Genomic DNA, 69,542 nt, shown 5'->3' on the forward strand with positions numbered 1-69,542 from the left:
CAGGGTGGGGGTTTCACGTCCAGAGGTCTTAAGATCAGCAGAGCCCCTCTGCAGTTGGGGGGGGTCTCCATGTCACTGCTTGTCCCCATGTCCTGGGGGAGCCACAAGCAGAGGGGGCCAGGGTTTGGCACGGCAAGAGCCCCTGCCACGGTTGATGCCAGGGGTGAAATCTGGCACGATCCCCCCAGCACCCCCCGCCCTCCTGCCCCTCCAAGGAGGCCGGAATGAGGGAAGCTTTGGCCAAAAAGAGGAGCTGGGGTTTTTTTTCCCAACCCCCAGGACGGTGCCCGGTATTCCGCTCTGGTGCTGCCAAGAAAGCCAAACACCCACCACGGTGCTGGGCCACTGCTCGTCATGGCACCGGTGCCATCCTTGATACCCCGTGGCCCTTCAGCCTCTCCGCTTCCTCCTCCTCCTCTTCTTCCCCTCAGCACTTTTTTTTCTATTTTCTTAATTTCTTGGGGCTTTTTTTTTCTTTTTTTTTTTTTTCTTTTTTTTTTTTTATATATATACTTTTTTTCCCCCCTCCTGTTTGTTTTTGTTTCTGTTTAAATATCAAACGAAAGAAGAAAATCCAGCGATGGGGGCTCTGGAGCCGGGGGCCAGGCTGCTGGGCGGGCGGTAGAGGGTACCGGGTTGGCTGGGGGGGTTGCCGGGGGTCTGAGGGGTGGGAGTCCTGCTGGCTTTGGGGCGGAAGAGGCTGCCCTGCTGGGTGGAGGTGCTGTTGGAGAGGGGTGCGTGGTCGGGCTCCCCCGAGTCGCTCTCGGTGTAGCTGTAGGCTTGCGCCCGGGAGATGCCCTTCTGTTGCCGCCGCCAGGAGTTGTAGTAAGTGGGGTCGCTGATGTAGTGGTTGACGAAGGAGTGGGCTTTCTGGTGGCCGGGGTCCACCTCGTACTCGCTGTCGCTGCCCTAAAGAACAGGATGGGGTGGGGTGAGCATGGGGCATCACCCTCCCCAGCCCCCCCCAAAAATAGGGTGAGCTTTCCCCGATGCTCTTTTGGGGATGCTGGCGAGCGCATCCCGAAGGACTTCCAGGGCCGGGAGGGCTGCGGCACCGCTGGGGTGTTCCTGCCTCTCGCTAAAACAAAATAAAACCTCATACAAAAGGCTTGCAGCATCCTGGGGGCCCTCGTGGTGGGGGGGGGTCCCCGAGGCTGTGATGCCCCCGGGGTTTGGCGGGGAAGGGTGTTTTTGGGAGGCGGGTACTTCCCCGCTGGCGGTAATTGGATTCAGCCTCCGCCGGCCGTGGACAAAGGGGCCATTGAGGCGGTGGGGAAGCTGCTCCGCGCCAGCTCCAGCTCCCGCCGCTCTTCACAGCTCCTCAAAAGCCACTCGAGCCCCCGCGCAGGCAAGAGGGAGCGGAGCCGGCATCTGCCGCGTGATGGCAAAAGAAACAGCCGGTGCAGGCGGGGGTGTGGGGGGGTCCCCGGTCCCTCTCAAGCTCAAGGACCCTCAGGACCTTCCCCTGGGCTTCAGCCTCATTTTTCCGGATGCCGCCCGGCATCCTTCCCGGGGGGCGATGCTCCCCTGGCCTCCCCGGGGAGCTGCCCATGGCCACGATCCTGCCCGGCCACAGCTGCCCCTTTCTCCCGGAGGAGACAAAAGTGCCATTTTGCGGGGTTGGCAGAGCCACGGCCGTTGCCACCAGCGACCTGGCAGCAGGACAGTCCCCCAACCCCGCTGCCCTCCTGTCCCCGGCAGCCCCCGGGGACCCCCCGTGGGGCCACATCCCCACAGCACACGGGCCGGGGGCTGTGCCAGCTTCGCGCTGGATCCGTGCCGCAAATCCACGGGGGACACCGCTGCCTAAAAGCGGGATGGGGTTGGGGAACGGGACCGGCATTGCTTGTCCCAAATATGCACCGGGACCTGCATCCTACAGGACAAGGGGTAATGGTTTTAAACCGAAAGAGGGGAGATTGAGATGAGATATTAGGAGGAAATTCTTTGCTGTGAGGGTGGTGAGAGCCTGGCCCAGGTTGCCCAGAGAAGCTGTGGCTGCCCCATCCCTGGAGGGGTTCAAGGCCAGGTTGGACGGGGCTTGGAGCAACCTGGTCTGGTGGGAGGTGTCCCTGCCCAGGGCAGGGGGGTTGGAACTGGATGGTCTTTATGTCCCTTCCAACCCAAACCATTCTATGATTTTATGATCTTGGTGGGCAGAGAGAGGGACCGATGCCCAGGAAGGGCTCCCAGAGCCATCCATCCTGCCCCGTGTTCCTGTCCCCCTGTGCATCCCTGGGTGGTCACCTGGGAGTCGGAGACCTCGGAGGGCTTCTCTGTCAGGCTGCTGCTCTCGGCGGGGATCAGGTCGTTGTACTTGGTCACATCCTCGTCCGAGTAGTGGAGGCTGCCGGGGCTGGGCCGTGGTGGGGACCTTGGGGAGAGGGGGGTGCTCAGCGTGGGTCCCCCCTCGGGGATGAGCCCAGCCAACCCCCAGGTCAGGCTTGGGGACCAGCCCTAAGCCGTGCCAACCCCCCCGAAAGGACCCTGCCCGTAGTTTTTTAGGGATTCCCAGCTTTACAGGCAGTTCAGCATCAGGGCTGGTGCAGCGGCTGCAGCTCGTGCCAAATGTCCCTCCTGCCATAGCAGGGTCCCCTCCCCGTGGTGTCACCCTCCCCAGCCCCATGCCCATCCCACGGCGAGTGCAGGATGGGCACGATGACTGAAAAAACTCCCCCCTGGCCCAGGGAGGGGGCTGCGGCGGAGGGGTCCCTACCGGGTGTAGATGCCGTTCTTCCGGCAGAAGGAATTCTTGACAGAGAGGCGGCGGTTGTTGAGCTCCAGGGCGGGGAAGCTGCCCTCGTCCAGGCTCACCATCTCGCCATGGCTCAGGGCGGTCGCCTTGGAGCCATTCCCTGTGGGACGGGATGCTCAGACCCTCCCCGGGGACCGCAGAGTGTTGCGGGGGGGGGGGGGGGGGGGGGGACCTGGACCCTGCACAGGGTCCCTGGGAGGGTTGTGCCAGCTCCAAAGCCTGGGGATGCCACGAGGTGCCAGCCCCGGGGCAGTGGCCATCCATCAGCCGAGCTTGCCCGCCTCGGCTCCCACCCTGACCTGCCCCATCGCCTCCAGCTCTCGGCTCAGCCGCTCTGTTTGCTTAACGAGAAGATCTGGATTTTCCCCACAATTTGAGCCCTTGATACAGCTAAGAAAACAGAGCTGTGTTTGACTAATCCCCGTGACCTCTGCCGAGCCCCCGGGCTGCCCTGCCTCCGCCGCTGACAGCAGGACAAGTCCCTTATTTAATCTTTAGCTCCCAGCACTCTCCGAGAAGCCCACAGCATCTTTATCGGATGTCACCGGGTTCCTGGAGGAGCCATGCCCCGAGGCAGGGTCCCACCGCCCCGCTCAGACCCCGAGGGCAGGCAGGGATGCCCCAAAGAGGCTCCTACGGGGTCAGGGCTCTGCACCCCCCTTTTGGCACCCTGGTGTGGGGGGGTGTCCCATCACCACCCACCACCTCCCCGGCACTCACCTGAGTCTGACTTTTTGGCGTACTTCTTGCTCTGCCCGCGGATGATGAGCACAAAGACAAGCAGGAGGATGAAGATGAGCCCCACCAGGGCGATGACCACCAGGAACCACCACTCCTCATAGAAGGGGTTGGTTTTCTGGGCTGGGGGACAGCAGGGAGGATCAGGGGAGAACGGGAACGGGGGGGCAAACCAGTATGGATGGGAGACCCCGCTGCCGGGCATGGGGTCACCTCAGGGAACATCATGAGACCTGGATCCATGCGAGGGAGCGGGTTAAAGGGGGATAACAGGGGGCTTTGCTGGCAGACACTGCTGGCAGGGGGATCTGGGGCTCTGTAGGAGCCAGGCAGGGTTGGGGAGGTGGGTTTCAGTGATGGTGTCCTGGTTTCAGCTGGGACAGAGTTAATTTTCCTCCCAGTAGCTGCTGCGTTTTGGATTTAGGATGAGAATAATGTTGATAACACATATTGTTTCAGCTGTTGCTAAATAATGCTTATATAAAGCCAAAGGGTTTTTCAGCTTCCCCTGGAAGCTGAGAGGGAGCACAGACAGGACAAACTGGCCAAAGGAATATTCCATAACATAGACGTCACGCTCAGTATGTAAACAGGGGCTGGCCAGGGAGCGGGAACCCATTGCATCACTTATTTTGTATATTCTTTTACCACAATAATAATAATTATTATTTTCTCTTCCGTTACTGTTCTACTAAACTCTCTTTATCTCAACCCGCACATTTTCCCCTTTTCTCCCTCTTCTTCCCATCCCGCTGGCTGGGGAAGGAGTGAGTGAACGGCTGCCTGCTCCGAGTTGCCGGCTGGGGTTAAACCATGCCAGATGGCCAGGAGAACAGAGCAATACCCCCCCGGCACGGGGGTGACAGCATCCCCCCGGGGACACCCGCACGCCGCCCCTGCTGGCTACCTGACACAGAGGGGGACGGCGTGCTGGGGGTCCCGTAGCCGTAGTCGTTGACGGCAATGACACGGAAGTCGTAGCTGACCCCCTGCTTGAGGATGTCCATGCTGAAGGTGTAGGAGGTCACCTCCTTGGGGATGTCTTTGATGAGGATGTCCCAGAGCCCCTCATCTGGAAGAGAGAAGGTGCGAGAGGATGATCTCCCTCCATGCGGGGGTGTTTGCCCTCTGCCATCTCCCCATCCCCGGCAGGCACCGACCTCACTCGCTGCAGCATCATTAAAAAGCCATAATGATAACGATGCATGTGGCTGATCGATCTCCTGCCCCACTCAGAGACGATGCCAAAGCAGCTCCCTGGGGACCCGCTCCCACCACAGCCCCACAACACCCCCCAGCAGCCCCACGGGTTCAGGGGGAGCAAGGGGGTTTCCCTCCCGGGTGCTGCCCCACTGCGTGGGGAGCGGTACCGACCCCCCCGTTAGCGATCGATCCGGTCGGATCTGAGCTGTGGGCTCTGCGGCAGCGAGAAATCGTTAACCCGGGGCTGCAGGAAAGAGCGTGGCCATCCCTGCTGGCTCCCTGCCATGGGGATGGGGAGTCCTGCCTGCCAGCCCTGCCTGCCCCGAAGGAGGGCTCTCCCATTTTGGGGTAGCCTTGGTACCCCTCGAACCCCCTTGCCTGGCTGGGGGAACATCTGGACCTCCATCATGCCCAGGAAAGCAGCAGCATCAATGGGTGCTGCTCCGTGGCTCGCCAGCCCCTCTCCATCATCCCCATCAGCTCAGCAGCATGGTCCTCATGGACCAGCTTGTGGCCAACACCCCAGAGACACAGGTCCCAATCCCCAACCCAGCCTGTGGGGTGGCCTGGGAGAGCTCAGCACTCCCTGCCTCAGTTTCCCTTCCTCCTGAACCCAAAGGCACCACCAGTAACAAGGCAGGGATGGAAGCAGAGAGGAGTTGCCCTACCTGAAGGACGAGCCTCGATGACGTATCTGGTGATGGGCCCTTGGCCGGGGTCCCCACTCGACCAGTGGATGGTGATAGCCGTGCCGTAGCGGGAGATGAAGGGCTCGCCGGGGGGACCGGGGGCACCTGGGGACCCAAAGCAGAGCAGGAGGCATGGGGGGGTACAAACTGGCATGTGGCCATGCCAGGTCCGGTGGCACCAGGGAAATTGTCCCCATGTCATCTCCTCCCCTGCCCTGGCACGCCATCCTGCCCGTCCCCCCCCCGTACCTTCCCCAGGCCCCGTGGTGATGTTCGCCTCAACGTCCGGCCCGTAGGCGAAGGTTTTGGCCCGGATCCGGAACCGGTACGTCACACCCTCAGCCAGGTCCTTCACCTTCATCCACAGCGGGCTGTTCCCCTTCACGTCCACCGTCACGATCTTACTGACGCCTGCGGGGACGGAGGCTGAGCCAGGTGCTCGCCGGAGCCCTCCCAGCTCCCCCCAGTGCCCCCAGCCTCCCCCCCGTGTCCCCGCCATGCCCTCACCGTCCACGGGCATGCAGGGCTCATAGACCAGCCTGTAGCCCTCGAGGATGCCGTTGGGCAGTGGTGGTGGCTCCCAGGACACGTTCACCGACGTGGTGGTCAGCTCACTGAATCGGATGGAGCCGGGGGCGCTGGGGGCTGCAAGGAGTCGGGTGGCCAGGGCCAGCTCAGTGCTCCCAGGGGACACCCCCAGCACCAAGCCAGCCCCTTTCTCTGCCTCCACCATAACAGGGCTGGAGCACTTGTCATCACCATCTCACACCACCCTGGTTCCGTCCTCCTGTGTTCCCCCATCCCCACTGCAGCGAAGACCCTGCCAGGGCTCCACACATGGTGAGGGGAATGAGTCCCCTCCTCATCTCTCCTCCCAAGAATCATAGAATGGTTTGGGTTGGAAGGGACATTAAAGACCATCCAGTTCCATCGCCCTGCCATGGGCAGGGACACCTCCCACCAGACCAGGTTGCTCCAAGCCCCATCCAGCCTGGTCTTGAACCCCTCCAGGGATGGGGCAGCCACAGCTTCTCTGGGCAACCTGGGCCAGGCTCTCACCACCCTCACAGCAAAGACCTTCATCCTTCTCAAGCCTCAGCCAAGACCTTCACCTCTGTGTCCCCCCAACCCACAAACCTTCTGGGGTGAGCCCGGGGCTGGGTTGCAGGAGCCAGGGTGCAGCTGGGACGAAGGGCCACCAGCTGGACATCACTGAAGCCTGACCCTTGGGGTCACCTCCTCACGGAGGCCAGGGACAAGAGGGTCTGGATGGGACAGTCCTGACCAAAGGGCTGGGGACAGCCATGCCACAAGCCCCACCTGCCTGCTGCGTCCTCCCCTTGACGGGGGGGCTGCGGGGCCCGTCTCCCGCCGCGTTGAAGGCGGCGACGCTGACCCAGTACGAGGTGTACCCCGTCAGGTTCTTCAGCTTCACCCCGTTCTCGGGCAGGAAAAGCGTCTTGACCCGCATGCTCTCGTTCTGGTGCTGGGCTTCCCAGAAGTGGATCTGCAGGAGAAGAAGGAGGAGGAGGCATGGAGACCTGGGTGATGCATGGATCCAGCCCATCTTGCCTTCTCCAGGCCCTTTGCTGTGCCCGAACAACCCACAAAGCCCTGCCTGGGCTCCAAAGCCCGTGTCCCGGAGCGGCTGGTGGGAAAGGAATGGACTCTCCTCCAGGATGGCTGGGCATCAGATGGGAACCCCGCTGCGCTACAGACCGAGTACGCCAAGATCACCCTTGAAATGGGCCTAATTCTCAAAGGATGAGGCCGAGCAGGAGGAATTGCCATGGATGTGGCCAAGGAGGTGCCTGGAGCACGGGGCTGGGCATCCCAAGGCATCCTGGCCACATCCCAGCTCCATCCCGGCAGCTTCCCGGCTGCATCCAAGGACCAACGACGCCACCTGCCGCCCAATAGGCGCTCGGCACCGGGATGAGACACCCGACATCTCCCCAAGACACCCAGCATCTCCCCAGCATCCCTTCCCCAGCGGCATGCACAGCATCCCCCAGGGCACCCAGCATCTCCTCAGATCCAAGAACCCACAGATCATCCCCCAGGAGAGCTCATCACCCCCCAGGGACACCCAGCATCTCCCCAGGGCACTCAGTGTCCCTGAGCCCCGTCTCAGCGCCAGCTCCCAGGTGACGGCGTGTGGTACCTTGTAGCCCTGGATGTCCCCGTTCTGGCTCTCGGCGGGTGGCGGTTCCCAGGTGACATCCAGCTGGGTGGCGGTGGCCGCCTGCACTGCCACGTTCTGTGGGGCACCAGTGGGCACTGTGCCGAAGGAGGGGGACAGTGTGACGGACCTGCTAGGACCAGGGTGAGGGGAAAAGCTCCCCCCCCTTGATGTGGGGGGGACGCACTGCCTTGTCTGGGCACATCAGGGGATGGGGGCCATGGGATGCAGGAGCACAGGGTACCAGGGCTGTGGAGCCCCCTCCCCACAGCTCCCAGTCGTGGGCAGCCCCTGATGGGCTGTGCTGGGGGACTCACCCGCTTCACCCACGAAGACCTCCTGGGGGGGGCTGGGGGGGCCCTCGCCCACGGCATTGTACACGCTCATGCGGATCTCATAGCGCCGGTGCTTGCTCAGGTCTGGGGCGGGGGGAGGGAAGGGGAGAAGGGGTGAGCTCCCTGCAGCAGCAGGGGGTCCTGCTACCCCCGGGGGACCCAGCAGAACCCCCCCCGGCTGGGGAAGAGGGGGGTGTCCCCAAGGAGCAACAGGACAGGCAGAGGGATCCCTGGGAACAGGGCATTTGGGTCACCCCAGTTCACCCCACAGCACATGCAGGAGCAGGGGAGGGACACAGAGGGGTGGCAGCGGGGAGGACATGCATGGGGGGGGTGGCAGGGAGGGACAGGGGGAGCGGTGACTTACTGTCCAGCTCGTACTGGGTGAGGGAGACCTCGCTGAGGTTGTGCACGGCGTAGACGGCTGGGTGGCATGGGGCAGGGAGAGCAGGCAGCCGGTTAGTCCCGCAGGGGTGAGCCCCCACCTCCGAGCACCCACCCCAGCACTGCTGCCCACCCCAGGGTGGGCCAGGGGTCCCCTGCAATGGCCCTGTCACCCCCCAGGTGCCAACGGGGCTGTCACAGCACCGAGGAGCCTTTCCATCCTCCTGCCTCATCCCCTGAGGGGCACGAGATGGGTCTGGGCATCGGGGTCTCCACGGGCGTGAGCAGTGGATGGAGCAAGGGCCGGATTTGGGCTCTGCCCTTGTCACTCATGTCCCTGCTGTCCCCAGAGCAGGGTCTGAGGGTGGCAGCACCCCTGGACACACACGGCAGGACAACACAGACACCTGTGTTAGGTGCAGACACGCTGCAGGGACACGGGGGCCAAGCACAGCGGGACTGAGCTAGCGACATGGCAGACAAGCACGTTAGGGACCACGGACCTGGTGGCACGAGAGGGACAGTGACAATTCCACGGGGCACAGTCTGACCCTGACAGCTCCAGGCTGGCACCTGGGAGAAGCCATGGAGCACAGGATGCTGCCCTGCCCCGTTTTTCCACCCGCCGCCACTGGGCCACCCCCCCCCCAGCCACATATGTCCCCAAGCCCCGTGGGACCGCGAGGACTCACGGGTGAGCTCGGCCCAGGTGGCACCGGGGTTGCCGATGCCACGCAGGGTGAAGCCGCGCAGGCTGTCGTACACCAGCTCCCGGTACCGGAGGCGGAAACCCAGCAGGATCCCGTTGATCTTGTCCTCGGCCGGGGGCTGCGTTGGGGGGGACAGTGAGAGGCCACTCTGACCTGGCCACCCCGAGATGACTGTCCCCAGTACGCCTTGGTGCCACCTCCCAAGTAGGGGGTCCCACAGCACCCACCGAGGCAGAGGGGACGGTACCTGCCAGCGGATGAGCACCGAGGTGGTGGTGTGGGGGGTGACAGAGAGGATGGTGGGGGCTTCCTCTGGGGCTGCGGGGAGAAGCAAGTGGTGAGGCTCCGGAGATGCCCTGGGATGCCCTGGGTGGGCACAGGGGGATGCCCGGCCACGAGGGGACCCCCTCTCCTTGCCCTGGGAGCCACTGACCCGCCTGCAGGGTGGTGAGCGACTCCGACTCCTCGCTGTACTCGCTGTCCCCGATGTCATTCGTTGCCTTCACGCGGAACTTGTAGGAGGTGAAGGGCTTCAGCCTGGGTGGGAGCAGAGCGGGATGGGGACAGTGAAGCCAGACCCCGGGAGCCACCCTCCCTCCTTTCTCAACCTTGGGGCCAAGCACTTCTCATCGGACGGGGAAACTGAGGCACGGGGCAACCGCCCGAAGCAGAACCCGGCGGTTTGCCCGCCTCCCCATCACCCCACGGCACCGTCGAGGGCCAGCCCGTGTCCCACCTGTCCACGACGAAGGCGGTGGCGTTGCGGCTGATGGAGGCGGAGTGCAGTGCCCACTCGCCATCGGGCAACTCCCGGCTCTGCACCGTGTAGTATCGGACCGGGGAGAGCCCGTCGCTGCCCGGCTCCCAGGAGAGCAGCACGCTGCGGGCTCGCACCTCCTCCTGCCGGGCCAGCGGCTTCCCGGGGGGCTGCGGGCGGTCTGGGGGAGAGGGCGAGGGGCTGGGAGCACCGCGGGCACGCCGTGGGCACACACAGATTGCCCCCCACCATGGGTTGGGTACCCCCCACCTTGCCGTTACCTCTCTTCTCTGTGGTGACCACCAGGGCTTCGGCCGCCTCGCCCCAGCCCTTGCGGGTCTGGGCTGCGATGCGGAAGAGGTAGGTGGCCTCCGGCTGGAGGCCAGTAGCCATGTACTGGCGGGCACTGGGCTCCAGCACCTCCGTAGTGGCTGCGGTGGCCGCGGTGGTGTTAAGGCAGTGGGTGACCTGGTACGCTGCAGGGAAAGGAGCATCACCGTGGGGCTGGTGGAGGGGACACCATGCTGGGGGTGGTGTGGCCCACCCTAGGGTGGGCTAGGGGTCCCCTGCAATAGCCCTGTCACCCCCCAGGTGCCAATGGGGCTGTCACAGCACCAAGAAGCTTTTCCATCCTCCTGCCTCATCCCCTGAGGGGCACGAGATGGGTCTGGGCATCGGGGTCTCCATGGGGATCTGACCGCAGCTGAGAGCGGTGGATGGGGCAAGGTTCGGATTTGGACTCTGCCCTTGACACTCGTGTCCCTGCTGCCCCCAGAGCAGGGTCTGAGGGTGGCAGCACCCCTGGACACACACAGCGGGACATCACAGACATCCGTGTCAGGGTGCTCGCAGGGGAGCTCAGGCACAGCCCGGGACCCAGCCCATCCTGATGAGTGGGGAAACCCCAGCCCCGGGGGGCAACAGGCTCCGAGATCCTTGAGGGATCTCAGGGAGCTGGTTTCTGCCCCCCCTCAATGTTGATGCCTGCTCCCATGAGACTTCTGCACCCCTCTGCAGAGCATCCCAGCGTGGCACAACCAGGATGGCTCCCCACTTACCCAGGATGATGCCGTTGGGTGCCAAGGGGGGCTGCCAGACAAGCCGCACCGAGGTCGTCCTCACTTCAGGGAAGAGGATCCCCACGGGGGGGCCAGGCACTGGAGGGGGGAGAGATGGGGTTCACCGGGGGGTGCACAAGTGTGTCCCGTGCACCGGGAATGAGAGTTCTGGGTGTCCCAGTCAGGAAGGGAGAGGGATCACGCCAGGGAACAAGGATGGGATGGGATGGGATGGGATGGGATGGGATGGGATGCCCTTAGGCACCCAGGGGACCCCCCCAGCCCATTTAGGTCCCTCCCACCCATCCATCTGCTGTTACCCACCATCGTCCAGTGTCCGCTCGAGGATGGGGGGCTGGCTGGGGACGCCGTCGCCGATCCTGGTGAAGGCCAGGACGCGGATCTCGTACAGCGTGTACTTGCCCAGCCCGCTCAGCTGGGCACTGCGGGAGGCATTGCCCTCCGCCAGCCAGAACTGGACACGCATCTCCGAGTCCTTCTCCTTGTACATCACCTGCAACAGACCCCGTGTGACACGGCCAGGCAGGGCCACAACCCCCAGGACCGCCCCGAGCCTCCCTGGGATGGGGCAGCATGGCCAGGGCTGGCATAGATGGGCACCATCTCTTGGAGGTGGTGCAACCGGGGGACACCTGGCAGTCTGTGGGGTGATTCCTCCCAGGAAAAGCCATGATTCCCAGGTCTGGGGGTGAGGCTGGCAGGGCACGGGCAGGCAGGGCCACAACACCGGGGCTAGCGTAGATGCTCACCTTGTAGCCCAGGATGAGGCCGTTGCAGTCTGCCTCGGGGATGTCACTCCATCGGACCAGTATGCTGCTGGAGGAGGTGGCCAGGGCTGACACGTTGCTGGGGCCAGAGGAGGGCACTGGGGGCAGGGAGGGGATGAGAGTTGGGGGGGGGGGGGGGGTGTCAATGGCTGGATCCAAACCAGGGTGGGTGCCCGGCGCCGTGGGGTGGGCAGCGGTACCTGACTCCCGGGTGCGTCCCACCACCGAGTGGCTCCAGGGCCCCGAGCCGATGGCGTTGAAGGCTTGGACCTGCACCCGGTACTGGGTCCACTCCTCCAGATCCTCGATGGTGAACTCCCGCTCCACGCGGTCGTGGACGACGTGCACCGCCGGCTGCCCGCGCCCGTCCCAGCGCGTGTACCGGATCCTGTAGCCCACCGAGTCGGGGTTCCCATTGTACTCCTGCTCCAGGAGGGGCTGAGACGGGCACCGTCACTCCTGAGCTCCCACACTCACCCCAGCTCCATCCCCCTTCACCTCCCCACCCTCCCGCCTACCCCCATGGGCACGGGACCCCCCCCCCCCCCCCGCCAAGAGTCGCGGTTCCCCCCCTCACCATCCAGCGCAGCCACAGGCTGGTCTCACTGGCCGTCCTCAGGGTGACATTGGCGGGTGCCACGTCGGGGGGTGCCTGCAGGGTCTGGATCCTCCGGGAGGGCAGGCTGGGGGGGCTGGTGCCCACGATGTTCACCTGCCGCATGCGGAAACTGAGAGGGGAGAGGGGGGGGTCACGGCGGGGGGCGAGAAGACTCCGGTCCCCCCCCCGAGGAGGACATCGTGGCGTGGTCCCGGCCACTCGCCTGTAGTAGGTGTAGGGCTTCAGGTTGGGCACCTCCATGGAGCGGGCGTCAGGCTCGTTAGCCAGCTGGTGGACAAGCCCCCACTCTTCGGACTCGCCGTTCTGGCCCACCTGCGGGACGGGAGTGGGGTGAGCTGCCCCCCCATCACCCTTTTGCCCCCTCATTACCCTTTTTCCCCCCCATCCCGATCCACCCCATACCTGTGCCTCCACCTGCCAGCGGGAGATGGAGGTTTTGCCATCGTAGCCCGGGCGAAACTGGAGGGTGACAGAGCGGGGTCCAATGTTGGAGATGCCCAGGTTGGTGGGGGCACCAGGAAGCTCTGCGGGGAGAGGGCAGGGTGGGTGGCACTGGCTGCTTGTCCCCAGCACCGGCAGCAGCCCACCGGCATCCCCATGCCACCGCGCTCACCTGGTGGCACCCCCGAGGAAATGGTGGAGGAGGAGACCTGGCCCTGGCCCTTGGAGGTCATGGCGGCCACCTCGATGGTGTAGGTGGTGAGGGCGGTGAGGCCGGTGACGCGGTACTCCAGGGTGACGTTGGGCAGGTAATGGGTGACCCGCGTGTTGGTGCGGTTGTACTCCTCCCAGGAGATCCGGTAGCCTGAAATGCACCCCGTGCCATCAGCCCCCCCCCCCCATTGCCCACCCTAAGGAGCTGAGTGGGACCAGGGGAGATGCTACGGGGTGACAGGGGTGGGAAGGGGAGCAAGGGGAGATGCTCCAGGGGGGGATGGGGATCGGGTGGGAGATGCTGCAGGGGAAGATGCTGTGGGGTAGGAGATGCTGCGGGGTGGGGAGGGGACCAGGGTAGGAAATGCTTGGGGTGGGGAGGGGACCGAGATGGGAGATGCTGCGGGGTGGGGAGGGGACGGATGCAGGAGCTGGGTACCCACCGGTGCTCCCTTACCCGTCAGGATGCCATTCTTCTCCAGCGGCTCCTGCCAGCTGACCTTCAGGGACGTGTCCAGGATGTCACTGAAGCTGAGATGTCCCACGGGGCCAGGCACTGCCCAAAAACACCCAAGCTCAGCACAGAGACACACAGGAGCCCTCAGCACCCATGGGACCCCTTCAAGAAGCGAGCATGGAGGGGGGTCCCCTTGGACGGGACTTCCTGGGGCTTGGTGGCATCCCGTTTCCACGTCCCCCATCCCGGGGCTGCTTCCACCCTCCCCGGTAGCCGCAGGTGGGTCCATCCCGCGGGAACGCAGAGCCTCCCCGTACCGTCCTCGTGGGTGCGCACCAGCTGGGGGGGGCTGCGCGGGCCATCCCCCGGGGTGGTGAAGCACAGCACCGAGGTGAAGTACTCGGCGAATTTCCGCAGCCCCGCCACGTAGCCCACGTGGACGCTGTCCTGGAAGTTGGGCCGCACCGTCACCACCGTGGCCTCCTCCTCATGCTCCGGTTCCCAGGCGATGAGCTGCGGGAAGAAGGAGCTGGGACCCCCAATAGCACCGATGCCCCTCCCCGTGCACATCGGTACCCCACAAACACCCTCCTCCGGGCGCCTCCAGCCTCCTCGTATTTATTTCGGCGTTGATTAAATATCAATTAACGGTGCAGGGAACACTTGATGCCTCTAACATCGCGTGTTTACCCGCACGAGCCGATACGGAGCACACGCTTTGTGATTAACTCCCATTGATAACGGCGCGTAATCACCCGCTCGCCTGCATTTAGGAGGGATGTTTGGGCATTTAATTGGTATTGTGCAAGATAGCCCATAGCACAACTTAATTAAATACTAATTAGGCCCTAAAAATACTAATCAAAAATACTAAGTGGCATTTAATAAGAATGTTAAATATCCTACTTGCTCTGGTTATCTCATTCAGCGGCAATTAAATTCCTGAACTTCTTTTGAGTGGATTAAGAAACAAGTTTAATGTTTTAATTCAATTTAATTAATGTAAATTTGAATTAATTGCAATTTGGAATTAATTACAGAGCATGGGAGACTCCGAGCCCATGCAAGTGTTAAATCTCAGTAAATATTATTTTAACAGTCAGGCCGGAACCAGTTAAAAGCTGGGGTTTCGGCGAGGAGGAGCCGAGCCAGCTTGTGACAGTCGGCCGAGGAGTGTGTGTCCCCCCACCCCGGGGTGCCCCATTTTTGGGGACACCTGCGGGAATCGCCCCTCACCTTGTACCCCTGGTTGATGCCATTGATGAACTGGGGGCTGGGGGGGTTCCAGGTGAAGCGGATGGTGGTGGAGTTGGTGGCCTCAGTCTGCACGTTCCCCGGGGGCACCGTGGGGACTGCGGGGACAAAGGGACGGCTCACAGCGGCTCCAGGTCCACAGGTTCCCCTCCATCATCCAGGTGCCAGCCCCTCAGGACCCCAGGCATGCAGGATGATTCCTCAAGATGCCCCTCTCTGGGCCAGCCCTGCCCAGCTCTGCAGCCCCTGGTCATCCTCCCCAGCAGGTCCCACTCCCCATGGGACCCCCAAAACTGTCCCCATGGCACAGCCTGTCACTGCTGGGGCGGAAGCCAAGCCCCTGCCCATTCCTGCCTGTCCCTGCCTACCTCCCTGCAGCGTCCACTCGGTCACCTTCATGCTGTACACCCCCAGGCCGGCACTGTTGTACGCCGCCACCTCGATCTCGTAGTTGGTCCAGATGATGAGGTCCTCCAGGAGCAGGTTGTTGACGTCAGCGTTGGTGATGTTCTTGAACTGGTAGCCCACGGGTAGCCCAGCCAGGCAGTACCTGCGGACCAGGGGACATCAGAGCTTCCTGGGACACTGGGGATGGGACACCCGCGCTCCCCCAGCGGCACCTACCGGATGATGTAGCCCTTGAGGACACCATTCTGGTGGCTCTCGGGGGGTGGCTGCCACTGGATCATGATGGACTGGTTGGTGCGGCCACTGGCGATGACGTTCTGGGGGGGAGCAGAGGGAGGCTCCTCGGGCAGGGACACCCTGCAGGGGACGAGACAGGGGTGAGCACCCAGGGCCCCCAGCCCCTCCGGGACCCCTGGCCGTGGCTCACCTCTCCGTGTCCTTGCTGAACTGTCCCCTCCCCACATCGTTCACGGCGCAGAGGCGGAACTGGTAGGAGCGAGCGGGGACCAAGCCCCGCACCACCACAGACGTCAACTCGGGGTCCACGCTGGCCAGCAGCACAGTCCAGGGCGCGTCTGTGGGGGGGAGAAGTGGGGAAAAGCGGAGTGGAGGACCCTGACCTGCAGGACACCAGGGTCCCCTGCCCAGCTGATGAGTCCCATGGTCCCCACAGCATCCCTTGCCCACTGCCCTGGGGTGATGCTGGAGCCCAGACTTTGCCTGGAGCCCGGATTTTGCCCGGAGCCAGCGGTGCCGGGCGGATGGGAGCAGCCCCTTACTGTTCTCGGAGACCTCCACGACGTAGCGGAGCAGGGGGCTGTTGCCGTCGAAGGGCTTGGCCCAGGTGAGGTTGATGGCCCGTTTCTCCAGGGGGCTGAGGGCAGCCACAGGGCTCTCAGGGGCGTGGGGGAGCTGCCTGGACAGGGGGGTTAGGGAGGGGGTGGTTAGAGACAGGGGGACAGCCTGGGGTGTGGGGTGCTGGTGGGGACGAGAGGGGTCTCACCGGACACGGAGGTGGGCGCTGCGTGAGTCGTTGCCCCCGGCCGAGACCACCTTGCAGGTGTAGGTGCCAATGTCACCCGACCAGGTCTGGGAGATGTGGAGGGTCCCCATCTCATCCAGGCGCACCCGGGGGCCGCTCTCGGGGCTCAGCGGTGCTCCATCCTTTTCCCAGACATACCTGTGCCAGCAGGGGGGATACCCAGAAGTGCTGCAGCCCCCCACAAGGAGAGGGGACCAGGGGTCCTGCCGGCGTGCCAGGCTCCCCGTGTGCAGGGCACCAGGTGGCACTGCAGGACCACCAGCGCAGGGCTAGGGATGGTGGCACCCACCGTCCACCCGCTCCCTCCCCAAGCTGGGGGGTGCCCGGACCTCCCCAACCCTCCCATCCCCATCACACATACCTGACGTCCACGCTGGGGTCGTGGGTGACCCCGCAGTTCATGATGGCCTTGGTCCCCTTGATGACGCTCTGGTCCTGCGGCGGGTCAGTGATGCGTGTCCTTGCTGCAAGGGGACAGGATGAGGCACTGGCACTGCCCGGAGGGGTGGCATCGGCAGGGGACAGCCCATCCAAACCACCAGCCACATGCCAGAGCCCATCCTTGGCATCCCTAGAAAGTTCCATCCCGCACCATGCCTGATGGGAGGCAGCGTTTGCAGCCCACAGAGCTGGGCAGGGTCCACCCTACGCCAGGGTCTCTGGCACAGCCTGGCTGTCACAGAGCTGGGTGACAGGGTGCCTTACCCCAGACGACCAGGTCGGCAGATGCCTCGTCCACGCCGCGGGAGTTGGTGGCCAGGCAGGTGTAGGTGCCGGCGTCGGCGAGATGCGCGGGGCTGAGGAGGAGGCTGCCCGACTCCAGCAGGGTGAAGCGCGGGAGCTGCACCGAGCCGCTGGCCAGGATCCGCTCCCCTGGGGGGCACGGGGTGAGCCCCATCAGCTCCCAGCCCCCCAGCCAAGCCTGGTGGCCACAGAGCCCCGGTGGCCATGAAGAGGACACCCTGGGGCCACGCGGGCAGGTTGGGATGGGGGGGGGCAGCCTTGCCCGCACCCCAGTGTCCCCAGTCCCTTTACCTTTCTGCCAGGTGATGGCCGGGCGCGGAGCCCCCGAGGTCTCGCAGTTGAGGATTACGGACATGCCGTCGATCACCGTGCTGTCCTGGGGACCCCTGGTGATGTTGGGGGCGATGCCTGCGAGGCGGACAGACACACAGCCACCCCTGAAGCCCTTCCCGCTGCCCAGCCTGGAGCTGAAATGCTCCCAGGGCATGGTGGGGGGTTCTCATCCCCACAGGAGGGGTTCCCAAGCTCCGCGTGGAGCCCAGCCAGGGGGTCTCAGGCACATCACACCCAGGGGTCCAGAGGAGGGGGAGCTGGCACCTACTGGTCACAGCCAGGTACGTGGTGGTCTGCACCTCGCCGGCTGCGTTGCGGGCAAAGCACTGGAACATGCCGGTGTCGTCGGGGACCAGCCCGCTGATCTGCAGGCTGCCATCTGCCAGGAGCTGGAAGCGGGACAGCTTGTCCAGGTGGATGAGGGCAGCGTCCTTGTACCAGGTCATCTCAGGAGGGGGAACGCCTGCAAGAGCCGGGGCCATGTCAGGAAGGGAGCCGTGGTGGCACCTGGAGGGCAGCTGGAGAATGGCTCACCTTTGGCTTGGCAGGGGATGGCCACCACCTTCTCCATCTCGGCCGTGATGTGCCTCTCCGGCTCCTTGACGAACTGTGGCGGCTCTGCAAAGGGAAGCCCAGCCACGGGCAGGGGGGTCACGTTAGAGCTGGGGTCCTGGACCCACCAATGAACACCCCCCCCCCCCCAGTGACTCCCGCTTGTCACAGCCACAGGGGCTGAGACCGCCCCAACTCGTTGCAGGGGTGGTTTCAGCTGCCCACCAGGCAGGTTCTCACCCAGGACGGAGAGGTAGGCGCCCTCGGCCACGGCGGGCACACTGCTGCTGCGCAGCACGGCCTCGCACTCGTAGTAGCCGCTATCGCTCAGCGCGGGGTTGAGGATGGTGAGCCGGCGGCTGTAGTCGCTGATGCCACTGGAGAGGGGCACCCCGTCCTTCTTCCAGATGATGTGCAGCTTGATCAGCGGTCTGGGGGGGGGGGGGGCCAGGAACATGTCGAGAGCCAGCCCCCATCAACCTCTCCCCCACCTCCCTCCATCCTGTATCCAGCCCTGGTGGGAAGGGACCTGGGGGCACCCAGCCCTGGGGCCGGGTGATGCCAAGGGGGAGATGCCCCATCCCCGTCCCTACTTGCCTGGCGTTGGCCACGCACTCCATGGTCACCTCCGAGGTCCCAGCCACCACGCTGGTGTTCCTGGGTGGGACAATGATGGTGGGTGCGATGGGATCAGCCGGGCCACCCACATCTGGGGAGAAGGAGGCCAGAGGGACAGCCATCAGCACCCGTTGCCCCCTGCTCACCCCCAGGGTGTCCCCAGCCCCCAGTGAGGCTGGTGGGGCACCCAAAGCCCCGTGGCCACTCCTCCTGGTGTGGAGAAGACAAAGGTGGCAGGGACCAAAGGGCCACAGGCTCTGCTCTCCCACGGGAAGGGTGGGCAAGTCCAGCCCATCACCTTGGCATCAGGGCAGCTTCACAGCTCTCCCTACGCCCTCTCCTCCTGTGGGAGCCCGTGGCACCCCACGGCGCCAGCCCGGCCACCAGCCGGCGTGGCAGGGAGGAGGGAGAAGGGGAGTATATAAAGCAAAATGATTACAACAATAAAAAACCCTCGTGTAGGGGCTGTAAAAACGCGATGGGCTTGAAAGCTGCTGATAGAGCTGAATCCATAAACACGGGCTCCGGGATGTTTATCACGCACAGGGATGGCGAGGGACAGAAAAACAGATTAACGGGGCAGGAGGGGAAGGGGGACAGGCAGAGCCCTCTGCAGGAAAGGGATAAACCCCCCCACGGAGCAGCGGGAGGGGAGGTGGGATGAGAGTGTCATCAGGACCGATGCCACTTTGGGGGCATCTTCCCTGGGACGGGCTGTGACCACCCGAACCCCTCGGCCAGGTCCTGCAGGGTCCAAGGGGGGCAGAGGGATGTGGCCACAGAGGGTGTCCCCCAAGCAGGGGCTGAGAGGGGGGACATGGGGACGAGCAGGGTGGGGTGTCCCCCAGCAAAGCTGCTCCCCTTTGGGCTACATGGCACCATCCCCAGCCCAGTGCCGGCGGCACGGCTGGATCCAGCCCCGGTGGCAGGGATGGTGGGGACGGCAGGGATGGCTCTGCCCGGGATGCAATTAGCGCCTGCAGCACAGCCCGAAGCACCTAAATAAATTTAGAGGCGGCTGAACTGTTAAGTCAGCAGAAGCCGGAGCCTCCGAGGAGATTTACTGCAAATTAAACTTGGGGGTGAGCCAGGCGGCGCCGGGACGGGGGGCTGGGGGAGGCGATGCCCCCCCCCCCCCCGGCACTCACTGGCCACGGTCAGGGTGATGGGCTGGCTCGTCTTGTTGTCCCCGTTCTTGTCATTCACCGCCTGCACGTAATAACGTCCCGCGTCCGGGGCCACCGTGGAGAGGATGACGAGGGTGTTCTCCAGCGTGATGGCTCTGCGGGGACGATGGGGATGGGAACCCAACAGGGACACCGAAAGGGGGAGCTGGGACCCTTGTACCCCCCACCCAGCACCCCCATGGGATGGACACGACCCCCCAGCCTTTCTCCCGCCTGCCCCAGGCACCAGCCCCTGGACGGGGGACTGGGAACAAGCCCCACACCCCCCCGGAGCACATCGAACGGTGCAGATTAATAGGAATTTATTTTTTTTTTTTTAGATTTTTTTTTTTTTTATGGAAGGATCTAATCTGCAGGAAACATAAAATGGTTTGGGGAATATATTTTTTACCATTAAATATGAGATAAAGGAGTTTTATCTCCTCAATCCTGCTTTGCAAATAGAAAAGGAGACCAGTTCAATTCCTGCATAATGCGGGTTACAAATTCAATTCCCCGCACGCTACGTCTGCCAGCACCGGGCTCGCGGCTCCGGCGGCACCGGGATCTGCTGCAGCCCCACGGGGACGCCTGGCACACGCGTGTGCACCGTGCCCGGCTCTGCCACATGCGCTGCCCCCACCCCCCCGGTCCGTGCTGAACCCCTTTTGCCCACCTTCCTCCCTCTTATTTTCATTTTTTTTAAAAAAAACCAATTCATTTCCCCAGTGACAAACAGAGCCATTAGTCGCCGAGCCCGTCTCTGGGTTTTAGCACCATGTGCTCAAAACGTCTGTTAAACATCCTTATTGCAAGGACAACGGCAGCCGAGGGAAACGCAACCCCCCCCGGATGCTGGGGGGGTGTCAGAGGGATGTCGGGGGAAGCGGGGGGGACGACTCACATGCGGCTGCTGGGGGAGATCTTCCGTCCATCGCGAAACCAGGTGACCTGGGGCTGGGGGAAGCTGGCGATGCGGGGCGCACGGATGACGGCCGCCTCCCCGTGGGACACGCTCTGCTGCGTCTCGCTGTCCTCGAAGCTCCCCATGTCTGCAAAAGGTGCAGGGGGACCATCTCAGAGCCTACGGAGGGGCCACCAACGAGCCTGGGGACCCAGCAGGGTCCGGCCGGGGAGCAGGCGGGAGGCTACGGGGATGGGCTCCCCCAGGGGACACAGAGGGGATGCCCTGGGGGCTGCTCTCTCCTCCCCTCCTCAGCGGCACGGGGCATGGGATGGTGGTGGGATCACACAGACCCCTGTCCCTCTGTCCCCCACCAAGGACGGGGCACAGCTGCAGCGTGGGGGGGTCAGTCCCGGGGCTCCCCGGCATCTCTCCCTGCCCCATCCCATGGCTCAGTGTCGGGAGCATCCCGGCATGACCTCGGCTCCGCATCCCGCTGGCTCCATCCTGCCCAGCACACGGCAGCTGAGGAAAGCAGAGTGAAGCAGGGGGCAGGGAGAAAGGGGGAGGGGGCGGGGGGGGGAATTTTTATTGACTTCCCTTAATTGCTGTAATTAAAAACATGTAAAGAATCTTTTTTTAACGACTTTGCCATTATCATTAGTTGTTAGCACAGCTGCCTTATTAATTTCTCATTAGCTTCCTGATTTGTCATTGCTCCTCGGGAAGGGGTTTAAGGGGGTGGGATTGGGAGTATCTTGGAGCCGAGAGGTGACGGAGATGGGCAAGTCCCATGGGGCACAGAGCCACTGTCCCAGGCCTCAGCACCCTCCTGTCCTGCTTAACCCCCCCGCGGGGCCTCTGGACCCCCCCACCCCGAGATCTGGCCCATCCCGTCTGTATCCGATGGTTTGCAGGATCCGTGTGGAGCCTCCAGCCTGGTGCTGTGGGTTTCCCATCCCTGGCGCTCTCCTCCTGCACCCCACACTCTGTCCTATCTATGGGGTGCCCCCCCTGCACCCTCAAACACCACAGCCCCACCGGGCAGCGGAAGCAGCAGAGGCAGCAACAGCCCCATCCCTGCCAGCATCGCCCCGCGGATGCTCCGGACTCCCGTGTGCTGGCCACGGGCTGCACTGAGCACCCAAGCCACCCCGTAGCACCGTGGGGCTGGGTATCCCCGTGGGGCTGGGTGTCCTCAGCTGGTCCCCAAGCGTGGCTGTCACTTACAGGCCACCTGCACCTCGGTCTGGCGCTGCAGCAGGGCTCCCATCCTGTTGCGGACGATGCAGCGGTAGAAGCCAGCGTGCGTGCGGTCCAGCGACGTGATCATGTACCTGCGGGAGAGAGGAACCACCTCAGCACACACCACGACTCACTGCCATCCACCCAAGCAGGAGGGGGGACATCCAAGTGACCGTCACAACCCCCGGGAGAAGCTGCAGGTCCTACACAAGCTCCCCCGTTTACTGCTGGATACCCCAAGGAGCAGCCGCTGCAGGGGGGTGTGTGCATTGTAAGTGCATGCGTGTGCAAGCATGTATGCATGTGCACACACGTGCACGCTGCAGGGACAACGCAGTGGCCCTCGCTGCCGCAGAGGGATTTGTGGCCACGCACACAGGAGGTGCTTTCACCGCACCACGCACACGGCATGAGTCACCGGGCAAACGATGGCAGGGGTGGACGGTGACTCATGGCCACGAGCCGGAGGCATCGGGCAAGTGGCTTCGAGCTGCCAAAAGCCAAGGTGGCTGCTGGGGACCTGGCACCCGCTGTCCTGACCCCCAAGCAGCAGCACACCGGGGGTCTGCTGGGGTCTCTCCACTTCGGCCCCACGCGTGGCCAAGCCACCACAGCTCCTATTAGCCAGGGCTGAGCCACCTCATCATCCCCCGCCAAGGCCACTGCTCTTATCAGCCCCCAGCGCCAGCAGCTGATAAGCAGATAAAGGAAATAACCATGTCTGGACTCGCCCACCGCCCCCCGAGCATCGCCCGGGTCCCCAGGCTGGACCCCGCTGCCACCAGACCTCCCCCAGCCCTAGGAGGGATGCAGGGGCTCCTGCTCCATCACCCCCCAAAATGGGCTGGACGTCCCCGCACACACCAGCCTCGCAGGCGGGTGACCCCAGGGGGTGTGGGGGGGTGAGCAGGCACCGCAGCATCGCCTTCCCCCACGGGGAGCGCTCCGGGAGAAACCAGAAAGGGAATAAATAACCAAGCTCAGCCCTCCTTGCCCAAAATCTAATCTTGCATTAAAACCTGCCGCGGGCTGTTTCGGCAGGGCTTTGTTTGTTCTTTTGATAACCGAGCGTAAATTAAACTTTCATAAGACACGAGGAGCACGTTCCCTCTGCCGGGAAGCGCGGCAGCTCCCCATGCCCACCTCCCTGCCGCGGGAGATGGCGACGGGGACACGGGGCAGGGGGGGTCCCACCTCTCCCGGTGGCACCACCGAGCCGGGGTGGGCACAGCAGGGCTGGCATCAAACCTTGCTGACACCCACCCACGTGGCGTGTCGGGGGGTCACCCGTCCCCGCGGGAGAAGGGAAAGACGCCCTTTGGGAACGAGTCCTTGAGTGTCACAGCTGATATTTAAAAATGATCCCCAGAGGCTTTAAATAAGATATTTCAATTCCAGGGAGCTGTCAGGAAGTGATGCGGACACCGGGAATAATGGGCCCGCTCTCCTTGTGGTGTCCTCGTTAATAAATCACACGCGCACGCGGTGACTCCTCCACGTGTATGTGGACGGACGGACAGACGGACAGACGCTCGCTGATGCTCACTTGCTCACCCAGCAGCAGAGGGACACGCGTGGCCCCCACACAGACCCCCTGTGTGACCCCCTGCCACGTCCTCGCCGCCACATCCCCCCCAAACCCTCGTGCTGGGAAGGGGACGGTGCAAACCCCCCATGAGCCACCCCGCGGGACCCAAAGCGCCCCCATCTTTGGGGCTCACACACACGAAGCACCCACCGATGCACATCCCCACCGCGGCGCCTTGTCCCCGCGCGCTGGGAGCCGGGACATGGGACACCTCCATGGGCACGGGGAGCTTCATCCCCCCTGAGGGGGACACCCCCACAGCCCCAATTAACGGGGCCTGGTCCCTGCGCCCCCGGAGCTGGGGAGTTATTACGGAGCTGAGCTTTTGCACACACCTAAACGGCTGAAAATAGCCCCAGAGAAAGGAAATCAATTACCGGGCGCAGCCTGGCCCACAGTCATTAACCAAATACGAGCAGAGACTTTGTTCTCCGCCGCTCGGCTTCCACCCAGGCTTTTATCCAAGATCGCTCCGATTTGATTTCCTTCCCCCCATCACAGTAACCGATTTCTCCCCCCTGTGCTGCGGGCAGGAGGCGGAGGGGTGCAGCCCCAGCGCCCCACACAGCCCCCCCCCCCCCCTCCCAGTTTGAGCAACGGGAGCTGCCACAAGCCACGGCAGCTCCTCCGTGGCCAGGAGCTCCTGGATCCAAGGTGCCATCCAAGCATCCTCCGATCCTGCCCCAACTGGGTCGCTTTGCCCATTTACCAGCCCGGAGACACATTTGGCATCGCCGGAGCTGGGAGGGGGCCCTGCCTGTGCCCCCGGAGCAGCCCTTGCTGCTGACGCCACCGTTTCAGGGGCTCGTTTGGTTTGTTTTTAAAAGACGGGAGGTTGACAGGGCATCCTCTGTGGGGAAAAGCACTTCCGAAGCGAGGACTGACCCGTGCTTCAAAAAAATGGCACTGATGGAAACCAGGGGCGCTCTCCCGGCTCAGTCAGGAACCGGCTGTGACCCCACTTGGCCCCGGGGTCAGGAGAGGCTCCGGAGCCAGAATCCCTGTGCCGGGGGGACCGGAGGGTTTGCAGAGGCAGCCGGTCAGCGGATGGCTTTGGCACCGGTCGATCTGACAGATGGACGGGCTGCACGTCGGAAACGACGACCTCGCCATCCATCCTTCCATCCATCCATCCATCCATCCATCCATCAGTGCCATGAGTCAGGGCAGGACAGGGCACGGATCAGCCATAACCGCCCCCTCCCCATCCCTCACCATGTAACCCTGGCAAGGCACCAGCAGCACCGACACGCTCGGTATGTGTTATTGTAGGGTCTCTCATGGCATCACGGAGCCCCCTCGCCCCGGCAAAGCCGTTCCCCAGCCTTGGCTGATGCTCCCGGCTCTGTTATCGTAGGGTTGCTGAGAAGCGTGGGGCTGACGCTGCCGAATTATTATTAGATTGAGGGGGTGGAGAGGGGCCGGGAAAAGCATCAGCCAAAGGATTTGATCCATCAAACTGAAAGCCAGAAGAGCGCAGAAATCTGTGCGGCCCCTTCCAATGCCGCCCAGTAACAGCAACAGCTGGATCGGATTTTGGATATAAGCACATTGGCACCGTCCCCTTTGATTAATATCCTGTATAACGACTAATTAATTCTAGAGGGGACATGTATTTGAATAGTTACTGTGCGATAATGAAATGTCAAGTGAGCATTAAAACACACTTAGCAAAGGTTTAACGACTCCCAGCATCTGAGCCAGGCGTCCCAGCACCCCCAGCCGCCGCGCTGGGCTGCCGCTCAATATCTTCTTAAATGACCCCCCCTGGGATTTCATCAGCCCCTGTTAACTGTATTATTGGATCTCAATTAGCTCCTGATTGGAAAGGGCTCTGTTTGGACACACGTGGCCGGAGCCGTCGCCTCTCCGCTCGCCAGAAGTGTTTTCCTTTGGGGCAGGGGAATTTCGCAGGCGCCGGCAGCCCTGTAAATCGCCGCCTCAATTGGCCCTGCCAGAACAACGAGCCATTTAATAATTAATGCCCACGTATTAATCTGCCGCCTTCCTGCCAAGCAGGGAGGGGAACAAGCGCACGAGCCTCAATCCGGGTTGTGGCATCCGGAGGGCTCCGGTGTGTCCTTTGCCAGGAGCGTGGCCACCACCCAGCTCAGGTGGCATCTTCGGGTCTGAGAGTCCTCCGTAAGGCTCCTTCCCGGGGCTGCCTGAGCCCACGTAAGGTCCCAGCAAGGAGCTCCCCTCCATCACATTCCCACCCCGCATCTCCTGCCAGGCCTGATACCTACACGCCTCCCGGGCACCGCTGCCCATCAATCGCTGCTGCTTCCTCATGCCAATCCCCTCATGTCCCCCTCAAAGCCAAACAGGGCACAGAGAAAGGCAGGAGATGCCTGAGCATCACCAAGAACTCCCGTGCCCCCCTCAAGGCCAAACAGGGCACAGAGAAAGGCAGGAGATGCACCAGCATCACCAGCAAAACCCATCCCATGCTCCCCATTACCAGCTTGGTGCTGCCCCCCCGGGGGCTTTGCCACATGGCCAATGCCAAACACAAAGCTGGCACCTGGAGCTCACTGCTGGGCTCCCATCCAGCCTGGCCGCAACCCCTCTGATGCTCATCAGCCCCCATTAATTACCTTATTGAAGGGCAATTAGCTCCCCAGGGGAGAAGGCTGTGCTTCACACCTGGGCTGGTCCAGCCAGAGCAGGGACAACGAGCTCCCAACACTGGTTGGGGTCCCAGCAGGGAACTTGGGGGGGGTGTGGGGTGTGCCCCGTTTGCCCTCAGATCTGTGTTTTTAAGAGGGTCCTGGCCCCATGTTTTACATAATTTGGGACCAAAGTATAGGTATCGAACAGTTGGGGTCCTCAAAAGGCCATAAAGGCTTGGCAGGGTCACGCGTGGGCAGCACGCTGGGTTTCCCGCATCCCTGGGGCAACACACACCCCAAAAGCATCCCAACCCAGCCGGGGGGGGTGGGGGGTGGGGTGTCAAAACAGCCCCGGATCTGCCCCTCCTCGGTGAGCCCATGAAGGGTGGCTCCTGCCCACCTCCCCACACGTGGAAGCAGACGGGTAGAAGGCACCACGTGCTGGAAAACCATCTCTGGTGCTCGGGGGTGTTGGCGAGGGGCCGTGGGGCTGAGCTGAGCCTGAGAAACCCAGAGACTCTGTTGTGCCAGCCCTGGTTTTGCTGGGGGTGGGGCGGGGGGGGGGGGAGTGTGGATCTGGGCTCTTGGGAAGAGGCGGGGGATCCTTTAGTAGCTGCTGGGCTCCCGCACCAGCTGTGGAGGGACGTGGGGAGAAGAAAGGGAGCTGTTTTAGTAGATGGAAGATGCATCTCTACGGATGGGAGTCTGTCCAGAGGTAATCTATGTGTAAGGTAATTTCCGAAGGCAGCAGGACTCGATGCAACCCTTAATAGGACAATCTCATGTGATAAATTACCAGACCCAACTAATCTGCATGTTAAATTTCTTGTATGAGAAATAAATATCCTCAATCCACCAGAGAAGCGCTTTCCTTCCGAGGATTTCATTAAAGACATCAAGCTGCCTGATTTGCATGTTATGATTCCTGATACGAGGAGAAGTCAGGCTCCGGAGAGCTCGCAGGAGAGCCCGGCACCGGCGAGATTATGCACGGAAAAACAAGAGTTGGCCCTGGAGAGCGCGGCGCCGGCGTGCCAGGGCATGGGAGCACAGCGCGCCCGCAAGCATCCACCCCCCGCCCCGCCATCACCTTAACGAAGGTCACAATGGGCATCGGAGGGGACTGGGCGCTGCTGTGGGGTCCCCAGGCGTGGGAGGCAGCTGGGGTCCCACGGGAGAGCCATCTCCACACACCCAACACGGCGGCGGGCAATGGAGGCAGCAAGTGGGGTGAAGGAAGGCTGGTCCGCGGTCCCCCCACAGACCCCAAGGCTGCTCCTGAGGGGGGACAGCTCCATGCGCACAGTCAGGCTCGTCCCTGGTCCCCTGTGGTCCCCGGGGATGCTCCCGAGGGGGAATAGCTCCACGCACACAGTCAGGCTGGTCCCCAATTCCCCCTGGTCCCCAGGGATGCTCCCGAGGGAGGATATCTCCATGGATGGACAGAGCCAGGCCGGTCCCCAATTCTTCACAGTCCCCAGGGGTGCTCCCAAGGGGACATGGCTCCACGCACACAGACAGCCAGGCTGGTCCCCAATCCCCCACGGTCCCCAGGGATGCTCCCAAGGGAGTACATCTCCACATGTGCACAGAGCCAGGCTGGTCCCTGAACCCCCATGATCCCCAGGGATGCTCCCAAGGTGGGATGGCTCCACGCACACACAGACAGGGCCAGGCTGGTTCCTGATCCCCCGTGGTCCCCAGGGATGCTCCTGAGGGGGGATGGCACCACGCACACACAGTCAGTCTGGTCCCTAATCCCTCCGTGGTCCCCGATCACACTCGATCCCCAGGGATGCTCCTGAGGGAGGATGACTCTGCATACACATGGAGCCAAGCTGGTCCCTGATCCCCGCCACGGTTCCAGGGATGCTCCCAAGGGGTCGGCTCCACCTGCACGCAGCGGGACTGTCTGGGCTCTTGCCAGCCCGTGGCCAGGGGAGCTGAGAGCCCGTTCCCCACCTGCCCTTCGCCGCACGCCAACAAGTCTCTCGGTAGCAAGCTGGCGGCTGAATCGCTGCGGGAAGGAAAGGGCGGTCGCCATGGAAACACGCTGCCAAACTGGGAGAGCGGCTCCTTCCCTCAAAAGGCAGAGTGAGTCCGACCATCAGCTGAGGATGAATCGGGGTGGCTTGTGGGGAGCACGGGACCGGGGGGATGCGAGCCCCAGCCCACAGCCCCCCAAAAAAGGGATAAAATGCACAAGGGCAACAGCAGCGGGCAGTGCCAGTGGGATGCCCTGATGCAGGAGAGGATTTAGGGAGAAGTGAGGATGCTGAGGCCGAAACACTCGGTGACACACCATCCTGGCCGTGATGCCACCAAGTCCTCTGGCTCCCCTGTCACAGCTCCTCACAGCACATGGCCCTGCTGCAGAGCACAGTGCATCCTGTCACGGGCACAGCCAGGCCCTGAGGAAGGTCCCTCCTGCCCCCTGAGTGGGGACACACCAGGAGCCACGTGCCAGCCCCGAGCTGGGGGGGACTGGCTGCACTCCTCATCCCTCACCCACGCTGCCACAGCTATTCCTGGCACCAGCATGGACAGGAGCATCCCTGAGCCTCCCCGGCCATCAGCACCAGCCCTCCCCTCTCCAAGGATTACTCTGTTTCTAAACTCGTTAACTTTTAATTACTACCTTCCCACTGCCTGAGCAGGTTGGCTCCGTGCCACCGACATCTCTATTAAAATTCAATTTCTGCCCATCATAACTAATTTTGGTACTTCGCCTCCCTCCCCGGCAGCCTTCAATTCCAGGCAAGAATGTCCAAACCCTCATCTCGACGCGTTAAATCCCCGCGGGGACCCCGGGATGGGCAGGACGAAGCCGATGCTGCCAGGTTGTGTCCTCGCCACGGAGAGGACGGGTTAAAGCCAGGCAGGGATTTGCATAGAGGCTGTTTGCTTCATTAGCCCCGGCTGGGTTTGTTTGGGTTTCCCCCCACGTGTTTGTTTATTTTTCTCGCTTCCTTCCTTAATCCTTTCTGGCTGGATGCTGGAGCCGGAGGCTGGGGGGGACACGGGGGCTTCGGGGAAAGGGAGTCACCTTGGCATGGGGATGTGGGGCTCCAGAGCTGCCGGGTGTCCCTGGGCAGCGCAGAGACGTCAGCGCTGGCCCCTTTCCTACAGAAGGGTAAACTGAGGCACAGAGCGAGCCCAGGAGACCCCATTCTGGGTTTGGAGGTGCCCCCCAGGCACCCCGACCCACTCCAAGGATGGGGTCCTGACATCTTGCTCCTGCCCAGCACTGTGTGGAGCCCCTGCACGGACTCTGTCCCCCCGTCCTGCTGTCACCACCGTCCCCACAATTCCATTTAAGGGCTGACATGTCGCATTATTCCCACCGCAGCCAACGTGACTCCCGACAGGCGGGAGCTGCGGGGCTCAACAGCTCTCTCTGTGCTTCCACATCGGGGCTTAGGGACAAGGGACCCGTCCCACGGGGCACCCAGCACTGAGCCTGGGACACTGGGGGCATCACAGAGCTGGAGCCACCACGGTTTGGTGGGGGACATTTGTCCCCAAGGATGGCCACTGCTACAGCACCCAGCGTGGCACCGTGCTGGGGAGGGGACCCAGCATAGCACACGGTGCCAGGGAGGGGACACAGCATGACACATGGTGTCAGGGAGGGGACCCAGCATGGCATGTGGTGCCAAGGAGGGGACACAACACCCAGCATGGCACATGGTGCCGGGGAGAGGACATCACCCAGCCACATTGTCTGCGTTCCTGGCATCCCGGAGCAGCCCCGCGTTGCTACAGCAACACGAAGCCTTTGGATTCAATGCCTTTAAATGGGGAACGGCTTGTCTCGGGCTGAATTATTGATTAAAACAGAGAGGATGACACACGCGCACAGAAGAGACGGCGAGAGGTGCCCGGCTTGATTTAAAGGCGAGCTCCAAGCAGGCAGTGACGTGGGACCGGCCGCTCTGTGGCAGGATTAGCCGGGCACAGGGCTGGATGCCCAAACCTGGGGCGATTTCTTGCTCCTTCCCTGGGTCAGACCGTTCTCAAGGAGCCACGATCCGGCTGTGATCTGTGTCCCGGTGTTAATCCCGCTTGTGCAAACGCCTCCTCGCTGATGTTGACTTGCTTAAATCCACCGTTTGCTCTCCAAACAGAGGCGGCAGCTCCCCGCACGCATCCCGGCTGTCCCGGGATGGCATCCGCTCAGCCCGGGGACCGGTGATGCCCACTGTGCCGCTGGCAGGGACCGGTGTGCCCGGGTGGGATTCAGTGGGGATGCTGGACGGTGGGGACTCACCGGTATTCCAGGGAGAACTTGGTCAGCTCCCGGCTGTTGTGGAGCCACTTGAACTCCAGGGGCCAGCTGCCCTCCGCCATGCACGTCAGCACCAGGCGGTTCCCCTCCAGGTGGACCTGGCTCCGCACCGGCTCCGTCTTAAAGTACGGGGAGACATCGTCTGTGGAGAGAGGGGGGAAACGGCGTGAGACATGCTGAGAGAGTTGGGGGGGTTCAGCCTGGAGAAAAGAAGGCTCCAGGGAGACCTTAGAGCCCCTTCCAGTCCCTAAAGGGGTCCAGGAAAGCTGGGGAAGGACTCTTGATCAGGGAGGGGAGCCGTAGGACGAGGGGGAAGGGTTTTAAATTGAAAGAGGGGAGATTGAGATGAGATATTAGGAGGAAATTCTTTGCTGTGAGGGTGGTGAGACCCTGGCCCAGGTTGCCCAGAGAAGCTGTGGCTGCCCCATCCCTGGAGGGGTTCAAGGCCAGGTTGGAGGGGGCTTGGAGCAACCTGGTCTGGTGGGAGGTGTCCCTGCCCAGGGCAGGGGGTGGCAGTGTGTAATCTTTAAGGTCCCTTCCAACCCAAACCATTCTATGATCCTATGAAAGGGGATGAGAGACATGCCCAGCCCCACAGCCTGCCAGCCCCGCGGCAGCAGGACCACTTCATCCTGGGCACAAACGTAGCCCAGCAGCACATGGGCAGGGGGATGCTGGCGGCCACCTCCCCGTCCCCCTGTCCACGTCCCCCAGACCCTTCCACTGGCCGTTGTCCCCCCCTGAGCCGTTTCACAAGCCTATCGACAAGAGCTTAGCCCATCTAGGGTTTATCTAAGCTGCTTGCTTTGCTTTATTCCTGGCTGCCTTTGTAGTGTTTCAGAAGCACTGAGCTTTTAACTCGGGAGGGTGAAGGGGGCGGAGGGGCTGGGAGCGGAGCGAGACATAAACACTTACTCCTCTCCTGTTTTATTTGCTAAGTAAAACTATAAATCGAAACACACAGCTCCATTTTCTGCTTAACAAATGGAAGCCCTTTTACTTCAAAGACACATTCATATTCCCCAGCAGCTTTCAAGTGCGCTTTCAATCACGGCTTTGGGTTTTTACTTTGGGGTAGGGCTTCGCTTTCTTGCGTGCGCGAGCTGAATTCCTGCCGCAGCTCTCCGCACCGTGAGCCGGCACCAAAGCAGTCCCCATGGGCTCAGCCTGCTCCCCTGCCCCACAGCCCTGGGGGGTGTCACGAGTTTGCAGGAGCTCAGAGGCACCGCCAGACCCACACTGGGGGTCCCTCTCTCTCCTCGCCCGTGGCGCCCGGCTCCTGCACATCCCCGGGGTGCCCGCTCGCTGCACCCAGGTGGAAATGCCCATCTGATTTCCACCCAAGCTGCCCCGTCCTGCCTGTCCCCAGGGTGGGCACAGTGGTGCTAAACACCAGGCAAGTCATTAGGCAGGGAAGGAGCAGCTGGTGGCTCCTTAATTTAATCCTCCTCGCTGACCTTCAGCAGCGCTGGCTGGCGCAGGCAGCCCTTATCCCGGTGCCCCTGCCCCTGGGCCAGGCTGGATCTGGGCATCAGGGCACCCCCAAAAGCAGGCGTGGGGCAGCGGGGCCGAACCCCACAGCAGCCCAGCTTCCCAGCAAGGCTGAGATGGGTCAGAGGGGTGTCCACAGGCACCACGACAGCTCGGTGGCCCGGCCGGAGGGTTTGGCACCCAGGGCAAACCAAGCCCGTGGCTGCGTGGTTCCTCGGTCCAGAGGGCTCATGGTAGCCCTGTGGTGACCAAGCGGTGACTTTCAGGATGCCCGAGGAGTGAGGGACACACTGGGCTCGCAGGGACATCCAGGGGCAGGATGACGGCGTGTGGCACCTCTGGAGGCGTGTGCGTGGGAGGGGGCACACACGTGTCCCCACCACGGCGTGGCAGGAGCTTGACCTGCAACAACCAGGGCTTCACCCACGTCAGGCTGGAGACCTGTGGGATTACAGCAGCCCCCAGCTGGGGCCGTGGCACAGCCAGACGCTGGCTCCAGGGCCAAACACCTCCTGCGTGAAACCAGTAAATGAGCCATGGACCGGACTGGGGGTCCGGTTGGGTTAGATACGGCCGATGCATTGCTGCAGCGAGGACTCGCGGCTGGTCCCCAGGCACCGGCGGTGGCCACACACACAACGAGCCACACCGAAGAGCCCGACCACAGGGCTCTGCTGCTGGGACCCGGCTGAGCACATCGGGACTGAGACCTGGCGCATTCAGTGCATGCCCCTGGCTGAACCCAGCACCCAGCCAGCGGAGGGAGGGGTTTGGGGGGTGTCTGGGAAGCATTTGGGAGGTGTTTGGGCAGCAGGATGCTCCTGGCGCACCTTCCCCTCGGGCCAGCACGCCGTTTGCATACATCCTAATTTGATTTTAAGCAGCTAAGGCTCATCTCGCTTTGAAGCGCCCGAGCCATCTGTTCTGCATTAAGGGGTGAAAAACGGCGCAGAGGAGGAGAGGCGGCTCCTAATTCCACTATTGATCGTGCCATCGTTATCCACCCACGAAGGTCACGGCTTCTGCCTCGGACCCAGCAGCTCCCCAGTGCCCCCCCCACCCAAGCTTCTCCACTCCCCTGGGAAAGCCACAGCCGGGAGGAGCTCCCCTCTCCCACCATCCCACCCATGGCAGCACCAAATCCGGGGTGCAGAGGGTGCCCACCACGTCCCGGCCCCACCACAGGGCCAGCATGGACGAGGGCTGCGATTCCCCCCATCCCAGACCTGGCGGGAGGTTTCCCGGGGCACGACAGCCACGACCCCCAAAAAACGAAGGGTCATTACTGCTAATTCTGCCTCTCCCCCATCTGTTGTGACTGTTTACACTCCACTTGCTAATTAGAGACTAATTAGTTGGTGCAGAAATTCATCACTTTCCAAACACAGGCGGCAGCGAGAGGCAGCCCCGGGAACATCTGCACATCTGCCGGCGGCGCGGGATGGCACGGAGCTCCCCGAGTGCCATGCCGTGCCATGCCATGCCGTGCCAAGCCCGGCACGGTCCCCTCCATGCAGAAAGGTGCCACCAAACTGCACTGTCCCCATCCTGCCCGCACCGGTGACGCCGGGCTTGAGCAGGGCAGGGGATGCTACCTCCGGGCTGAGCCAAGCTGCCGGCGGCGACGGATGGGATAAAGGGGATGCCAAGCGCTGGCAGCAGGGAAAAGGGATGGAAACGGGGATGACACTGGCTCTCTCCCTCCACTGCCGATGACATTTTAATGCCAGGGCCTCGCAAGGCACTAATCCTGCCTAATGGGATCAAAATCTTTGCCCCTGCACTTTATTTACATAAGGGCCGCCAGGAGCTGGGTCTGAGCCCGGTGCATTAGCGCCGGGGAGGGGGTGCAGATGTAGGGCAGGGGGCCCCAGCCCCACCAAAACAGCAGTAATGGATCCTAATTCCCGGGCGTAATGGCTGAGCTGGGAAATACCCCCTCCCGCCCGGCCCCTCCTCTCCCCAGCTTCAAATCCCTCTTGATGGGAAGGGACGGGGAGTTTTAAGCCCAGAGGAATCCGGGAATGCCTGCCAAGGGCAGGGCTCTGCCGGGCAGCTGCTGGGGGGGGTGGGGTGGGGGGGGAAGGAGGGTGTGAGCCCCCCTCCATGCTAAGCGAACCCCAGGAAGCAGAGACAAGGGGTCCCCATGGCTCTGCCCCACCGTTGCCTGCCCCCAGCAAAGGACCAGCAGCTCATGGGACAGCCGGGTCCTGCTCCCATCTCGGCTGTGGATGCCTGGCACGAGCACCGGCACGATGACAGCAGCGGGGGACCACAGCCCCCCAACACAGCTTGGGTTCAGCCCTCGTTCAGCACAGCGTCACCGCCCCGCTGCCCCTCGGGGACAGGGGGTGACATCCAGCCTCTCCCCTCCCCAGCTCGCTAATTGGAAGCTGATAAACCCAGCACACGTTCCTGCTAATTAGTATGAATCAGGGTGAGAAACAGCAGCGCTGGTGGGATGCCCTGAGCCCGACCAACACCGGGTACCAGTACCCATCACCGTGCCCATCGCCTCAGCCACCCTGTACCAACACCAGACTGGGAGAAAATAACTCAATCACTTCCCTCCCTTCCCCGCCAGCCCCTCTTTGGCCTGGCCAGGATGCAGCCGGTGCACAGGGGCATCCCTGGGGAGGGATTGCTCCACTGTGTGCACCCCACCTGGACCATGGGAGGGGGGACAGAGCTGTGTCCCCATTCCCCCAGGCTTTACAAGGCTCCCCTGTCCCTTCCAGGGCATCACTGCCCAGACAGCAGGATGGCAGTGCACTGGGGACGCTGGCACGGCTGCCTGGCACTGCCACCGAGCCGCCCTGTGCTCCCCCTCCAGCCCCCCCGCGTCCCCCCCCCAGCACAGGGAGATGGAGCTAAATCTCTTCTGCATCAGGCTATCGCTGGCACTCCGCAGCACGAAGAGATTAAAAAACAATAAAGAGAAAGCGAAACCCTCCGCTATAATTACCAGCCTTTAGCCGCCAGCGGAGGGAGGCAGGGAGGGAGGGAAGGAAAAAGGGGGGAAAAAGAAACAGAGAAGAAGAAATCCACTAAAATTTTAATAGGAACCACTGCATTTAATTTAACGACACATTTTTTCAATTACCAGAATAATTGTTTTATTCATAAAACGAGTTTCAATAAAGAGGGTAATTTTCCTTTGTTTTTATTATTCATTTGTGTAACATATTCGCGGCGCAGTTCCCCGGCGCCGCAGCAGCCGCTCCGCATCTGGGGATGGGGGGAGACAGGGGGGCGGTGTCCTGTGTGGCAGGGAAGGGGTTAAAAATCGCCGGGGCACCCCATGGCCCCCAGACACAGCACCCACAGGCGACCGCAACACCCCAGAGCACCCCACTGGGGTCACAGCCCTGGTGGGGGGCAATGAGAGGTGGCCCCTGGGGACCTGTCCTGGCCAAGGCACGCTGTCCCCGGGGACAAATCGTGTCCCCTCCACGGCCACCCCGGCTGGGTGGCTCCATGCCCAGGGGACAAGGCAAAGCCCCGGGGCTGTGCCACTGCCTGAGGAGCCATCCCTTGGCTAAGTCATATTTTCTACATGTCAGACGCCGGCGTGTGGTTCGGAGGCATCAATTTTTCAGCGGCCGTCGGTAAAGCCATCGGGCTGATGAAATGGCACACGTCCCTGCGGGCACCGAGGGCACAGCCCCACCGGTGTCCCCACCGCGGTCCCCTCCCGGGGGGTGACGGGGGCCACGCGGGGTGGGCCACCAGCAGGTGCTGGGGATTAGCAGCGCTCTCCAGGGCTGCCGGAGCCATTAGTATTCCTGAGACGAGGTTTCAGCCCCTTAATAAAAAGCAAACACAGAATTGAAATGACGAACGCTCCCGGCACCTGGGGAGCCGCCGAGCATGACATGACACCGAGCGGGGACCCAGGTGTCTGGGGGGACCCAGGCATTCAGCAGGTACCCAAGGACAAAGCCAAGCACGGCATCACGATGGCACAGGCTTCCTCAGAGCCCCACTCGCCCCCTCCCAGCACCTGAGCCAGGCACAAAGCAACTTGTGCCGCTGCCCACCCCGAGCACAGACCCCCCAAACTCGCTGCACGCGTGATCCCCGCTTGCCAGCGCCCATCTGCTCCGCCGGCAGACGGTGGCCGCGCCAGCCTCATCTGGCACAGCAGGGCCAGCGCTGGAGCCGTGCCCCGCTGCCCACACCACGCTCCGGCAGAACACATCCCCTTCAATTCATCACCTCTCCCGCAGCGACTTGATGCCACCTTCCAATTTGGAGAAGGGGTGGCAGGGAAAGCACCAAGCCCAACCACACGGCAATGGAGAAGCACCGACAGGAGCGAGGATCGTGGCACACATGCCACCCATGTCACCCATGGGGACACCGGAGCCCTGAGCGTGGCCGTGCCGTGATACCCCACCAGCACGGGGCTCCTGGCAGAGCCCGGCTTTCATCTCACTGCCCAGCAAACGCAGGTTTGTCAGCAAAACCTACCAGCAAAGGGTTTTGGTGCCCCGCGGCAGAGTGCCCAGGCACCGTGCCAAGGCGCCTTCGCTCCTCTCTAATTGCCCTGGCTCACGCGAACACCCTGGGAGAAGCGTGGTGGCATCAGAGCCCTGCGGGACAAGCCGTGTGTGGTGGGAGATGACACGGCATGGCATGGCGTGGTACGGCATGGCATGGAATGGCCAACAGCAGGGCAGGACGGCTCCATCCTCCCCAGCCCGTCGCCCACCACAGCCAATATCCAGCATCCACTCTCCATCCTGACCCCGGCGGAAAGGGCCGGACCGGGAGCACAGGGTCAGCCATCGGGGACACCCCAGTCATCCCTTGCTCCCCCCAGGCTGGGCTGGTGGCCATTGGGTGCCGTGGGGCAGCCCCAGTCCCCGCTGGCACACGGAGCACTGCCAAAGGCATCCGGCACAATCCTGCCCAACTCAGCCCTATGGATCAGCCAGGACATTCCGCACACCCCCGGCCACGGTCTGTCTTTTAATGGTTTTTTTTTTTCCCTTTTTACTAAGAAAAAGACTTATAATTGCAGATGCATCCATTAATCCTTGCAACTTACTTTCTTCCCTTCCTTCTCTGCTTTTCCCTTCCCTTCCCTCCCCCCCTCCCCGCCCCCCCGAGACCAAGAGCTTTAAAACTCTCCTTCTGGCTATTAATTAAAAGCAACCTCTCCACTATCGTGAGTGTACTTGCCATAAATTAATAGCGGCCTTCTTAATCAAATCTTATCTCCTCTCCGAGCGCCCGGCGTGCGGTGCCGGGGTTGGTATCCCAATCCGCCCGGCCGTGAAATGCAATTTTCCGATGCTCGGGTGGACTCGGCAGCTCGGCTCCGTCTCCTCCTCCCCTTCTGCATCCGTACCTGTGCCGGGCCAGCAGCGCCGCGGCCGGGAGGGGCCCGGCACGCTAACGGCGGAGGTGGCTCCCCAAAGACGTGCTCCATTTCTCAGCCATTTACCGCGTTTATCCGCAGCCCCCGCGGACGGGGCTCGCCTTCTTGCATTATTTAGAGGGCGCAGACCGAGGCCCTCGGCACCAGGCTGTGAGAGCAACCGGGGAAACCCTGGGGCTGGGGGCACGGGAAGGCGGTTTGGCTTCTCGGGGGGGGGGGGGGGGTGTGTGTGTCAGCTGAGAGTGATGCTACTGGACCTGCAAGCTTACGGCGCTTCAGTTGCCGTGACACACCGCAGAGCATCCTCCTTCTGGTCCCCACAGCACAGTCCCCCAGCCTGCCCCCCCCCCCATACCTGTCCCACCAGGTTTCCCCTCTCCCCATCCACACGGTGCCTTCCCACCGCACCCCGAGCGCTGCCCTTTCCCGAGGGGAAGTGCAAGCCCAGGATGACGATGAGGACCCATGTGTCCCAGGCAACGCCACCCCAGGGCAGCCCCAGCCCCACGCATGTCACCATCCGTCCTGGCCATGGCTCTGACCCGTCCCCAGGAGCCTGGACTGCAGCAGACCCCAGCCCCAGACCCCCCCCCTTCCAGCCCCATCCGAGCTGTGGCATGTCCCCAGTCCCGTGGGGTTCCCAGGGAGCTGGGACAGAGCAGGACCCGACAACGGTGCCCTAGAGCCGCTGCTTCTCCACGCTGGGGCTGCGAATTACAGCCCTCTCCTCTGCTGCTTGGAAAACCCTGTGCTGGTGGTGATTTTCCTGCTTCCAGAGGCGGCTCTGCCTCCCTGATGGTCTGAGAGAGGCATGGGGGGGGGTTTTCAGCTCCATCCCTCCCACACCACCACAGTCCAAGCCCGAGTAGTGGGGAGATGATGGGGGCTGCGGCCGGGAGCAACGCCAAAAAGGAGCTGCTTCTCGTAAAGCCATTGCAGAGCAGAGCTAAGAGGGTTTTTTACGGAGGCAGAGGAGCCAGGAGAGCCTCCCTCGCTCGGCCCCAGACACGCCGAGACGGCAGGAATAAAACCATCTTTGTTGCACGTAAGAGGAGCCGCGGCCCCGCGCCGCCGGCAGGTTGGAGCAGGGCTGCACCGCCGGCCTTCAGAGGATGCAGGAGCATCTCGCAGCAGCCACATCCCTCCAGGAGCCAACCCCGGAGCTTTGCCAGGCATCGTGCCCGTCCTGCCCACGACCTGGCACCGGTGCAGCCCTTGGGGGGGGGGGGGGGGGGGGAAGAGCCAGAGCAGGATGGTGTGGCTGAGAGGCTCCTGGGCTTCACGGGTACCCGGTGCCCTCGCACCCTGCAACGACCTTGCTGCCGAAACGCATCCATCTTTGCTCCGCCGAGCGTGTCAGACAGACCGCTCACGCCATGGCGAGGTGGCACTGGCAGCCGGGGGGGTGCTGCCAGCCAAGGGCACGCTGCCCCTTGGGCTCGGGCCATGGCTCCTACCCCCCTAGAGAGACCGGGATGGAGCCAGGCACCTTTCCATCTCCATCCCTGACCCTCCGCCTCTTTGTGCAATTGCTTTAGCAATTTCCTCGTGGAGGGAAAAGGTCTTCTCGGTGGTGGGGGAGCCCTCAGGAGATGGGGTCAACCCTGCTGAGCGTGCGTGTGCGTGTCACCCGCACGGCAGGAGGGGTCCGGTAAATTAGGGGAGCTGGACCCAGCGCTGCCACCCCAGCAAGGAGCCAGGCTGGACCTGGCAGAGCTCACGTCTCCGGCGCCGCTGCCCCGCTCCCCTCGCTTCCCTCGGAGGAGATTTGGGGTTTCTTACATGCCGTAAGCCGATTGCAGAGGTGTGTTAACTGGATTAGGTGGGAGGCTGAGAGAGACGCAGACCTGGAGGAGCTGCTCAGCGGAGCACGGCTCCCGCCCGTGTGACGCTGGCAGGATTTGCAGAGCCGGCTTTTAAACTGATTTTCTTCCCCTTAAGCCTTTGGAAAGGTGAAGCTGCGGGAGGGAGGTGGGTTTCTGCCGCCTCCTCGCCCCGTGCAAAAACCCTGCCGGGCCCCGGCGTGGGCTGGCAGCGGGGTCACATCCCCACATCGGTCCCCGCAGCCACCCCTGCCCTCGGCGCTGAGATGGGCAGGGTGACACCGCAGCTCTCGGTGACAGCCCTGTGGCTAATGCCAGCTGACTACTGCATGGCAGGGGGGGGGGGACACAGCCTCAGCCCCCGAATCCCCACCTGCACCCAGCCCAGGGGAGCCCAAATCCCCCTGCCCAGACCCAGCCGGGGGCCAAGGGGACATAGATGGGGACAGCAGCAATCCCTGCTCCGGGGATGCTCGGAGCAGCCTAGCATGCAATGTCACCCGCCTCCTCGCAGGGTCCCCGGCACCGGTGTCACCTGTGAACTGCGCAGCAGTTTTGCTGGTGTCACACTTCATCCATCTCTTCTCGGCCTCGGGGCAGGAGAAGAGGCAGCGGGTGCCATTTCCAGGGCCAGCGGGTGTTTGGCAAAGCCCAGGCAGAGATGGGGAGCCCCAACCCCAGCCCAGGTGGCCCCAGCACAGTAACTGGCCAGATCCAGCAGCACAAGGCAGGATCCAGCCCCTCGCACCCACTGGGGCCATGGCATCCCCCAGGACAGACAGATGGACGGACAGACACCCTCCTCCTGTGCTGCCTCCCACCCTGACCATGCTGCCATCTCCCCTTCCTCCTCCCGCATCTGTCTCCAGGCTCATACTTATTTATTTATTTGTTAATTAACTGCTGTTTCCATAACAAACGCTCCAGCTTCTCCCAGCCTCCAACAGCCCTGGGGCTGGATTGTTAACTAGGATTTTAATTTGTTAATTAAAAGCAGAATGGCTCCATAACAAGCTCCTCTTCTGCAGAAGGGCTCTCGGAGGGCTCAGTGGGCCAGGGGCTGAGCCGGCAGCATCGCCATGCCCGGCCGAACCCCCCCAGGGATGGGGCACACGGGGAGGGATGAGCACAGCTCCCCGGGGACAAGGGGTGTTTGCAAAAGGGACATCGAGCCCAGCAGCACCACGGTGCCTGCTAAGGACCCCCCGCTTCTCCCAGCAGTGACGCTGGAGATGACGCCACCTCCCTTTGCGGTCTCATCCTGGCAATCCCAAACACGGCACAACCCCCAGCACGTGTCCCCAGCCATCGGAGGGTCCCAAACCCGGAGAATGACCCCCCTCTTCCAACTGCGGCTCTGCCAGCATCATCCCCGCTCAGCTCCCAGGCATCCGCCCAAGGACCACAGCCCGGGGCAACCCTGGGTGCCCAGCCCAGGCACATCCCGGTGCCAACATGGGCCAGGTAAGGCTTGAGATGCTCCTGGAGCCAAAGGAGAGACGTCAGCCCTGGCCAGGGAACAGCGTCTCATTGAGCCGTGGCTGGGAACAGAGCGGGGCTGTGTGCCTGCCCGTCCCTGCCTGCCCTCGCGCACCCAGCCCCTCTGCCTGGAAAAAACAACATTTCCCCCCGCGGCAAACCCCCAACACACGCGCACACACGGCACCGTTGTGTGTTCCGAGCCCGGTGATGGAGGGGGGCAACAAGCAGAGCTTTGTGCTCTGAAGCACCGTACGGTCCCTACAGACCCCCACGCCTGGCCCCAAAGACACGGACCCCCAGCACCGGGCTCCAAGCCCAAACTCACGGAGCCAAGGGGAGATGCGAGGGACCTGAAGCAAAGGGGCCGTGCAGGGATGCTTCTGGGGGGACAGGAGCCCCCCCAACCCGTGGGGACGTCCCCAGGACTACCCGGCTGCGGGTGGCACAGCCAGACATCATCAGCAAGCCTGTCTCCCCACCCAGCATGTCCCCACGTAGGGCACAGCCCTGTCCCCAGCTGGGGATGTTTAACCAGCTCCAGGCTGCGGCTGAAACTGCTTCCGATGCCACAAATCCTGCCGACCCCGCGGTTACGCAGCTCCGCCGTATCTGGGTCACTGCTGTGAGTCACGGACACCCGGAGAGTGACTCAACACAATTAGAGGGGCCAGATCCTGCAGCTGATTTCCCCGGGAGAGGCTCCAAAACAGCGAGGAGGGGAAAGATGGACAGACGGACATCACCTCCAGACCCCGTGCAGCCACCAGACACCCTCCGGGCAGGAGAGGATGGGGTGAACCCTGCAGGTTCGGAGGGATGGAGGGTCCCTTCCCAGCTGAGACTGGAGCTTCCCCACGAGGGTTTGGCAGGAACGGGCTCCGTGTTCAGTTGCCAAGCGAGGTGGGGGTCCTGACAGCCCCGGACCCCAACCCCAGGGTTGGTCCCAGCACTGGGTGGGATGGATGGCACAGGAGCCCGGTGCAGCACAACACAGCTCCGGGCTGGATATGGCCCCGTGGGCACATCCAGTGTTTCCTCCAGGTATTCCTGGAGGGCAACCACAGCCCTAGGCTGCAGCAGCTTCCAGAGCCACCACAGCCAAGGAGGGGTGGTAACACAAAGCCATCATCAGAGCCCCATCAACACCTGGGATGTCACTTCTGCAAGGGGCATCCATCCCCCCATCACCATCCCCGAGCTCCTGCCGATCCCCTGCATCCCCCAGCCACGCAGGATGCTCCGAACAGCCCTCGCCCCGCAACCACCCTCGCAGACAGACAGACAGACGGACAGAGCCGCTTTCCAGGCTCGCCCGCCCCGAGAATCTCAACAAGGCGGCACTTCCCAACCGACAAAAATACAGCGGGGAAAGGAAAACAGAAGGCAGAAACCACAAGAAAAACCCCACTCAGCCTTTCCCAAGGCGCTGACGCAATTAAGTCGCCGGCCCCGCGGGATGGAAAACACTTCCCCGGCTCCCCCCCTCTTCCACACCGAGCGGGATGAAGGCTGCCGTGGTCCCCCTCCCCGCACCACGGCCCCGAGCCAGCGGGCACCGGGCACTCGCCCATTTACTGGGGTGTTGCCCAGACATCCTTTTTTCCAAAGTATTAATTAGTCATTGCATTGCTCACTTGAAACAAAAATAGCTGTAGCATGACAGCGAACATGAGTTTTCCTTGGAAAAAACCTTTTCCAAAGCTTTTCCTACCCAGATGCCTCTGTTTGCAGATGGGGGACGGGAAGAACTCGCAGCCTGGCAATCCCCCCTCCCTGCCCGCCCCCCCCCCAGCCACCCACCACAGCCCTGAATTTCCAGGGCAGAGAAGCGAACTCTGGTCATTGGACTTATTTACACACTTGTGGCTCTGAAGGCCTAGAGGGGCTTTTCCAGCCAACTCCGCGATGCCGGGGCCAGCGATTCCAGCAGCGCAGCCAGCGCCGTTGCCCAGCCTGACGTGAAGCTTATGGGGAGAAGCCAAGCGAGCGAGACTCCGCCACCGCCCCAGGTGAAGGGCTCCAGCAGCTCATTGCCCCTGCTCACTGCTTGTTTCCACCCTCCACTGCACAGCCCGGCTCCCCCCGCTGCCCTCCCAGCCCTTCTTTTCCACCACACGAGCAAGGAAAATGGAGAAAATGGAGAGATGAAGGTGCCCATCACCTTCCTCCCCTCGCACCCCATGTGCGCTTGCCGGTGCTCAGCCGGCAGGGAGGGCTCTCCCAACGGCAGGGCTCTGAATTAAACATACCACCCTAATGAGTTGATTTTATTAGTTTGCAAATGCATTGAGAACTCATTATCAAAATAAACATCAATTCACTCCAGCGAGCGCGGTGCGGCACACACGCACACCCCTGCAGCGCCGCAGATGGGGCCGCCCGCAGCTCCCACCCCGAGATGTACTCCCAGCCCCCCATCTCTGACCCCAGGGGGGCGCAGAGCCAGCAGACACCCACCCTGCAAAGCCCCTTGGCACCACGAGGCTGGCTTCTCCGTTTCGGCTGGGGGGCATCAGGCTGGGCACCCAGCATTGGGGCTTACCGAGGTGGGACAGCCTCAAGATCCCCCCGCCCCAGCATGTGCAAGGTCCCCCAGGACCCACGCGGGGTGAAAATCCAAGCCACGACCCCTCAGGGCAGGCAGAAGCCCCCACTCTGCCCCAGTATCTCAGAGACCCCTACAAGCCCCCCCAGAAGCCTGCGCTGTGCCCGGTGCAGGAGCACAGGGGGGGGCTTGGCAGACCCCAAGGCTCCCCAGGAAGAGGCAGGGCAGGAGGCAGCACCCCGGCCCCGGGGAGCCGGAGCACCCAGGCGTGAAGGCGGGGGGGAGGGCACAGCGGGCGCATTGTCCGGCTCGGCAGGACGCCGCTCCCTTTGGAAACAGCAGCTAATCCCATTTCATCCCCCTTCACGGCCATCAGCTGTTTTTCAGGCATTCGGGAGGCGGGTCGCTGAAACCAGAGCTATTGTGTCCGCTGCGCCCCAGCCCCCTCCATCCATCCGTCCGTCCGTCCATCCGTCCATCCCAGCCCCCTCCCCAGCACCGTTCCCAGCTGGATCTTCATGGACTGCCAGGAGATAGGGATGCCAGACCCACACAGGACCCGCTCCCCTTTGCCTTCCCCCAAGCTCTCAGCCTGACCCCGTGGTCCCAGCCCAGGCAAGGAGGAAGAGGAGGAGGAGGAAGGGAAGCACCGAGCATCCCACCATGACGAGTGAGCCCTGGGGACAAGCCACCTGCACAGCCCAGCGCTTGATTGCTCCCCACTGGGAAGACACAGGCTCCTGGCAGGAGGGCGATGAACAAGGAATATAAATGACCCCGTAAAACCCCAATTAACGCCCGGCCCCTGCCCTAGATTCAGCCCAGTTTCCTCACCCAGCTGCAGTGAACCAGGATGTACTGCGATGTGCTCAGGGAGGATGGTCCTGCGGGATAGGGACAGAGTGGGACAGGATCCTCCAACCATCCTGGCAAATGCTCCCCAGCGCTGCAGATCTGGGACAGGGAAGCAAAGAGGTCCCCAGCCCTGCGCTCACCCCAGGGAAATGCCACTCGCACACCCAGGAGCGGGCACACGCCCCCTGATCAATGAAGAGGCTCTAAAAATAGCATTTCCCTTCATCAGCTTGTCGTGATCCACGGACACAGCCACGCTGCTGAGCACCGGGGGGCTCCACCCCACGGCCTGGGTCTCCCATGGGCTGGGGGTGACCCACTGGGACAGCCAGAGTCTCCCCCCATGCTATGCGTGTCCCCGCTCCCTAAGAGGCACAAGGGACACTCGTCCTCCCAAGCTGGGGGCAGCAGAAACCCACCAGGCACCCCAACCCCTGCCAGCTTCCCATGTGGACCCGAGTGTCCTGCAGAAACCCCTCCAGGGACCAGCGTTCCCACCAGCAACTCCACATCCCGCTCCTCGCCCCGGCAGGACCCGGGCATCGCCGCCGCACGGAGCCAGGAGGACTCAAGGTTACAGACGAGGACTCGCAGGTTGTCGTCTCACCCAGCAGCGCAAAAAGCAATTAGCTATCACAGCTAAAATTAGCTCAGCGGTTTCTTTCTGCTAATGGTCAAACTCATCAAGGTTTTCCCTACGCCGGGGGCCTCAGCACCTCCGTGTGGGCAGGCAGTGATTGATGAGAGCCGACGGAGCCGCTCACGAGTGCCTGGGGACACAGGGTGGCAGGACACCAGCATCCCGGCCCCCGTCCCACTGCACCCACTGCCACCTCTTCCCAGTGCCTCAGTTTCCCCCCCACACACACTGCAAAGAGGGGGCTCCTGGCATGCTCAGGATGGCCAGTCCATAGCTGCCACCCTCCTAGGTGGGTGATGGGGACGATGACTGCTGGCAGGGAGGGTGACTTCAGCACAGGGGACCCCAGCATTCCTGGAATTGTCACCACGCCATCCCTGTGGCCAGTCGGGATGCCCAGCTGCTGGCACGCTGTGGCAGCTGGTCCCAGTGCCCAGGGCCATCCCCAGCCCACGGTGGCTGCTGGCCAGGAGGTGACACTGATCCAGGCAGGGAGGTGACAACCCGGAGCAGCCGGCAGCTGCCTGTCACAGCATCCCCAGGGATGGCCCTGCACGAGGCCGAGAGCTCCCCTGCGCCCCAAGTCTCCATTCCTGGGGGAGGGGGCCCCGAGGGCAGGGGCGCAGCCGCCCCATCAGAGCAGGGAGACAAAGGGGGCTGGGGACCAGCTGCAGCCCGGGAATGTCCCCTGCCCTCGGCCCCTGTTCCCAGGGATCAGGTTTCCCAGTTCCCAGGCAACCCGAGCCCAGCACGGCTTTCCAGGCGCAGGCATTCCTGCACCCCGCGGGGCTGGGGGCAAGGGGAGGGGGCTGCAGAGGGGGCCCCTGCCTTCCCTGGGCGCAGGCAGGGGAGAAAGGGAGGAAGGTGAAGCATCGCTGGGAGCGAGGTGCGGGCTGCACCCCCAAAAGCATCGCTGGGAGCCGGGCACACACACCTCCCAAAAGCATCGCTGGGAGCTGGGGGATGCACCCCACCAGAGCATCGCTGGGGGACGCAGCCCGACAGCCGGTCCCCAGCCCCATGGACAGGCTGCCCAGGGCTGTGCCCACGCTGGTGGCATTGCCGGCGTGCCCGGGGTGTGAGGGATACCAAGCAGGGCCAGCAAGGCGGGGAGCTGCTGCCAGCACATTCCTGCCTCCTGGGGGTGCAGAGGATGGCAGGAATGTACCCCGACTCCCGATCCACCTCCATGGATGGCTCTGGGGATGCAGAGGGGTAGGAACCTCAAAACCGAGCCATGGCCGCAGGGATCATGGAGGTCCCTGGCATTACCACCCCATCTCCAGAATGACCCTGGCCCCGTGTCCTCCCCAGCAGCTCCATGCAGCGCTCTCCTGCGCAGGAGGGCGATATCTCCTCCCTTCCCTCGGAGCTCCCGGGACACCCCTCTGCCCGTAGCACCCACCACCCTGATCCCAGCCCCACAAGGCTGCAGGATCCCCGTGGGAGCTTTGGAAGACCAGGAGTTGTGCAGCATGGGCCACCAGCCCCTCCGCCACCCCTCTGAGCCCACCACCAGCCCTGGCACGACCACGGGGGCTCAGACCACCCTTCGTTAGCACGATCACATCACCACTGACAGCAGCATATTTATTCCTGGCCTGACACTGACCATTTTTCACCCAGCCACACACAACTTGCTAACAAGCTCGGGGGGGTAACGAGGGCTTGGAGACGATGGGACCCACCGCTCGCCCACCCAGCACCCAAAGAATTTTGCACCTCAGCCAGAGCAGGGCCTCATTCACCCCAGAAAGGAGCCTGCACTGCTGCTGCAGAGCATCAGCATGTCCCCAGACAGTTTGTGTAGGGCCTACAGTAAGGCGTGTTGTGGCCGGAGCTCATCCCCAGGCAGGAACCAGCCACATCAGGGATCAGCTCCAGGCACGGCTGGGGACAAGGACACGGTTCATAAAGCCCCGTGAAGGCAGCCACGGGGTCACTCCTCATCACACCGCCCCGCAGGCACCCCGTGAGCCAGCCTCCCTCCTCCCAGGTTTAATTATCAGCATTTTCCCAGGTTCACGAGCAACCTGCATCCGCCTGCCTCCCTCCTTCCCTCTCCTCCAGCTCCTTCATTCGCTCCCGCTGAGCAGAAGTGCCACCGCAGCCTAATCCCCATCACTACGGGACCGGCAGTACTCGATGCTGCCACCCCGGCTGGCACCGGGGCAGGATCTGTTCAAGTTGCCCCCCGGCTATCTCACCCCACTGATGTGAGCCCAACCGTGCCGCAGCCAAGCCCACACCCTCCCTCCTTCCCCCTGGCAGCCTTCCTCCTGCCCTTCTCCCCCAGGGAGCTGGCTACCAGCCCGCAGGCACGGTGGCATAGCCCAGCACTGCTGTGGCTCGGATCAACTGCCACCCCAAACCTTTGGGGACCAGCGCTGGGGCACGGCGACATGGGCTGGGATGTGACTACATCCCCCCCCCCCCCCCCTTCCAGTTATCAGATCATCAAAATTTCATCGCTGTGCCTGGTCACTAATGGCTTCCAAAGAAGCATCAAATTTTAATCTTCCCTTCCTCTCCCCTAAAAGCCACTTTCCTTCCTGAGCCGGAGCTTTGCACGAGGCCACCAGCTAATGTGCTGGCCGCGCTGGCGGGGAAGGGGGAGCCAGGGCAGGAGACACCCACGCTCGGCCGGCCCTTCCCCGGCAGCACCCTCCAGGGATGTCCTGGCGTGAGCCTGTCACCAGCATCACGTCCCCAGGGGGGAGCAGGGGCTCGTCCCCCCTCCCGCTCTGCCCCACGCATGCGGACGTGCCCGGGCACCACGCGTGGGTGCCAGAAGGCGCCGTGCACTCCCCAACTCCAGCCTCTAATAAGCCTCTTTGGTGGAAGCTGCCCGTCTCAGGCCCCTGCCCCAAATCCCGTCTGGAACCTTAAGCCTCCCAAATCCCCTCCTGGGACTGGTCGCAGCCTCCTCAATCCCATTAGAGGTGCTGGTCCAGCACGGGGGGTCCTGGGCTGTGCCCCCAGCCCTGCACAGGGGGAAACCGCATCCCTGGGGGTCACATCATCTACAAAAAGTGGGGAGGAGAAGGCTTGGACCCCCCTCTGACACCCACCCACCCCTTGGGGGGCTCCTTTATTGTCTCACTTAATCAGCTGAAGGCACCTTTGCTGCAGGCGTGGGCTGGCTGGAGCAGGGCTGGGAGCCATGGGCTGCCTGTGGCCCCCCCCCAAGCCGTGGCACAGCCCCCCCAGCTGTGGCACTGGTGCTCGGCCCCGGCACAGGTCGCACTGCGACACAGCTCCCGCCCGGGCGGCGCTGACTGATTAGCCTTCCACCCAGCACCACGTTCGGCCCCGGGTAATTAGCGCGAGGCCCCTAATCAATAAGTTATTTTTTGCCGTGGGTAATTAATAATTACACAGCACAGAATTACGGGCTGTAATTAAACTTCCATCCCCTCTCTCCCCGCCAGCACCGGGCCTTTGTTTTACCAACTGCAGGTATTAAAGTGTTTCATCCTGCGCCCGGGGGGAGCCCCCGCGCCCTGGCTGAGGTTTCACACCGTGCCGCCCCCTCCTCCTGCTCTATTGATCCCATTTTCTTCGGCTGCCGGGATCAATAGCAGCGGCACAAAGCGCTGCCGGCCTCGGCTCCCGCTGCCAGCCCTGCAGGGATGCCCACGCCGGGATGCCCTGCCCGCCCCACCGCAGTGGGGCTGAGCCGAGGCCGAAGCCGGGCATCCTGCCCGCACGCCTCCTCCTCCTCCATCTCCCTCGCCCCAGCACCCCATTCGCCCCAAGGGGCTGCGGTGACGAGCGTCGGCAGCCCCGGCACACCGGGCACCGCAGCCAGTGAGGTGACCCTGCCGGCGTGTCCTCAGTGCCATCTGCGGCAGGGGACACAGGGGGACGTGCCAGGCTTTGGCAATGCTCCCTCCAGCGCCACTCCGTCACCAGCAGCCACCGCTCACGCGTGGCACGGCCGAGCAATGTCACGCCGCCCGCGAGGACGTGACACGCGCCGCAGGGAGCCGAAGCTGCACAGCTCCGGCAGCAGGAGAGGGGAGCAAAACCCCTTCCCCACCCCTCGGGAGGGCTGAAGCACAGCCAGCCCCACGTCTCCCCACCCCACGGCGAGACCCCGCAGCCCCACAGATAAATGGAAGGAGATTCGGTCACACCAGGAGCCCCGTCCTGCAGGCGGGGAACAAACGGATGACGGGGAAGCCGCCAGCCGGAGACGCCAGCCAGGAGAAGAGAAACTCGGCAAGGGAGTGAATCAATCAAAGAGACCTTCACAGCTCCCCACACAGGGCCTGCCCGGATAATATACTGCCGCTTTAGATGTTATGTTCTGAACTTAATTACTGAGAAATTATAGCAGTGCTGGGGGAGGCTCAGGGGGAGCGGGAAGACGGGAGCGCACAGGGACTTCTGGCTCCACTTGCTGCCACAAACAAGGGCAAGAAATGTCGCGGGCGAGGACCCCCGGTGCTACACCCCACCGTGCCCTCCTCCCCACCCCCAATTTCACAGCTTGGATCTGCTCGGTCCAAGCGGTGGGGACGGAGGCAGCCGTGCTACAGCCCTGCCAGCCAGGAGCCTCCTCTGCAGTCCCACAGGGAGCCTCGCTGCTGGGGAGGGGACGGGACCGCAGGGTCCCCCTGGCATCCCTGAACCCCAGCTGCACCCCAAAGGGCCACAAACTATTTCTACATCCCTCTCGGGTAGCGAAGCTGCTAAAAAAGTGGCTGTGCCAGAGCCCCGGAGGCGAGGAGCAGAGAAGGGCTCACCCTGCCCAGTGGTACTGCCTCACCCCAAGGGCCGGATGGGTGTACTGGGAGCCCCGGGCACCCACGGGGGCTCAGGGCTGCAGAGTCCCCCCGCCCCTGCCTGGGCTGACCAGCCAGCTGGAGGTCAATGGGACCAAGCCCACGGCAAGAGTGGCACCCAGGGAGCTCCCCAAACTTGCACCCCATGTCTCACGATGCAATGGGGTTCCTCGGGAGGGGCTGAAATGGGCGCCTTCACCCCCCGCCATCCCCAGGGGATGCTCAGCCTCCCGAGAGTGGTCCAGGGCAGTCTCTACCCCATGCTCAGGGCAACATTTCCCCCCCTAGTCCCCAGCCTGGGGGCAGTTATGGGGCAGCGGGAAGGCGGCGGCAGAGCAGAGCCGTGCTGCTCGCCCCCACCGAGCCTTCCCGAACACCGCGCTGCGCTCGGCACCGGCGGGCCCCGGGGCCCCAGCTCCGGTGGGGGCTTCTTGAACACCACCGATGCTGGCCCCCCCATCCCCCACCACGGCAGGAGCTCCGGAGCTGCCTCGGTCCCCGTCCCCGCTCCCCCCCTCCCCAGCTGGCACGAAGCTTCCCCGGCCCGGGAGGGTGGGGGTTCGGCTGAGGGGAGCAGCGCCGGGACCCCCCCAACCATCCGCGGTCCATCTCCAGCATCCAAGTCGGAGCTGGAAGGTGCCCCCCCCCCCCCCCCCCGCCGCATCCCCTTACCTTGGGCGCCGGCTCCCGGGGGGCCGGGCAGGGCGAGCACCGCGAAGCACAGCAGCCCCCAGCTCCCGAGCCGGGCCATGGCTCTGCCGAGACGGAGGTGGGGGGGCAACTTCCCCGACTTTATAATCCGGGCGGCTGCGGCGCCGGTCCTCGCTGCTGGCCGAGCACCGGGGCGACCTCCGGGCTCCGGCGCAGGGACCCCCGCAGCAGCACTGCTCGGGGGGAGGCGAAGATGATGGGGTGAAAAGCTCCTCGCGGGGCCGGGGGGGTCCGCAGGCAGCTCCCCACCATGTGCAAGTTCCCTGCGGACGCGTGGAGCCGGGACCCCCAAATCCGGAGTGGGGCCGGCAGCCGAGCCCCTCCCCAGGCGTTGCGCTCCGCGTCAGGGAAGGGGACGGGAAGCGCAGAGCTGCTCGCCCCCGGCCCCTCCTGCCCGCCCGGGCACCATGGGGGCCGGGCCCCCACCGCTCCCGGAGCCGAGCGCACCGCAGCCGCTGAAAAGTTTGGGGTCCGGGAGCGGGGGGCAGCGGGGGCCCCTCCCCAACGCTCAGCTCTTGCCTGGGGACATCCCCGCCTCGGCGGCTCCGGGCGACGAGGGGGACCTCTCCCCCCGTTGCGCCCCGGCACCCGCAGGGAACCGGGGAAAGTGCGGCGGCGGCGCTCAGCGGCGCGGGGTCCCGCTCGGAGCCGCCGGCGGTGCGCGGCGGGCGGGCTGGCGGCGCCGCGCCGTCCCCTTTCGGCGCTCCAGCCGGCTGCCTGCTCCTCCTGCGCGGCTCGGCGGCGGAGTGAGCCGCGGCGGTGGGGCTCGGAGGAGCCGGGGGCAGCCCGAGCCGGGGAGGCGGGGAGACGGCGCGGCTCCGAGCGCTACCCAGCGGCCGCGACCGGGCGCGCACGGAGCCGTGGGGGGAGCGGGCGCGGCGGGCGCGTTCCCCCGGCCGCCCCCGGTTCGTGCGGGTCCCCCCACCGGCTGCGGAAGCAGCAGCTCACCGCTGCAGCTTTCGCCTCTCTAAGCTCCCCCAAGCCCGCGCTGCCCCCAGCCCCTTCCGACAGCACTCAAAGCATTAGCACGCGGTCCCTGGGAAGGGGACACAGCATGTCCCCGAGGTAACTCAAAAGCAGAACTCATTCCACAGGATTATCAAAGCAAACATTTTAGGGTTCTTAAAAAATAAGAGCTCTAAGACCAGAGATGAGCTAGCAGCACCTCCCAGATTAACATATCACTTGTCCAGGTCTGGTCCTGCAATTCCTCAAACCCAGATCTCCCGACAGGATCAGGTCTTGAACGCATATCCTTCAAAAATGTCTGTGCTTGATGACAGTACAGTGCCTTGCATTTGGTGGGGGAAGAGTGGCTCAGCCAGGGCTGCTACCGAGCGTTAACACCCAAGGACCTACACCATCTGCACAGAAGGAAATATCCACCCTGACTGCTGGATCAGCCTCCTGAGCACACACAGTACCTCTGAGCCAAGGGACCTGGAAGGATCAGGGTGAAACGAAAGCGTGAGCAGATTAGCCTGAAGGCAGGCCCAGCACCACCGGGTCAAATCAGGGCAGGGACAGAGAGAGCACTCTCCCACAAGCATCGATACCTCTGTGTGTGCGTTAGTGCCCGGGCACCGGTGTGCATTTCCACTACATTATACACACTCACGTGTAAGTCATGCACAGCCCTCAGGGGGACAATGCCTGTGTGCACACTGCGTATTTGGAGAGCTACTGCCAAATTTCCCATCGACCTCTTGAAGAGAGACTGAACAATAACCCAGCACTTGCCCACCCCAGCATTAATCAGCTCCGTGGCTGGCATTCTCAACTGAGATGACGGGGATCGATGTGCTGTGGGAGGCTGCAATCCTGGCTTGCCCCTCGAGGAGGTGTTTCCCAGTGAGGGCTGGAACAAGCAGAGGGAGGAAAGCTGCCCTGCCAGGGGCTGGGACCCTGCTCCCCAGGCACCGACACCGGTGCTGCAGCCAGGAGCAGCCACGCTAATGCTCAGCACACTCCCAGGCCCCTGCGGGATCAGGGCTTTGTTCCATAAAGAACAGGAATTCCTGTCTCCGGGGCCATAAATTCAGCACCTGCCCCTGGTGCCTGCACTGATTTATGGTTATTACAATTAATCTTGCCAAGGCGTGAGCCATTTATTACCCACTTGCACAGGTACCCGGCTCCCCACAGTCACCCGGGCAGACTGGCCGAGTTTTGATCTCGCAGCAGTGCTTCCACCAGACCACGTTCTCCCTCCCAGCACCTCCCTGCCTGCTCTGTGCCAGCTCTTCCCTGACAAACCCATCCAAGCAGGAGCAAGTTCCAGCAGGCACCAGCTACTGCTGTTTCCAGGAGTGGGTGGAAAAGCCAAGAGCTGCCCTGTACAATGTTGGCACATCTCGGGGATCAGAGAGGGCAGCAGGCTCTAGTGGCACGCACATTGCCACCAACCCAGTGGCCCCAAGGATATGCCAGGCGATGCCTGGATGGGAGGCTGTGACCCCCACGTGCTGCTGGGTCACCCCTGCTCCACGCAGGGCAACCCCATCTCTCCATCTCCCACGAGTTTTGGTCTGATCCTCCAGCAACATCACACAGCACACTGAGAATCTCAACTCCTGAGCCACAATGTGGGGCAGCGTCACTTGTAATTACACCGGGAATCACGACGATGCACGCACACGGACCAGATGTGAGCCACGTTGCGTTGCCTCCTCGAGACTCTTCTGGAAGGGGCAAAGATGCACAGGTCCCTAAGTGCACACCAGGGTTTGGGCTCCTCTCTAGCAACCCCTGACCCCCCATGCAGGAGGGGGTCCAGCCCCCAATGGCAGCAGCACGTCCACCAGCTGCTGCTGGAGACCTCAGCTAATGAGGGGTTTGTCTTGCAAGCCACCGCACCGGCCCCGCGGGCAGCAGAGACCCGCCTCAGGCCTATTTGTAGATTTGAAAGCTGTTATTTTGCCTCTCGCTTGAAGAGGGCGCATCAAAGTCAAACCCAAAATACGTCGCTGGGCTTGAATTAAAAACTCTTGTCTGAAACCAAGGCAAGTTCCAAAAAAAGATCAAGGCTTTATTTGAAATGTGAAAGTCTTTGCTGGGATGTCAGGCACTTCGGGGACTGAGAGTCAATGCTTTGCAAAGGACAACAGCCAAGAGCTTCCTTCGGCCGTCCTCAGCATCCCTCGTCTTCCTTGGACGAGGCACCAGCTCATTCTCAGCAGCATCCCTGCTCCCCGAGCACAAGAGCAGCATTCCATGGGGAGCTCCATCCCCCCTCCAAGCTCCCTGCTCTGGTAAGAGCAAGGAGAGGGGAGGTCGGAAGCTCTTCCCGGGAGCAAGAGACTCCAGGACCTCCATCATTTTCCACTACGGAAGGGGAGAGGAGGCAGATGTAACCACAGGCTGTCGGCACCGGCACAGGGAAGAGAAATTGGATAATGGAGGCTCTGCAGCCTCGCAGACAGAGGTATAACAAGCTCCCACGGGCAGGAGCTGAAGCCAGACCTACCCAGACTAGCAATAAGGTGCACGTTTCTAACAGGGAGGATAATTGACTGGCTGCAGCAAGGCTCCCCAATACTTTTTTTTTTTTGTGATTAAGATTGGAAGGGGCATTTTAATTTCTCCAGAAGCATCTGCTCTCCTGGAAGAGTTAATTCAAGGCAGTGCTGTGGACCACAAGCAGCCTTTGTGATCTGTTCACTCCTCTTTTTAAACCTGGGCTTAGGATAGGTCCCTTCTCCCCAGAACTGCGGTGTGGGGCAAGACAGCCATCGCACACCCCTGGGCCATGGGGCTCCTTCCCAGCCCCCAGGAGGGCCAAACACAGGCAGATGCTCTATTTTCAGCAGGACTGAAGCTGCCTCCCCTTGAAGAACATCAAACAGGGCTCCATGCTGCCCTCAGATGCTGGGCAAGGGGCCTCCAAACCAACTCGGAAACAGAAGCATCTTAAATATTTCATGTCTTCAAGAAAAATACCAAGAGAAGGAGTAGCAACGGGAGCGAGCCCTCTCCTTCCTGCCAGAGCGACTCCTCTTCCCAGCCCAGAGCTCTCTCCCAGCATCAGCTGCTCGGGGCATCTCAGCCCAATTAAGATCTTCCTTCAAGCCCAAAGCGAGACTGATCCACACATCCCTGTGCTCGGCGCTGGGGGGATCCGAGCTGGCAGAGAGGACAGCAAGGGCATCCCCCCAGCAATGGCTACAGGAGTCCAGGGGTCCCTGAGCAGGATCCAGCTCTCCCCTGGGAGGGTGGTGGTTTGGGAACAAGCCAAGAAGGGCCAGAAACTTCCCAGGAAGACCTGCCTACAGCTGTCACGACTCTGCTCCACCTCTGCACCCACCATCAGACGGGTCCATGTACTCAATTAGCCACGGGGGCAGTGGGGGCATCCTGGGCAACCCTGACCCTCCCCAGACCCTCTCACTGGGGCCTGTCCTGCTGCTGACCGCATCAGCGGCATCTCCCCAGGAGCAACACACAGCTTTCCCAGTGCTCCCACCTCCTCAGGGTGGGACATGGAGGACCAGGAGCCTCTCAGCCTCATCCCCACTGAGCCCAACCACAAGGGTTTGACACACGCAGCACCACTGGGCTGGGGACTCCCAAACCCACCGCGGTGCAGAGACAGTGCTAGCATTAAAGCTCTTTCTGCTGCTCCAAACCACCTCTAATTGAGCACCCTGAGACAGGCTGCACACCTTCCCCTGTGCCAGCGAGCGGGAGCTGCAGGAGGAGAGGCGGCATTAATCCCAGAGCCATCCTCCGCCAGGGAAGCCATCAGGAACAGGAGACTTTGCTCCAGCACAAAGCTTTTATCAGCCTTCCTGTGGTGCAGCCAGCTCCGCCGAGGAGCTCAGGGCAGCACGGTGAGAGCAGCTCACGATGGAGGAGGGGCTCTCCCCCAGGGAAAAAGCTGGAGGTTGGGGACCCCAGCTGGATCTCCACATGCTGCTCCAGGCGACAGGGTGTGAGCCCCAGAGTGGGGGGGAAATGCCATTCCTGAAGCTGCTCCAGACCCATAGCCCTTCCCCACATAGGGACTCGCACTGGCAAATCCTCCTCCAGAGCATCTTGGAGGTCACACAGTGGAGCAGAAGCATTTTTTAATGTAAACTAACCCAAAGCTGCAGCCACAGGACCGGGAGCCCCACAGCTCTTGGACACGCCAACTGCTCTTCCACCACCCTGCAAAGCTGAGTTTTGCTTTTTTTCTCCCAGCTGGAAAGACTCAAGAGGAGCTCCCGGGATGGGCCATGGGGAAATCTGGCTCTGCCGTGTACTGGCAGGGCAAAGGTGCGACCACCAGCTTCACAGCGACGAACTCAGCGCTGGCCCCACACCCCGAGACCACCGGGGCAGAAACACCCGCTCAGCAGCGCCAGCCCCCTCCCCAACAGCCCAGACCTCAAGGCTGATTTTTAAATCAGGAGATTAAAAATTTAAACTAAGGCTCTGGCTCATTTTAACATGATTTCTTAACATTTAAAGGCCACCTTCCTGAGCATTTCTCCAGAACAGCAGCTGGGGACCAGCCGGGTTTGCTGGGGGCAGATCCAAGACTCACACTTAATCACATGCTTCCAGGAGCTGAGATTTTAAAGGCACTCACTGCTGAACCCCACACACCAGCCAGGGCCAGGCTGGGGGGTACCAGGAGCACACCCCCCCAGCCCCACTCCCCTCAGCCAGAGTATTTGCAATAAACACATTTCTGACCCCCAGCTCCCTGCACCCATATTTGATGATCAGAGAAGGGTTTGGGGTTTTTTTGCTGGGCTCTCCCAGCCCAAAAAGCAAAGGACTTCAGTGGGCACCAGCTCACTCTTTAGGAGCATATATCACATCTGCCCATGCCCCCCCAGCAGGTCTGCTTTCATAATCACCACATTTAAGTACTTACAGATCCACACACTCCCACTGCAGCCCCGCTCACTGGTTCCCACCAGGCACAGCTCATGGAAAGGGCCAGGGCCAACTCCAGCATCTCCTTGCCCTGGCACAGGGCTGGGCATCCCCAGCTCCACCAGCACTTCAGGGCAGCAACACCAAACCCCTGCCCTCACCCCAGCTCTGCCGGCTCAGGCTCATTTAACTCTTCTGCATTAAACCGGCGGATTTAATCCACCTGCAGGTTAAACCCCTCCAGGTGTGTGCAGGGAGTGACTGCAGCCCCCAGCTTCCCCACTTAATACACTATTAAGAGGGAAGGGGGAGCTCCATCCCTGATACTGGGACAGGATCCTCTCTGGGGGCTGCCATCCCTGCCCGCAGGATCGGGCCCCTGCCTGGGGCAAGGACAAGGGGCTGCCGGCTCCTTCCCCATGTGCCCACGATGGGCTGCAGCACGTCAGTCCCTGATGGGATATAATTAAGAAGCTGCAGAGAACCCCCCAAAGTGGCCGGCTGCTCCCCAGGGCCATCAGGAGGGGGGGGCAGGAGGCTGATGCCCCCCATGTTCTTACCCCACGCACCCCAAACTCGCTGTGCCTGCCCAGTGCTCCAGCCTGGCACACTACGGGGAGGGGGGGGGCTCTCCAGCGTCCGGCGGGCAGTTTCCCAGCACGGCGTGCTTCGGGTGCTGCACTGATTTCCAGCGCTCCAGGATTAGGTGATAAACAATGGATAATAATAGGAGAAATAGTAAATAATACATTTACAGATTTGCATAATGAATAACACGGAGTGCAGGCAGCTCGGGTGATCACTGTTGCCCAGCGGAGCCGGCCGCCGCAGCGCTGCTGAACCAGCAAAGGGGAGTGGGAGCAAGAGGGAACCCCAGGAGGGGGATGCGGGGCTCCCAGAGCATGTGTCGTCCCCCCCAGACATTAGCCATTCGCTGCCCTGCTTGTGTTCCCACAAAGCCCCAGGGGCATTTTAGGGAGATGTAATTACCAGCTCCTCAATCAATCCCGTTAACAGCAGCAAAACCTCAAAGTGCATTATTCTGTGCTTGTGGGCAAAAAATCTGGTTGGGATCAGGACCGGGGGGGGGGGACCCTGGCAGGAGGGTCCAGCCCAGTGCCCTCCCCACACCGAGCCCACTGGACCTGCTGGATTCGCCGCTCCCACCAGCTCTGCTCTGCTCCCCCCCTGCTCCCGGGGGTGGGGGGCAGCCCCGGGGGTCCCCGCACCCCAACCATCACCCTGCATCACCCTGGGGGCAGCCGGGGGCCGGGGAACCTGCAAACACTTGGGAAACGGATTCCGGCTGGTTCCTGCTGTGTAATTGCGCTCGATAAGGGGCTGTTGGTGGGATTTGCTGTCAATTGTCACCCCGTGGCGGGGGGGGGGACACACACGACGGGCTGCGCCAGAGCTGCTGACTCATTAAAAATTAGCGAGGGAAGCGGAGGCCGTGGGGCGGCAGGGTGACAGGGTGACAGGGTGACGGGGGCAGGTCTGTGCTGCAGGGCTGCTCCGCCAACGCATTTATTCCCGCACCAAATAACCTCATGGAAAACAGGCGGAGGGACCCGGCTGCTGGCTCCGATTCCCAGCCTGACCCCACAAGCAAAGGGTGACTTGGGGGAACGCCCCCATCCCACCCGTGCCTCAGTTTCCCCACGGCTGGGTGACGGACCATGGGTGACACTGGCACCGGTGCGGGATGACGTGGAGCCCTTCACAAATGGATTGTGCCGCCGCTGCCGCCACCGTGCCGGCTGGGAGAGAGGAGGGGAGAGATCCCTCTTCCTGCCTGCCAGAGAAAATGGCTACATTTCAGATAATTCCAGATAGTAAATTTTTTGAGTCCCTATAAGCTAAAATCAATATTGGCACAACTGTGCGTCATTAAAAACTAAATGAACATGACAAAGCCAAACTGCTGCCTATTAAACAAATGAGTTTTCTATCCACACAGGCACAGCGGGTTATTAAATTCTTTATTACAGGAGCGTTGCTTTTTATAAAAAGGGGGTGGGAACACGTCACCCTGCGCGCTGCCGTGATGGAGCCGGCCTGTGCCTGCCCTCCCCGTGACAGCGGGGACGCACTGTACCGGGAGCAGAGCGGTATACTGGGCAGCCTTTGGCTTTCCCAGTTCAATGCAGGGATCGATGTGGAGCAGCCCCAGCCCCACGCACCGGCCCGTGGGACCCGCTCCTCGGCCGGGCTTTGCTGCAAGAAGGAAAAGCCAGCGGGATAAGGGATGTCTTGTGGCCTTCAGCCCGTGGAGAAAGGCTGGGATGTGCTGGATGCCGGGCTGTGCAACACCAACGCGATGGGAAGGATGCAATGAAAAGGCTCCAGTGATGTTACAGAGATGCGATGACATTGCAACGGTCACAATACATCAGCTGCTGGGTGGCGGGTCCCCCTCCCTCCCTTGCTCTGGAAAACCAGTAGCATGGGAGGAAGGCTGCACCCTGCCTTCTCATCCCAAATCCTGGAAGTCCTGGGAGTGCCCTCCATCCTGTCACCCCCGCTCTGCCTGTCACCTTCCTCTGCCACCGTCACTCCCCGGTGTCACCGCACGGCCACATCGGACACACTCTGCCAACAACCCGCTGCCTGTCCCCGTGTAATAATTTCAGTGTCCTGATTGTGTCCAAGTTCTCACCGCACACCGGGAGGTATAAATATTAATGGCTGTGGGATGAGCGCTGGGGAGGAGAGGGCTGGGAGGGGAGCGGAGCTGGGGGGAAGGAGCCGGGGCTGCTTGTCGGCATCCCCCCCCATCCCCACCACCTCCCACCCGCACCGAATCCGGCAGGAGCAGCAGCCGGGGGCTGAGCTGGGAAGCACTGGGAAAGGTCAGCGTGCTCAGCCATGGAGAGGAAAGGAGAGGAAAGGAGAGGAGAGCGCTGGCGGGCAGCTGCCGGCTCAGTCACTCCCACAAGTGCCAGCAGCTCTGGGGATGCTGGGGAAGGTCTTCCCATCACCTTCCTCCAGGACAGATTCCCCCTCCCCCCCAAAAAACCCCACAGACAGACATGGGGCCAGTACCCACCGAGCAGGTCCTGGGGGCTGTGCCGGGCTCTGCACCCATCTGCGTGTCATTTGTACCAGCATTGTGTGATTCCAGGTGACACGCGGTGACCTGCACCAGCCCCTGGCCGTGCCCTCCCCAGGGACAGACACCGATCTCGGTTGCTCGGTGCCGGTGCTAATGGAGATCTCTGCTCATGGAGCGGCACAGCGGGCTGGCTCGCCATGGATGCTGCTGGACATGGCTACACACCAGGGCTGATGCCCACGTCCTGCCCGCTGCGGGGCCAACAGCCCTCAGGACTAGCCAAAAGAGGGGACCAGGGGGGAGCAGGGCCCCATGTCCCCATTCCCCATCCCGTTCTCAGGCTGCTCTTCCCAGCTCCCAGAGACCTGCTCGGGTTTGGTGGTGATGAGCTGTGCAGAGACACAGATTTATGTCTTCCCAAGCCTCCTGCTGCACACGAAGGTGATTAACGTTAATCATAGTGTGGTGATTAAGGCTGACGAGCCACAGGCGAGACCTTCCCCGCTCCCCCAGTACATGCCACTGACGTCACCGTGCCCCTGTGCCACCCCTCGACCCTCTGGCGTGGCAGCATCCTCACCGCTTGGTGTGGGGAGTGGTACCCCATAGCACCGGCGTAGGATGCGGGCCAGCGCTGAGATCCATCGTCTCACTGGGGACAGCACGAAGCAGCCCAGGTCCTCGAATGCACCAGTGGCACCGAGGGCTGTCACTTGGAGAACTGTCATCAGAGTGTAAAGTTCTCCTCTGAAAAGAGAAAGAAGTGACTTAGAAGGAAAAGCCGTGGCAGGGGGACGAGCGCAGGATGCGGCCGCAGTCCTCAGCCCAAGTGATGCTCTGGCAGCGGGACGGATGGCACGGTGGCATCACATCCCTCATCTGGAGCAGCTCCGGCAGGGAGCTGGGAAGAAGCCACACATCCAGGGATGCCGGATACAATCCCGCTGCAGGCAGGAGTCAATCACAGCCCTATTGAGCAGCGGCAGAGCCGGCCGGGAGCTCGGGGGGAGCGGCAGCGGGAAGTTTTATGGGGCCTGAATCAATCAGGGGGAATCCCATAAAAGTCGGTGGGTATAAATGGGCTCCTCGGATCGGTTTTGACATCCAATTGTCTTTTCCATTTCAGTTGTCATAAAGCTATGCACACTCATATATACAGCGAGAGCGAGGGTACACACTCGAAAATGCTGATGCGCAGCCACGTGTACGGCAAAGTGCAACACACGTGCACGCAGGCACGGGGGGGGCTCTGGACACACACGTGTTGCACACGGGAGACCTCCCCAGTTCCTGCCAAGGACCCAGGGATCCATTTACCTGCCATTACCCACAACAGGGGCAGAGGATGGGTGACGAAGGACTGATTTGTGAGGTTGCTAAAAAGACCTTCGTTTCAAGAAAATAAATAAAAGACCCCTCCAGCACCTAAGCATCCCTGCTGCATCCCAGCGATCCTGCGAGGGACACCCCCCGTCTCTGCAGAGACGTTTCAGCTACAGGATTAGTCGCAAACTTAGATGAGCGAAGCAGGTCGTCCATCATCTCCGCATAAATCGTTTGCTGGGCTCGGGTACGTGAGCATCAGGGCTCAGGGATGGAGGGGCGGCTCGTGTGCTTAAATAAAACGATGGGAAATTTGCACTCCTGACAGTGAGCGGAGAAACACAAACCCAGAGCGACGGGGGAATGCGATGCCCTGGCCGTGGCACCGAGGCAACACGTGGCTTCCAACCTGCCCCTAGATTTTATATTGCTTTTATTTTTGCCGCTGATTAATTGTCCCTGAAAGCGCCGCAGCCATCACGCCATCATGTGTCACCCTTGGCTGTGGCAAAGGACCCATTTGGAGGATGAGGAGCAACATCGGAGGCATCAGACATGGGATAGAGGGGAAAGGACCTGGAGGGAATCATTGCCCAGTGGTCCAGGCTCCGGGGCAAGGGGATGGGGGGCCCAGGAGCGGGGGTACCCCCGCTCCTGGGCCCCCCATCCCCTTGCCCCGGAGCCTGGACCACTGGGGGAAGGTGACTTTTGATGCATCACATTGCAGAATGGCTTCTGGATAAACAATTATGGATGATTTCCCTCTGCCCATCTGGCGCACGGAATGAGGTGTGCAGGAACGAAACACCCGGCGCCGGTGCCTCCTCTTCCTCCTCCTTCCCCGTTCATAAATGAGAGCTAAAGAAGATGGAAGGGCTGGGGGGGGAAGAAGGGGGGCTGCAAGGCATCACAGCACAGCACCAGTATGGGACAGGAGGGGACGGGGAACTGCAGGGTCCCCTGCACATCTTGGTTGCAGCCATCCTCCCTATCATGGTCCATGCTGGAGACCCGGCATCCCTGGGGTCCCCACAGGAGACCCGGCATCCCTGGGGTCCCATAATGGAGATCTGGCATCCCTGGGGTCCCACACTGGAGATCTGGCATCCCTGGGGTCCCATGTCAGACCCCCAGCATCCCTGGGGTCCCACGCTGGAGATCTGGCATCCCTGGGGCCCTGCCCCAGAGAACCAGCATCCCTGGGGTCCCACACCAGCTGGCATGAGCACTCCCCAGCCAGTAACTCATGGCTGAGCCACTGCCTTCCTTCAAAATCCATCTCATCTGAGCGCACGGCCACGGCGAGAGGGATTTATCACTTCCCTGGGTGCCGGATCCCCTCTGCGGATAAGGTAGTTTATGCAAACAGATGCCAGCCTGTGTCACCTCCTTATTTCTCTCTCCTCGACTCGCGGCTCATCATCGGTTACAGCGGTGACCAGTCACCTAAATCACCCAGCTTTGCTCTCGCTCCCTGCTCTGATTGATGCTGCCATTTTTCTTCTCTCCAAAGAGCCACTCACCGCCTGCGGCTTCTGCTGGGACCCTGGGGAGGGGGAGGCTGGCACCACGGGGCTCTGAGGTGCCACCTAATCCATGGGGTGCTTAGGACCTGCAAAGGAGTCCCCAGAAACCTGCACCCCAGAGCTAATCCTGCTTGTTCAGAGCAGGCACCAGAAAAGCACCAGTTTCACGCTCAGCGGATGTCGGCATCCGCAAGCCCGTGGAGAACGGCCTGACAGATTAGCAGGGGCTTGTTCAACGCCGCGGCTCCTCAGCTTGGCACAGGCCCCGGCACGGCCAGGCTCTGCCTCTTTGGCAACCAGCTGCTTCCTTCTGGCTGCCATCAGGGCCGAGGGCTCGGAATTGCTGAGAGCAACGGGACTGCTGGCAGGGCTGGGGCAGCGGCACTGGGAGCTCTGCGGCCACGAGGGCTGCTTTGGCACGAGGACTGTTATTAAACTCACATCAGGGTCCTCTGATGAGCTGGGATGGGCAAAAGGCTCTGGCAGAGGAGCCAAGCAGGGCGGGATGCTCTCCCCTACCTGGCTTCAGCAATGGATGCTGCTCAGCATCCCCTCGCCATGCTCATGTTTGCTTTCTTGATTAAGCGTGGATTAAGTGGAGGATGCCAGTGTCCCACTGGGGGTCTGCTCCTGCACTGCCACGCACCCCTCCCAGAGACCTTCAAGGATGAAGGGACCGTGGGCTGTGCCGGACCCGAGCATCCTAGCTCTGCCCAAGCCCGGATGCTCGCCGGCTGGCAGCCAAAGGAGGCTGGAGGGGAGTAAAGCGCGTCGCCTCGCAGCATATGCAAGCGGAGAGCAAGCGGTCCCCAGGCAGCCGGGCGTGCGTGGAGAGCTGGCTGCTGGAGCCCGCATCCCCTGCCAGCGCCTGCCTGCAGGGACACGCTCTCGTCCCCTGCCAGGCTTCGTCACCGCCGGCCGCAGGGAGGGGGGGATGATGCTCACCGATCCACGGCGCTGGGCTCAGCCCCTGGCATCCGCAGCCAAGGACGTGGCACAGCTCCCCTGGGGAGGCCAGTGGGGGAGAGGCAGCGCTGGGATGGAGCTGGAGGTCCCCATAGCCACCATGACTACTAAAGGGAGGAATGGAACCCTCTGAACCCCCAGTTTGCCGCTGCCCATGGAGGGGAACGCAGCAGAGGCAGCGAGGATGGGCAGCTGGTGCCAGTTGTCCCCTGTGCCAGGCCAAGGGGACACATCCCTGGCTGCTGGGGACAGTGGACTGACTTAAATCAATTTTAGATGCACATCCCCCTCTGTGAGGTCTGGTCCTGATTCGTTTATCATTAAACTCCGGCATCACCAGGGCTGGATGAGCCGTCTTGCACCATGGCTCCCAGCCGAGCAGGACCAGACCCCGCGCCGTGCTCAGCCACCAGCAATTCATCCCCGCAAAAAGGGGGTTTCGCAGGGCGGCGGAGCTCCCGCTGAGTCCATTTGCACCTCCCTCGCAGGGCGCTGCCAGCCCAGGCGAGGTGCGAATGAACCCCTCCTGCTCCCCTGACATCCTCCCCAACCACATGCCAGTGCTGCCCTCACCCTGCCTGCGCTGCCCTCACCCTGCCTGCGCTGCCCTCACCCTGCCTGCGCTGCCTTCGTGCTGCCTGCGCTGCCCTCACCCTGCCCGCACTGCCCACCCTCACCCGGCCACCAGCTCCTGCAGCCCCCAAACCTGCATGTCCCCATGTGTCTCAGCCCCCTGAGCCACGGTCCCCAATGTCCCATGGGGCACCCCAGGACACCCCCTGCTTCCCCCCCGCCGGAGCCCCGGGGCCACGCTTGGCACGGGCTCCCCGGTGCATACCAGTAACAAGCTTCTGTTAAATAATTGAATTCCTCAAATCGTTCCCTTTTCCCTCCGGTTTCGGTACACATTTGTCATCATGCCATTAGGCAGACGCTTTGCTCACACTTCATTTATTCATAAGCGCGGCAGCAGCGCAGGCAGCGGTGATGACAGCGGGGCTGAGTGCCACCACTGGCACGGGACATGGCTGTCCCCAGTGCTCCCGGCTCTCACGGTGACACCGGGACGGTGCCGACACCGGGGTGACAGTGGAGGATAGGGCTTCTGTGCATCCCCCATGGCCCCAGCTCACCGTGTGCTCCCCCGTGTCGTGGGGGACAGATGGGGACACATCGGCTCCGCTGCACCTCATCTCCCTACAGGGCAGAGAGGGGGACCCCCGTTTGGCAGCGCAGAGGCAGCGCCCGCCCACGGCTCATGTCACTGTAAACGACTCCTGTATGGAGCAGACGGTGACAAAGCAAAGCAAATAAGCCCATTATTGGGACAGCATCCCGGCGAGGAGGAGGCGAGGCAGAGGGACGCGTGCCACCGCGCCGCTGCAGCACGTCCCAATTACGCGCTCCGTCGTGACAGCGCGCGTCAGCAGATGAAAGGACACGAAGGCAGCCGTTCCACAGCATGCCCTCCCCCACCAATACCCCTCCATCCCCACAGCGTCCCGTGTGCTGCCCAGCCCTGAGGGACGTATCCTGTCTCCGCCCGGACTGGGCTCCCCATCCCACTGATCTTTGTGAGACTAGCCCAAAGGCAGAGGGGGAATGTGCCCATCACCGTGGCCTCCGGGCTCCTTGGCACTGAGGAGTGCAGGAGACAAGCCACCCCGGAGCCTCCAGAATGTCACCGGCCCCACCGCAGTGCCCAGGGACTGGAGCCACGCTGTGCCATGCGGCATCGTATGTGTCCTGGATGCCTCTCCCGGAGGGGCAGTGCAGGATGGGGATGGCCAAGGTGGCTCAAGGTGGCCCAGTGAACCCGCACACCCAGCCCTGTGCTCCCCCCAGGGTCCCCATGGGGCTGAGCACCCTCCAACGCACCAAGCTTGAGCCCCCCCAGGGCAAGTGGAGCATCCTCACATCCCTCCAGGCCATGCTTGGTGTCACCCCCGGAGGGCTGCGGGGCTGGAGGGGACGCAACACACTGTGCACAGGCCAGCAGGCTCCTGCAGGAGCACCGCTCAGCTAATTGCAGTAATTAGCCCATAATGAAGCAATTATTTGAGGACATGGTGCCATGTGTTCCTGCAGGGGAAGAGGACGGGGGGACGCAACCTGCATGTCTTGGAGTGATGGGCAGGGGGCACGGGGTGATGTGCCACGTGGGGTGATGGAGGGGACAGGGACATCATCCCAGACTGTGGATCCCCTGAAGGGACATGGGGGTCCCCTGAGCTGCTGCAGGGCAGAGAAATGGAAACTGGGGGGAACAGAGGCAGCCAGGGCTGGTGTCCCCCCCAGCTCCTCCCTGGCTTTCCACGGAGTCCTCCCACTCCACCCATTTTTCCCTGAGACAGCAGTAAATCTCCAAACGGAGCCGAGCGGGAGCGGCTGTGGCTGGCAGATGCCGGCACGGCACGCAGGCTGTGCCCAGCCCTTTGGCAAACCCCACCGCCTGCCCTTCACTCTGCCGTGCCACGGTCCTGCCCAGCTGGCACCAGGGTCACACACGCGGTGACAAAGGCACGTCCGGCTCCAACAGCAATTTACAGCACGGAAAAATTGCTGAGGTGAGATGGAAGCAACGTTCAGATACTCTGCTCTCCCCTTGTGATGGGCCCCAGCCAGGTCCCTGTGTCCCCACGCACAGAGCAGGGACAGGCTCGTTTTTGTGCCAGGAGAGGTTTAGGTGGGATATTAGGAGAAATTTCTTCACCCAAAGGGTTACCAAGCATTGGAACAGGCTGCCCAGGGAATGGTGGAATCGCCATCCCAGAATGTATTTAAAAGACGTGGTGCTGAGGGACATGGGTTAGTGCTGGTTTTGGCAGCGTTAGGCTGATGGTTGGACTCGACAATCTAAAAAGTCCCTTCCAAACTAGATGATTCTACGATTCTCCACAAGCTTTTGCCCCAGGTTGCCTGACCCTCCGTGGCCCCCAGCCCATGGGAGACACCAGACCCCCACGATGGGATGCTGTGGGGCAGCGGGAGGGATGGAGCCGAGCGCCCGGGCGGCCGCGCTGGCGGGCGCTGTGCGGACACGTTGCTCCAGAGGCATGTGCCGGTGTCGGAGCCAGGCGAGGGGCTGCAGCCAGCTGGCCGGCTCCTGTCTGAGCGGGCTGGCCCAGCGCCGGGCTCCATCTCCGCTCGCGTGGCGGGGGCCAAGTTAACCCCCTGTGCGCAGAGAGGGGACGGGGACGGCGGCAGTCTGCGGTGCGAAGGCATTGGCAGCCCCCGGGGAGCTGCCCAGGGCCATGGGTGAATTTCCCCACCGGCAAGCCCCGTGGTGCCAGAACAACATGCCAAGGGCATCCCCTCTTTTTAAGGCTCCCAGAGTGGCAAGAAGCACAGTCAAAGGTGTGGGGACCCCTGGATCCCTCCTGGCGGCTGCTGTCCCCCGACCCCTCCCCACTCCAACCCCACCGGAGCAGTCAAAAGCCGTGATTTCCCCAATTTCCCCACAGCGTCCGTGCTGCTGGAGAAATCAGGGCTCATCCCTACACAAGGAGCCACCGATGCCATCGCAACTCCCGGGGTGCCAGGACCCACCCAGCCCCTCCGTGGCGGTGCCAGCCCCAGCCAGCGCCTCTGCACCGGGAGCCATCATTCGGCGTCACCGCGGCTGCGTGGGCACATGCCGGGCTCGCGGCGGCAAAGCCCCCCGGCACAAAGTGTGGCTGACAAGTGAGTCGTGGCTCCGGCGGGGAAGGAGCGGACGGGAGGGAAATAAAAGCAAATGACATCAGTGCTGGCATGGGAGCCCACCCCGGTGAGCTATTTTGGGAAGGGCCGGGCCGGCTGCGTGGTTAAACGCTTGCAGATGTTGCTTTGTGCATCTCCCTGGGCTCCTTCCGCCGGCGCTGCCGGGCAGGGACACTGTCAGCGCCGGGGACGTGGTGGCACGGGGATCCCTTCTCCACCCCGGGGACGAGGGGAGCCCCGGGAGCCCCAGCACAGCGTGGGCGGTGTGTGACACCTGGATCCGGTCCTTGTCCTAGGATGGGGAAAGTGGTCCCTGTCACCACCCTGCCGCCACCGCATCCCTCTGCCACGCACACCAGGGGCAGCCCCGGGGGTGGGAGCTGAGCAGGGGGATGTGGGTGCCCGGTTGGTCACTGGGACATGGTGGCATCTCAAGGTGACTGTCAAGGGCAAGGAAACAGAAACCTGGCAGTTGCCATGGTTACAGCCTAGCATCCACCAGCGCTGGCTCCAAGTGCATGTAACGCCCGTGTTTAATCGCCGGGGTGGGCTGCGGGAGGAAAGGAAGGGCTGACGGCTCCCAGCTGCCCCAACTGCAGCCCCCTTTGGTGTTGGGGAAACTGAGGCACAGCCCTGCCCTGCTGTCCCCACAGCCAGCACCAGTGGGAGCCCAGGCACCCCTCATTTGGGCACTAACCCGTCCCTCCTTCCTTTGAGGGCAATTAGGACACCCCAGATTTGCACAGTGAATTCATCCTGGTGGGTTTTTTGCAAGGCACAATTTGCGGATGAAGGGATCAAGTCTGGGGAGGGCCTTCAGTGCACATCACCCCCCAAACACCACGGCTGCTGACCCATCTCGGGAGGATCTGAGCCCCCGGCAGAGATCTGGACTCGGCTCCGGTTGCCGAGGGCTGGAGCCCAGCTCAGAGCCGGGATCTGATCCCAGGTCTCCATCAGCCTCAGCGTCACCCTGAAACCAAAAGAAAAAGCAGCTCGGGGTGGAACGAAGTCAAATGAAAGACGTGGCAGATGTTTCTCCTCCTCCCGGTTTGCCACACAGGGCACGATGCTGGCGGGTCCCCGTCCTCGCTGCCACCCGTGTCACCCAGCAGCGTGGGATGACAGGCACCGCGGTGGCAGGTGGCATTTGCCAGCTGCCCCCCCGGCCGCTGAGGGGAAATCAGCGTCTCCGCCGCGACAGGCAGGAATAGCCCGTGCGTTAGCCGCCGCCAGATGTTCCTCCGCAGAATAATTTGATGGAAAAACAGGGAAGGGAGCGCGAGTTTCGCCAGCAACATCTTGCTTTAATAAAAAACCAGGAAATAATGTTAGAGGAAGGAAAGACGTGCCCAAGTTTATCCTCCTCCTGCACAGAAATAAGCTCCGTTTGGGGAGGGTCCACGATGCTGGGCTGTGCTACTCACCCTGAAAGGCTGGCTGGATGAAATCCCATTTCCAGGACTCACTGCCCATCCTGGCCCCAAGGACTGTCCCGGCCCCCCCTGGAACCCGAGGGTATTTGGGCTGGTGATGCTCCGTGACCCCCGGCCACGCAGGGCTTTCAGACTGACCCGCGCCACATCTGACACCAGGGATTTATAGCCCGGCCGGGCAGCCAAGTCCCTCCGCAGCCTCCGAGGAGGAGCCAAAAACAACACGGTCCCCATCTGACCCGCCAGCAGCTCCCCCCCGGGCCCTGGCTCCCGGCCCCGACGGCTCAGGGTGGCTTTATCACCATGGGGGGAGTGTGGGTGCCCCTGCCCCAGCCAGCAACACCCAGGTGACACCGTCCCCATGGGGACCCAGACATCTCTGCCTGCCCTGGGGAAGGGAGAAAGCCCTAAAATCAGTCCAAGCCAAGGAGGAGGGGGTCGGCCACAGGGCTTGGCATTCACGGCCGCCTTCCTGCCTCCGCTCAGCCGGCTGCCAGGGACAGGATGGGGAAAGGAGCAATTAATAACACAGGTCACTGGCTCCAGCCACAGAGCCATGAGTGGGCTCTGCATCTCCATCCCCTTCCACATTTCCATCCCCATCCACATCCCGTGTACATCCACATCCCATCCCCTTCCCACTCCCTTCCCTATCCCTGTCCCCATCCCATCCCCACCCCATCCCATCCCCATCCCATCCCAATCCCCTTCTCCACCCCATCCCTTTCCCCATACTAACCCCATCCCATCCCCATCCCCTTCCCCATACTATCCCCATCCCATCCCATCCCAATCCCCATCTCCATTGATCGTCCCAGTCACGGTCTAGGCTTCCTGCCATGTCACTCCCACCATCAAGTGGTTGCAAACAGGGACCAGGGAGTCAGGCTGGAGCAGGACATCGTGGTCCCCAAGGAGAAAAAAAAAATCCTGGGAGAGGAGGGGGAAGGAGAAGAAAAGGGAACTAACAGCAAAAAAAAAAAGTTCAATCAGATTTGTAAAGGGCACAATTTACAAAATCCATCACATATTTTACTAGGCTGGGATTTACGGATTAGCCTGTAATACTTAGGTGGCTTTTTGTAATAAAACCCTGAGCTGCAGCAGCCTTGGGAAAGCAAGAAGGTGGAAGAAGTCTCCTCTACATCCCAAGCTCATTTTCCCAGCGTTTCCTCCTTTTTTTTTTTCCTCATTTTTTTTTTCATCAAGGCAGCCCCGTTAATCTGGGCTTTATCTGCCTATGGAGAAGGACTGAGCTCTTTATTGGATTTTTGTCAAGAATAAATGATTTAGTTTGGGATATTGTGGAAAAGGTTTCCGCGGTATTACACCGTCTCATAAAGGAAACAGCGGGGATCGATTCCTTCCTTGCAACGCGCTCAACAGGCTGCGGGAAACGCACCCTGTGCCTACGTGGCACTGCCGCAGGAGCCAGGGACAGCGGGTACGGTGTGGGTATGGCGTGGGTATGGCGAGTATTGTGTGAGTATGGCAGGTACAGTGCTGGTATGGTGCAGGTACGGTGCATATGGCGTGGGTATGGTGAGTATAGTGTGAGTATGGTGTGGGTATGGTGTTGATATGGTACAGGTATGGTGGGTATGGTGGGTACAGTGCTGGTATGGTTCAGGTATGGTGGGTATGGTGTGGGTATGGTGCAGGTATGGTGTTAGTATGGTGGGTATGGTCTGGGTACGGTGGGTATGGTGCAGAAATGGTGCAGGTAGGGAGGATATGGTGTGGGTATGGTGCAGGTAGGGTGAGTATGGTGCAGGCATGGTGGATATGGCACAGGTATGGTGGGTATGGTGCAGGTATGGTAGGTATGCTGTGGGTATGGTGGGTACAGTGCTGCTATGGTGG

At 62.2% G+C, this 69,542-nt stretch overlaps 1 protein-coding gene across 1 annotated transcript; it reads right to left on the reverse strand.

Annotated features, from left to right (window-relative positions):
* Positions 1 to 555: 555 nt before the first annotated feature.
* Positions 556 to 49,846, reverse strand: SDK2 (sidekick cell adhesion molecule 2). The gene is made up of 45 exons (XM_074159994.1): positions 49,768 to 49,846; positions 30,066 to 30,225; positions 21,581 to 21,687; positions 20,351 to 20,498; positions 19,429 to 19,562; positions 18,260 to 18,371; positions 17,903 to 18,093; positions 17,645 to 17,728; positions 17,379 to 17,573; positions 17,069 to 17,185; positions 16,739 to 16,906; positions 16,395 to 16,497; positions 15,995 to 16,171; positions 15,771 to 15,907; positions 15,419 to 15,566; positions 15,208 to 15,348; positions 14,952 to 15,133; positions 14,566 to 14,681; positions 13,647 to 13,842; positions 13,330 to 13,428; positions 12,832 to 13,023; positions 12,621 to 12,742; positions 12,421 to 12,530; positions 12,177 to 12,327; positions 11,800 to 12,037; positions 11,582 to 11,697; positions 11,136 to 11,325; positions 10,812 to 10,910; positions 10,035 to 10,229; positions 9,733 to 9,934; positions 9,430 to 9,533; positions 9,244 to 9,314; positions 8,979 to 9,114; positions 8,270 to 8,326; positions 7,885 to 7,986; positions 7,550 to 7,665; positions 6,706 to 6,892; positions 5,893 to 6,030; positions 5,635 to 5,796; positions 5,365 to 5,490; positions 4,401 to 4,565; positions 3,476 to 3,616; positions 2,717 to 2,855; positions 2,248 to 2,374; positions 556 to 909 (listed from the first exon to the last, which is right to left on the reverse strand). The coding sequence occupies exons 1-45, from the start codon at positions 49,844 to 49,846 to the stop codon at positions 556 to 558; spliced, it is 6,534 nt and encodes a 2,177-aa protein (XP_074016095.1).
* Positions 49,847 to 69,542: the final 19,696 nt, after the last annotated feature.

The sequence above is a fragment of the Numenius arquata genome, chromosome 17 (genome assembly GCF_964106895.1).
Source record: "Numenius arquata chromosome 17, bNumArq3.hap1.1, whole genome shotgun sequence".
Classification (NCBI taxonomy): Eukaryota; Metazoa; Chordata; class Aves; order Charadriiformes; family Scolopacidae; genus Numenius; species Numenius arquata.

Excerpts from the sequence above, each read along its gene's own strand:
- SDK2 (XM_074159994.1), bottom strand. The coding sequence starts at position 49,846 with ATGGCCCGGCTCGGGAGCTGGGGGCTGCTGTGCTTCGCGGTGCTCGCC. Across the intron at positions 7,666-7,884 it reads GGTCTTCGTGGGTGAAGCGG|TGCCCACTGGTGCCCCACAG; the intron begins GTGAGTCCCCCA and ends CCTTCGGCACAG. Across the intron at positions 2,856-3,475 it reads CGCCAAAAAGTCAGACTCAG|GGAATGGCTCCAAGGCGACC; the intron begins GTGAGTGCCGGG and ends CCCGTCCCACAG.